Source organism: Amphiprion ocellaris, chromosome 17, assembly GCF_022539595.1.
Source record: "Amphiprion ocellaris isolate individual 3 ecotype Okinawa chromosome 17, ASM2253959v1, whole genome shotgun sequence".
NCBI classification, from domain to species: Eukaryota; Metazoa; Chordata; class Actinopteri; family Pomacentridae; genus Amphiprion; species Amphiprion ocellaris.
Window position 1 is genome coordinate 22,205,674 of NC_072782.1, and position 72,089 is coordinate 22,277,762.

At 37.3% G+C, this 72,089-nt stretch overlaps 2 protein-coding genes across 2 annotated transcripts; both read right to left on the bottom strand.

The window, feature by feature from the left end:
• Nucleotides 1–7,182: 7,182 nt before the first annotated feature.
• ved (ventrally expressed dharma/bozozok antagonist) lies at nt 7,183–10,742 on the bottom strand. Its single transcript, XM_055004020.1, has 3 exons — nt 10,190–10,742; nt 8,963–9,219; nt 7,183–7,840 (listed from the first exon to the last, which is right to left on the bottom strand). Exons 1-3 carry the CDS (start codon nt 10,464–10,466, stop codon nt 7,496–7,498), a joined length of 879 nt encoding a protein of 292 aa, XP_054859995.1. The 5' UTR covers nt 10,467–10,742; the 3' UTR covers nt 7,183–7,495.
• Nucleotides 10,743–32,294: 21,552 nt separating this feature from the next.
• On the bottom strand, nt 32,295–44,912 carry polm (polymerase (DNA directed), mu). Its single transcript, XM_023288446.3, has 11 exons — nt 44,423–44,912; nt 42,410–42,587; nt 40,408–40,506; nt 40,152–40,322; nt 39,986–40,057; nt 38,226–38,346; nt 35,615–35,747; nt 34,920–35,022; nt 33,989–34,339; nt 33,815–33,898; nt 32,295–33,320 (listed from the first exon to the last, which is right to left on the bottom strand). The coding sequence occupies exons 1-11, from the start codon at nt 44,617–44,619 to the stop codon at nt 33,234–33,236; spliced, it is 1,596 nt and encodes a 531-aa protein (XP_023144214.1). The 5' UTR covers nt 44,620–44,912; the 3' UTR covers nt 32,295–33,233.
• Nucleotides 44,913–72,089: the final 27,177 nt, after the last annotated feature.

Here is a 72,089-nt window from a genome sequence, read left to right on the forward strand (position 1 = left end):
ATTTTATGGCTTCAGCTGGAGTATTGTGTCGACACACTTTGTTTTCCTTCTTCCTGTTTGAATGAAAAAACATCTGGAATTTCTTTTAAATGTCGAAAAAAGGCGGAGATTCTGTTGATTCAAACATATTAGTCGTATGTTCCAAAAATAACAAAGGTATTGCTTTCTGAATTTACTTGCAACAATGAACAACGACAATGGTATTAATAAGAATTATTTAGGTCCTTTACTTAGATAAAAGTAACTATACCACAATGAATGTACTTAAGGAGAGTCTGTGAAATATCATTAATATATGCATTATTGTTATTCTCCCACAGCCGGTGGGATTTGTCCAATCTGAATATCCACATTTTTCAAGGACATTTTTTTCAAAAAAGAAGAAGAGGACGATGGTAAGTACCTATTCCATCACTTGCAGCTCCTCTCAGCAGCAGCATTAGCTACTTGTACATCTCCAGATGATGACATTATTATTGTAGTACTGAGGTCAGTCTACAGATGGCAGTGTAGCGCCTCTCTGCTCCTCAATAAGTCAGCAGCAGCCTTGAGTTTAAAGATGAAACCACAACTGGAATGTGTCTCTTGCAGATGCTTAATGCACTTGACATATTACTGGCACCACCAGACATCAGACTGAGGCTACTTAAACGACTCAGCTAGCCCACTGGAGTGCATAAAGTTTCCTTGTCAGGGGTGAATCCTAGACAACACTTTTCATCAAACACATGGACTGTGTCATACAAGGGGCCTCCATCTGATTATGATATCTGTTGATGCAAATAGTATATAGTATAATATCATGTAGCAAAATCCATTGTACATAGTCTGTATAGTATTCTGCCACCCATCCCAGCTCCAACTACTGTGAAGATGGAAAGACAATACAAACTTGACATCAAGACCAACAGAGAATTGGGAATATCCTCTCTGCAAATAAATTAAATGTCAGTTCACTGAGGAATGAGGACCTTTTTGTGTCATTAGTTCTTTTTCGGACAACATTGATGTAATGTTTCACTTGTCTTGTTCCAGCTCTTGCTATGATGCGTTTTTGATAAACACAAGATAAATTATGGTGTGTATTGAATTATTACAGACTGTATAGTATAGCATAGAACAGTATAATATATCGTAGTATAGTAGAGCATGGCATATCTCAGTATAGTATAGTATAGTATAGTATAGTATAGTATAGTATAGTATAGTATAGTATAGTATAGTATAGTATAGTATAGTATAGTATAGTATAGTATAGTATAGTATAGTATAGTATAGTTTTGCTTTTAAACATGCTGTGGTGCATCCATCCATTATTTATACAACGCTTAATCCTCATTAGGGTCTCGAGGGGCTGGAGTCTATCCCAGCTGACTTAGGGTCACCAGTCTATCACAGGACTACACATAGAGACAGACAGTGACACCCACATTCACACCTATGGACAATTCAGAATCATCAATTAACGTGAGCATGTTTTTGGACTGTGGGAGGAAGCCGGAGCACCTGGAGAAAACCCATGCATACACAGGGAGAACATGCAAACCATGCAGATAGATCCCAGGCCTAGACTGGGACGTGAACCGGGGATCTTCTAGCTGTGAGGCGACAGTACTGCTGTGGTGCAGACTTATATATATTAAAAAAAACCTTGATCCTTCACTCCTGTCTTATCATTTCTGTCCAAAGTTTTGGAGAAAGTTATTTTCATTCAACTACAAACCTTTTAAGAAAACCATGACGTCTATGACCAGTTACAGTCTGGTTTTAAACTTGCCGCAGCACTGAAACAGCTCTTTTGGGTGTTTTTAATGATCTTCTTTTAACAATTGGTTCAGGAAACTCAGTTCCAGTGCGTCTCAACCTGACTCCGGGTTTTTTACTCTGTGACTCATAATGTACTGTTATCATGTCTTGTGTGGGCATCAAAGGAACTGTCCTCAGTTGGTTGAGGTCATATCTCATACACAGAAGAGTGTCTCTCTTTTCATTAAGGTCCACTGTAGCTGCTCTTACTTGTGGGGTCCTTCAGGGCTCCATTTTAGGTCCCGTTTCTTTCTGTTGCTTTGCAGACTATATAAAGATCTATTGACCCATGAAGATATAAAGTAATCCAGCCCTTAATGGACTGCCAGAAGACATTAAAACATGGATGGATTGCAGCCTCCTTAACCTTAATGAAAACCAGACAGAGATTATTATGTTTGGTCGACCAGACCTTTTGTGTGATGGTGACAACACTCCTGGCCCTTTGGCCTTAAATACTTGCTCTTTTGTTGAAAACCTTGGACAGCTACTGCAGACTGAACAAGCAGATCAGCTCAGTGCTCATGACTAGCTTTCTTCAGCTGAGACTTTTCGCCAAGGTGAAGCCTTTGAAAAAGTTATTCATGGTTTTATCACCACACAGCTGGACTAATGAAATGTGTGGGCATAGAGCAATCGTTCCTTCAGCGTCTGCAGCTGATTTGATATTTGGCTTCCTATCTCATTTAATTGCAGTACTGACCTCCCTCCATTGACTTGATGTCTGCTTCAAGATTGATTTTGTTGTTTGGTTAGGCTCAAAAACAGATGATGAATCCTTTGAAGTAGCTGCCCCGATTCTCTGGTGTAGGTTACTTTCCACATGAGAACTGTTCAGACTTTTGAAACTTTTAAATTGCTGTTGTAGATCTTCCTGTTTATGGTGTCTCATATTCTCACACCCTGACTTCATCTCTTATTCTGCTGTATTTTTTAAAAATTATTATTCTCATTATTTTATTCATTTTATTTAGTTTTTTCTTTTTGGTGCTTTATTACTTTGACCCTGTAGCACATTGATTCAACTCCTGTGTAAAGAAGCATTTTTAATTCCACAAAGAACATTGTAGCAGATGTTCAAAAAACATTTCTGCAGACAGTTCTTTAAAGAATCTCCAAAGGTTCCCCAAAGACCTATAAAAAAATGGTTCTTTGAGGCACAGTTATTGCTCCAAATAACTTTAGCAAAAATAGGTTCTTTAAAGAACAGTTTTAGCTCTACAAAGAACCTTGCAGCAAGAAGATCTTTAAAGAACATTAAACAACAAAGAACATTTTTCAGTTATATCAAAAAACATTTCTGCAAACAGTTCTTTGAAGAAGCAGTTTGAGAGCCACAAAAAAATCTTTTAGTGAGAGGAGAAAGACAATCCCTAGAAATGGTTTCATTAGGCACCAGAAATGATGCTCTAAGAAAATGAAAAGTACAAGCACATGCATACATTGGTTATCAACCAATCTATCCCAGATGACTTAGGGTGAAGGCAGGGGACACCCTGGACAGGTCACCAGTCTACATATAGAGACAAACAATCACACTCACAGACAATTTAGAATCCTTAATTAACCTGAATATGCTTTTGGACTGTGGGAGGAAGCCGGAGAACCTGGAGAAAACCCACACATGCATAGGGAGAACATGCAAACTCCATGCAGAAAGTTCCTGGGAAGACTGGGAAGCAAACCAGGGATCTTCTAGCTGCAAGGCAAAGGTGCTAACCACCAAGCCACCGTACAGCCCCATTTAATAACTTTTTCTATTTATTCATTCATTTTTAAAAATTTGACTTTACAAAACAAAGGTACACATATTACAGAAGACAAAGACAATGGTAGATACGTTTTCCATCACTGGCTGTGTTTTTCAGCAGTGGTGCATCTGACTCCATTGTTGTTGCATTACCCAGTTCTGTCTGCAGATGGCAGTAAAGCTTCTCTCTGCACTTCTTCAATATGTCAGCAACATGTGAGAGTTGGCTGGAATATATTTCCACAGCTGCTCCTCTCACAAAAAGAAAAAAATGTGAGCAAAATAAAGCCAGCAAGCAAACAAGAAGTTGATAGTTTTGTATTTATTGTCAACGCCTGCCAGGCATTAAGTGTTCAAACCTGTGAAATGAAATTAGCTGTTTGTCTATGCTCCAAACATCCCGGTTAATATAAAATCATATTCTTTTTAATATATTGTCAATGAATATAAAGACATTCCCTTCAAAAAGTTTCAAATAAATCTAAACAATTCTTTCCGAAAAAAAAACCCATACTTTTAAAATGTCCTATAAAGTGGATTTTCCAGCTCTGAAAGCTAATATTAGGAAGATCTGTGGCAGCTGGTTTATGATGTAGCACCAAATGACATTTTGGTATGACAAAACTAAGTTGTTTGTACCCCACGACAAAACTTTGGTTGGAAATGAGTGAATATTAGTGGATATGTGAATTTTTTTCTGAAAATTTAAGATTTTTCGTTGTGATGATAAATTATAGAGTTTAATTATTTTAATTTATGTTTTAAAAAAAGTCTGCATAAGCTATTGGCATGTTTAGAAGTTCCAACTTTTCCTTGAGGATTCTGGGATATTCAATAAAAAAAAAAAAAAAATCTGCCAAATCCTGTAAAAAAAAAAAAAAAAAAAGCAATTGGTGAGGCTTTTAAAGAATTGCTGAAGTTATACAATTTAACACCAAGAGCCTATTTTCAAAAATTCAGAACTCAAAAAGGATTTCGGGTAAAACTGTAGGACTTTTGCAAGGTTCAATGGTTTAGGTTTTGGCCTGATTTATTTTTTTTATTTTTTCAAAACAGTACAGGACATGAACTGGGAAAAGTTCTGAAATATGGATGAATTGTCATGGAATGACCCTTTACATCTTTCCATCTTGTTTCACATGTCATTATCTTGTAGATACACTAGGGGGCAGTACAAACAGCCACGATGTACTTAGAGTACCTAACTTCACTGCAGAACAAGTGATTAAAAAGTCCAACAGACTCATATATAATATTATATGGGACTATTTTAGCAAAACTGGCTGTAGACGAGTTCTTTATGGTCCTTCATGAGAGAAAGAATAGCAGTATCAGTGTGGAAATATTCTGTTACAACTACAAGTCCTGCTTTTAAACTCCTACATAAGTAAGTGCAGCATATAGTTGAGTCAAATATAAAAAATACAAGTATCAGTTTTGTAGAAAATCAAGCCCTTTGAGTGTCGGTATTATTTATTTTATGTATACTAAGAGAGAGTGATTAGGAATGTTCCACAACTACACTTGAGTAAATGTATTTGCTTCCAATCTGCCACTGTACTTCAATGGTGGTCTCTATTTAATGACACAAATGAGAGTCCTACATTGAAAATGTTACTCCCCAGCCAGCAGGGAATGTTAGCACATCATTATCTAACTACAAGTAGTTCTAATATTTTTTTTAAGAAAAATGTTTTTCATCTACTGTTCAAAGAATGGTTTGAAAATACACTATACTGCCAAAAGTATTTGCTCACCCATCCAAATAATCAGAATCAGGTGTTCCAATCACTTCCATGGCCACAGGTGTATAAAATCAAGCACCGAGGCATGCAGACTGCTTTTACAAACATTTGTGAAAGAATGGGTTGCTCTCAGGAGCTCAGTGAATTCCAGCGTGGAACTGTGATAGGATGCCACCTGTGCAACAATCCAGTCATGACATTTCCTCACTCCTAAATATTCCACAGTCAACTGTCAGCTGTATTAAAAAAAGTGGAAGTGTGTGGGAATGACAGCAACTCAGCCACCAAGTGGTAGGCCACGTAAACTGATGGAGTGGGGTCAGCGGATGCTGAGGTGCATAGTGCCAAGAGGTCACCAACTTTCTGCAGAGTCAATCTCTACAGACATTCAAACTTCATGTGGCCTTCAGATTAGCTCAAGAACAGTGCTTCAGCAGAGAGCTTCATGGAATGGGTTTCCATGGCCGAGCAGCTGCATCCAAGCCATACATCACCAAGTGCAATGCAAAGCGTGGGATGCAGTGGTGTAAAGCATGCCGCCACTGGACTCTAGAGCAGTGGAGACGCCTTCTCTGGAGTGACGAATCGCACTTCTCCATCTGGCAATCTGATGGACGAGTCTGGGTTTGGCGGTTGCCAGGAGAACGATACTTGTCGGACTGCATTGTGCCAAGTGTAAAGTTTGGTGGAGGGGGATTATGGTGTGGGGTTGTTTTTCAGGAGCTGGGCTTGGCCCCTTAGTTCCAGTTAAAGGAACTCTGAATGCTTCAGCATACCAAGACATTTTGGACAATTCCATGCTCCCAACTTTGTGGGAACAGTTTGGAGCTGGCCCCTTCCTCTTCCAACATGACTGTGCACCAGTGCACAAAGCAAGGTCCATAAAGACATGGATGACAGAGTCTGGTGTGGATGAACTTGACTGGCCTGCACAGAATCCTGACCTCAACCCTATAGAACACCTTTGGAGTGAATTAGAGCAGAGACTGAGAGCCAGACCTTCTGGTCCAACATCAGTGTGTGACCTCACAAATGTGCTTCTGGAAGAATGGTGAAAAATTCCCATAAACACACTCCTGAACCTTGTTGGACAGCTTTCCCAGAAGAGTTGAAGCTGTTATAGCTGCAAAGGGTGAACTGACGTCATATTGACCCCTATGGATTAGGAATGGGATGTCACTTACATTCATATGCAAGTCAAGGCAGGTGAGCGAATACTTTTGGCAATATAGTGTATCTATCATTTCAAAAATGTTCAAATAAAAGTTAACTGAGACATAGTGTTATAACTGCAACATTAAGAGGACGTTGTCAGACTGTGTTACATGATGACAGAGGAAGAATTTCCTCAAACCAACATAAAAAATGTTTTAAAGATATTACTGACCCCTTAGAAGACAAAACTTTTTTTGATAAAACATTCCTGCAATACGACATATTAACAAAGGTAGAATGTTTTGCCTGCAATATTCTGTGGCTGTTGTTGAGCTGACACATTACAGAACATCTTTTCTATAAAACATTCCTACAATGTTACACAATTTTACATGATAACAAAGAAAGGACATTTTTCTTGAACATTCAGAAAGCATTTTAGAAATGTTAGGGCAAAATGGTCTAACAATATTGTTATCGAAAGAACATCACCGTACCTTTAGGAAGAACATTCGGGGAACTTCTCTCTGAAAACGTCGCTAGAACTTCGCACAACTTTCTCAGAATATTTTCAGAACAAAAACAATCCAGCTGGGTTAAAGCCCTCCTGCAATAACTGTGTGTTTCAGTTCATGGCAGGATTGGAGTAAATGTACTACTGGACTAAACAGAATGAAGTCATATTTGACTTTCAGATAATCGATGAAGACACATGACATAATCTGATTAGGATTAATTTTTTATTTCAATCTCATTTTACAGTGACATAACATCAAAAATCTGATAAACCTTCATAGACTCAAATTAAATATTTCCAAACTATACATCAGGTACAAGCAGAGATACAAACAATCACATTATTGCACACCACCCTGTTTGATTAATGACAGATTCAAGTTTCAAAGCAGTAACTGAGCTGCATTTCATATAAACCTTCTGTTTCCATTGATCCTATCAGGACAAGATGAGTTCAAGACAATGAGATCTCCTTTGGTAACAGCAGAACACAGTATTGAGGCTGGTCTTCATCAGTGGCTGATCAGTAATACTGAGGATACGTCGTGTAGGATCCTCTGAGCTGTGATGTGGCTGAGGGCAGCATGACTCCTGGGAGGCTGCTGTACTGGTAGAAGGCATCCAGAGGCAGAGCTGAGCTGTACTGCAGGCTGTGTGGATGGGAGATTGAGGCAGCAGCGATGGGGCCTTCAGGGGCCCTCGCTGGCCCCGCTGTCGAGTGGTATCTGGTGTAGGGACCTGGCCTGTAGGCCTGGAGCTCATGGTAATGCATGAACTGAGAGGCCACATTGGCCTGACAGGCGTGAGCCAGAGCATCCTGCACCGTCCTCTTCAGCTTCATCCGCCGGTTCTGGAACCAGTTTCTGATCTGAGGAGAAAACACGAAAACATGTTTTTACAATCATTAAATATGCGATAGGAAAATGCATCTGTGGGAGAAAGCATAAAAGCTGATGTCAGGATTTTTAAAAATACAGATGTCAAATTACTCTTATTCATTAATCACAAAGAGTGAATGAACTTAAAATGAAATGACAAAGAGATATATTAAAATTACAATAAAAAATAAATAAATAAAAATAAAAAAAAACAACCAAAATCGAATCTTGTCACTTAAATTATAATAAATCAATCAATAAATGAATAAATTTAGCCAATAATTGAGGGAAAATTAACTAACTAAAGCTAAACTACCACTACATCCATCTGTTGACTGTGAATTGTCCAGAAATGTAAAAATATATGATAAAAATCTTTTCAAATATAAATTAATCGGGCGCCCGTATAGCTCAACGCGTTGAGTGGGTGACCCATGTACAGGGCTGGTCCCCGACGCAGCTGGCCCGGGTTCGATTCCTGCTCGCGGCCCTTTGCTGCATGTCTTCCCCGACTCTTCTCCCATTTCCTGTCTCTCTCTCTCACTGCACCTATCCAATAAAGCTGATAAAAGGCCAAAAAAATAACTTTATAAAAAAAATATATATATATAAATTAATAAAAGCAAATATTACAACTAAAAAATAACTAAAGTATACAATATAAATGAACAAATATACGAATTCAAAGTAAGAAATAAAATTGTCACCCCTTAAATTATAAAGACATTGAACATGATCAAAATTAAACATTAAAATTTAATTCAAATGAAATTTAAGTTTAATATAAAATATTACAATTACACAATTCATATTTAATATATACTCTTGCTTAAGAATTACAGTGCATAACTCTAGCAAGCAGTTAAAAAGAAAAAAGCATAAATAAAATAAAATTTAAAATTCTACATTACCTCAACAAACATGTTTTCATACATGTCTGAAAATCCACTAAAACTAAATATTTTATATGTGTAAGTAACTGTTTGATTTTCTTTCCCAATATGAACATTTAAATCCTGTTTCAAAGCCTTGTCACATTGCCAAAACTACATTTGCTACGTATTTAAAATGACACCTTTCCATTCAAATGCACTGATTATGAGGATTGTTACCTGTTTGTCCGACAGGTTGAGCTTCTTGCACAGCTCGGCCTTGTCCTGTGTTCCCAGGTAGGCGTTCCTCTTGAAGGCCCTCTCCAGGATGCTGATCTGCTCTGCAGTGAACGCTGTCCGAGGCCTCCTCCCCACCGGGGGGAATGGGGGGGACGTGGAGGGGCAGTCGGAGGGGGGAGACAAGGACTGACCTCCCTCACTCTCATACCCAGACGTCTCTTCCTCTGTCCCGCTGCTGAAGTCAGCCTCAGTCAGTGCTACAAGACATGAGAAACGTAAAAGACTTTTAATGCAGATGTCGAGTAAATCACTGATGGAAACATTTGGATACTGAAGTAAAAGTACTCCTACTTTATACTTTTACTGAATTTAATGATTTGCCACCTTTGAACTTCAGTGAAAGTATGTGTCCTGTACTTAAAGATGCTCAAAAATAATGGAACACATTTTTACTAAAGTATTTTTGTCCAGAAACATTTGTCTGGGATCATAAACACATCATTCTGTTATTAATGTATTTGATCAGTGTCTTTCTATGGAAAATATTGTAGTTCAAACTTTTTTTTACTTACTTCATAAATTAATAGTTTATATATTATTAGCTTTAAATGTAGGTAAAATGTTCTTTAACCGTCCCTATTCAGCATCTGGTAGCAGTATATAAATATTCAATACATTTTATATCATTAATGTTTATATATATATATATATATATATATATATATATATATATATATATATATATATATATATATATATATATATATATATATATATACATATAAAAGAGCAGAAACTAAGCAAAAAAATATAAAACTAAATAAAGTAAATAAAGTAAAATATGAACCATAAAATATATTAATTATGAAAATATAAGAAAATTAAACTTCATGAAGAATTACATTTAAAAACTCAATAAATAAAAAATGAGCTAAATAAAATTTTTTAAAAATATAGATTTTTTAAAAAGATAAATAAACTAGCTAAAATATATGATTTTTTGGACATATGCCACAAACTGTTCTCTAAAAATTGCAGAATATTGTATTACATTAAGAAATTAATTAAGAATTACATTAAATTACCCAAATAATTTATTAGACAAAAAATCCCAAAAATAAATAAATAAAAAATACAGTTTAAAAAAATATTAAACATTGAGTTTAAGTACCTCAAACAGATGAAATTATTTCAATCCAGTTTGAGAAAGTGTTTCTAAAGTCCTACCTTGGTTACTGGTGCAGGTCTGCTGCTGCACGCAGTTCTGGCTGTGGGCTTCATGACTCTGCAGCTGCTGCTGCTGCTGCTGCTGCTGCTGCTGCTGCTGCTGCTGCTGCTGCTGCTGCTCAGGAACATTTTCTGTCTTGGGTCTGCAGTAGAAGCCAGGGAGGCTCTCTGAATGAGTCCCCCAGGCTGCAGGTCCGGAGGCAGCGATGGTGGGGGTCTCTGATCCTGCCGACTGGCTGCTCTGGGCCATCCACTCAATAGAGAAATGTCCTCTCATTGTCCCACCAGTAAATCCTTTTCAGAAGTGAAATGTGCAGGAAAGTGCAGGAGAAGTAGCCGGTCAGTGGTGCTGGCAGAGTTTCTACACAAACCTGGTGTATTTATAGGGGCAGCCCAGCACATCTCCACCTCACCCGGCATGAAGATCAAAGCTACATCCTCCCTGCCCTCCCACCATCCCCTCTTTTAGTTTTCACAACTGGAGTAATTAAGGCGTCGCATTCAGTCTCAATGAGGCTGTTACAACAAGGCTCCAGTGAGTCTGGGAAGGACCCCCCTCCTCCTCACCCCTCTCCCCTCCTGCCTCCTTCCTGCCCACAAACAATTTACTCTTGGTTTACAGATTCTCACTTTGCTAAATTACACATACGTTTGGATAAAATCACAGAAAAATACCCTGCACTGTTAAAAAATGTCTGTAAATTTTATGGTGAAAAACTGTCAAACCATGACAGTAAACATCTGTAAACTCCAAAACAGTTTGACCCAGTTTATATAACACTGAATCACTGTAAATAACCAGGAGAAAACTGTACTTGGAGTTTTTTTTTCTGTTGAAAAAATTTATTTTACTACTCTTGCACTGTTATTTAATATGTGCATTACAGTGAATATTGTATTTTTTGCATTTATTTTTCGAAAAGAATACTGTTTTTCACAGTTAAATGTACGTACTGTTGTGCTGATATTGGAAACATGTTGCAATATTTAAAACAAGTAACATTTTTGGATTATTTCACTTAAAAAATACAGTTTATTACTAGTCAAATTAATGCATTTTTCTGTTAGTAACAGACATATGGTTTACCATTTATGACAGCTATGACCGGAATTTTTGTATATATGTCATCGCTAAAAATATTTAAATTAAATGTTAAATACACCAACTTTTGTGCTGATGTTGGAAAAATGTAATATTTACAACAGATTTTATTTTATATGGCATTTTAGTGTAAATTTTCAAACAAAACTAACATTTTTTTTCAAGGTTAAATTTTGTATCTACAGTAAGCACATTTTTAACTGTACAACCAACAGTAACAATACATTCCTTTACCATAATTTTACGGTAGTGTTCTGGCAACCACAGCAGCTGGAATTTTACAGTATAAATAACATTTTTTTTTATACAATGTGAACTTAAGAAGATAAAATAAAGTTATGAAACCAATTTCAGTGAATTATCTCAATTTGTTTTGTTTTTTTTTTTTTTAGCACTAAATCAATTTACACAGAAAATTAGGTTTAAATAACACATAATATGAATTTGCTGCAACATTATTGTGCCAACCCAACATATTAAAATAATGCGATGTTTTAGTCTTGCAACTGTAGGGTGTTTGGAATAAATCATTTGAATTACTTGTTGTGTGATAAAACAACATGAAACATTTAATACAATTATTTTATCAATATTACTCAATCAAAAAAACATTCTCAGGTTTCCATGAAGGAGAACATATGAATGTGAATATTGTGCTTTTTTGGTACACAAGCATTACAGAGAACATGAAAGCAAATATAATCCTCATTTATTATTTCCTCAATTGCTTAAGTTAACACAAATAAAGAAAATATTACTGAAATTAATTATTAAATTATGACTGACTTGTTTTTATTGATGTTCTCCCATTCTCTCTTCAGTTCTGGTGACCTAAAAATATCCATATGTAAACTAGTCTAATCTGTGAATATATTTGTTTCACTCTCACATAATTTATTGATGAATTATGCTGTGAAAGTGAACACTGACGTTTCAGCTTTCCATTGTAACTTGAGTTAACCAGGAGCCTTCAGCATGAGAAGTGTGTGACCCCAGCTCACTGGATGATCCTGAGATTAAAGGTGATCTGTTTAAAGGCTCATCAGAGGTTCAACTGATGAGTTTTCAGGTCTGTGATCACGATTTAACAAAGAATTGATCCTCTGGTGAAACCAACAGTGACACTGATACACAAATGTACTCACTTTATTGTCTGCCTGTACTGTTAGGGTTAGGAAAAGTAAAAAAGGAAAAGTACAATACCTTCCTCTAAGATGTACTAGAGTAAGAGTATAAAGTATTTTGATATAAAATGCTCAAGTTAATGTATTGTAATTAGTTTTCATCAATGCATAAGACATAAATATGTTGATGTTTTAAATAAAGTCACTCCCATGCATCCAATACTACTTGTGAGTGATCTGTATATTGACATGTTATTTAAGCAGGATCAAATCTGTTAAAATAACACCCAACTAAAATACTCTATTACACTACGAAAGTAAATAACTTAAGTTAGTTGTGTTGTCTGTCAGTAAGGATTTAAATAAGTAGTATCAGAAGTATCAGAACTTTTTACCATGTTCTGTACTTTGTACTTTCTTAGTCCGTCAGTTGCAAACAACAGCAGGCTACAGTGAACAATAAGTACTGCAGTCTATATTTGAGTATTTCAGTTTTATGTAACTTTAACAGATTTCCCTCTGATAAAGTAATATGCTGACTCGTTACTCAAACTACTACTGAGTTGATGATACTAAATTTAAATCACAGTTACTGTTAGTAAATCACTGTCCCATAGACGATTACATACACTACCGTTCAAAAGTTTGGGGTCACCCAGACAATTTCATGTTTCCCATGAAAACTCACACTTTTGTTCATGCGCTAACGTGATTGCACAACATAATCATCAATTAGCCTTTCAACACCATTAGCTAACACAATGTAGCATTAGAACACAGGAGTGATGGTTGCTGGAAATGTTCCTCTGTACCCCTATGTAGATATTCCATTAAAAATCAGCTGTTTCCAGCTAGAATAGTCATTTACCACATTAACAATGTCTAGACTGTATTTATGATCAATTTAATGTTATCTTCATTGAAAAAAAAACTGCTTTTTGTTCAAAAATAAGGAAATTTCTAAGTGACCCCAAACTTTTGAACGGTAGTGTGTACATTTTAATAATTTTTATATTTTAAAAATGTTGCCAGCGACAGTGACCTACAGGCAAACAACAAACTGATAACATTTACTGAAGTTGCAGTTGTATAACGTCGCATAAAACGGCGCTATTGAGAGTACTGAGAGCAGTGAGTGATGATTGATTATTGACTATTGGACCATGTTAAGTTCTGGATGTGGTGATAAGCAGCTAGATGATGATGATCCAGCTGTGAACCTTTGCTCTGACGGAGCAGATTGTGTGTGAGGGCAGCAGTGGTCGGCTTGTGGGCGCTGTTTTGTATGCAAATGCTGTGGGGCCCGGACACATTGTGCGGGTATAAAGGATTAATCGGCTCAATCAGCAGCGCAGCCATTGATAAGATAATGAGCTGATGGATCCGGGGCCGTGCGCGCTGCTCTCCGCGCCTCCAGACGCATTGTCTGTGCGCGCAACCGAGGGGAGAGCTGGAGCTAATGGCTCATTACTGAAACCGGGACACTTCAAAGGCTCTCAGAGCTTTGATAGCAGCACAGACGGACAGACAGACAGACAGACAGACAGACAGGACGGATACCTGAAGCCCGCTGAGCTCCTCTGAGCTGCGTAAAGCTGAGGTGCCTGCACCAAGACTGAAAGGGTTAAAGGGCTTACAGTGCACCGCTTCTTCTTGTAATTAGGTATTTTTATATTGTACACCGTAAACAAACAAAAATACAAATCAAAACAACAAAAAATTATTAAAATTTTAAAAAATGTAACAGGAAAGGTGCCAAAGCTCAAAAGTACAAGTCCGTTGAAAAGGATGGGATACTGTAACATTTAACAACAATAAAAATGGTGAAATAACAGCAAATATTTGTAAAATCATGATAATTTAGTTGACTGAAACAGTCGGCATATAAAGTAAAACTATTATCTGTGATTTAATTTTATTTTTTTTATCTGACATTTTACTAGATGTCAGACCTGGAACATCTGTAAAATATAAGTTGACTAACATTTTCCAGAACAAAGTAAAGCCCACAATACATATATGAATAAATATTTCTACAATATTCTTGCAGGTTATGGTTACTTAAAGTGAATTTATAACAATATTACTGTTGGCAAATATAACTAAGCACATTTACTTGGGATAGTTTCTAAAATATGATGAGTTTTTCAGAAGTTGTCATAATTGAAGAAAAAAGATTCAAGCTAACTTTTTTTTGAGCCCAAACATTACTTGTCAGTGTATTTCTTTACTTTAGACATATTCCTATTTCTCACTAATCCTCTAATATGATACTTTTCTTGTGGTTTATGGTGTAAATATCAATATCCGTCAAAGTTTTAGTTACAATTTCAGTGTGTGGCCCTTGACTCCACATTTTGCTATCTGAGAGTAAATGTTTTGAAACTTTTTTTTTTTTTTACTCATTATCCACTCAATGTCAGACATGACCCTTCCAGAGGCCTTTTAGATATTATTATTACACCGTTGAAAAAACAGGGCAGCATTTACAGCAAATAGTAGCCGTTTCAACCAGATAAAACCAACAGCCCTGCAGTTGATTGGTACAGTTAAAAACTCAAAGGGGTCCTGGTCATTTGTTTTCTCTCCATCACCTCCGTCTGTCTGTCTGGATGGAGGGTGGAGGGCTTCACCTCATCGTGTCCATCCTGATCTGTGACATGCGGCGCTGCAGCTCTTTGATGTGAGGCCTGTCGAGGCAGACGAGAGGCCTGGAGACAAGGAGACAGCAGAGACACGACAGCAGTTTTTATCTGTGACTGAGATATTTCAGACACTCATCATCTGCTCATTTAAAAAAAAAAAAGATAAATGCTGCATGGAAAAAGTGCAACATCTACTCTTCAAACACACTTTAGTTGTCCCATGATAATGAAGCCCCTTCACCCTCCATTGCTCTCCTCATGACTTATGTGGAGGTCCCCTCAGGTGTGCTAGTCCGCGGCCACACAAGCCTCTCGTTGCCCCGGTTTCATCCATCCATCACCCTGCACCTCCACCACTTCACACAGGGGTGTAAAACATAAGGCCTAAGGGCCAAAATCGGCCCGCCAGAGGGTCCAATCCGCCCCGCGGGATGACTTTGCAAAGTGTAAAAATTATAGAGGTGAAAATGAATCCTTCCTGTGAAAATATTTAAAAACATTGAACATTGTGCAATATAATGTCCATCAGCAGCTTCAGTATGACAGAGTTTGGTTTGATTGAACCCTATTGCTGATGCACTGTCACAACTTTTATGCATTTTTTATGTATAAAATTTCTACATTTATTAAGCAGGGGGGCAACTTAACCTTCTTCCTTAATAGTTCCTACTTTAGTTTGTGTGGTGTGTCAGGATTCCTACACAGATGTGGAACTGAATGAGGATTTTAAATAATTTCTAGATCTTGACAAGTTGTAAAAGATTATATTGTTCAGTTCCAGATACCTGCTACTAAATGTTTTGTTGTTTTGCAGTAAAACAAAAGAAAAAATTTGGAATTGTTGTTATTTATAGGTTATTATGTTATTATTTAGCTGGTCTGGCCCACTTGAGATCAAATTGGGCTGAATGCGGCTCCTGAACTAAAATGAGTTTGACACCGATGGCTTCAACCATGCAGTCCAGGCAGCCTGCTCTGAGGGCTGAGTGTGGAGGGTCTCCCCAGTTAATACAGTCTACAGCAGCAACTCAGAGCCCTAACCTCAGCCTTTTTAATGTGTATCATTTCTTTATCCTTATTCAGTAGGGGGACATAGCACAGTATATGTGGAAAATGCAGCCTCCTACTGTGTTTGGGCTCCGTTGATGGAAAGAACACACAAATCAAAGCACCTCCAAGTCCAGCAGTGACTACTTTAATTACAACTGTTAATGATTAACTACAATGCTGTGGGTTACATACAAAAGATTTGTTTTTTTACCAATACCTGCTTTCCGTGTAAATGTGTAGTCAGCAGGCTTGTGGTGAATGTCCACATGGATCCTCACAGATTTGGTCAGATGACAAAATGTAGCTCACATGTACCCTTTTGGACGTGGAAACAATGACTTTTCTTCACAGACAGAAATTCATGGTTTTCTCTATCTATAATTAAAGGAATTTAGACTATTTTCCTGATGTATTTTTCCAGCTCTATCATACATATAACCCTACAAGGAGCTCAGACAGACTCACAAGATCAGTTTCAGGTTAGATCCCCAACAATACAAAGTCACTGTAACAACAAGAATCAGTCAGAAGTAGCATTAATTAAAAGTGAGCAAACTAATGATTACATTTACTTCCAGAAGTCGATGCCACTTTCAAGGATAAGATAGTTTTTTTATGATTTCATTGAAGCGACCCTTTAAATTGCTGCTTGTTTACTACACCTTCTTTGCTCTCAGGGTGTCTGTGTGATCTCTTCTCTCAGCTGTCTTTGTTTGTTTACGTTGGTCTTTTGTCCTCCAACACAGGACTCAGCGTCTGTGCATGCTGCATTTAACCGAATGAAACATGCTGAAGCTGCAGACACAGATTGTGAGTGTGATTGTGTGCACTGTGTTTGTGTGTTAATGCTGCTTATCCTTGATGACAGAGTCGCTGGTCCTCCGTCGGCCCCAGTCCTGGCTGCTGCTGTCTGTGGGGTAACAGCCTCCTGCTGGGCTCCTCTTTGATTGGCTCCATTCAGACTCTTTCATCTCTAATGGGCCTGTTTGCTGCTCTGTTATGGACACAAACACACCTCGACTCCCCCCTCCCTCTCCCACATCTGACCTCCTCCAGGGGGGACACATGTCCCAGCAGAGTGAGACCTGGAGCTCAGACCACATCATCATCCACAAACTTCTGCTCTTGAGCAAAATGCTTTAAAGGGATCCAACAACAAATTCAGGGAAAAGTAAAAATCATCTCGCATCTATCTCCAAATCCTGTCATTCCTACAGAATACAGAAACCTTAACTAAAAGCTCAAAAATAAATACTTTTTTAAAAAAAGGATCAGTATTTTTCAGCAAATTTTGCTTAAACAGGAGAAAATGGTGATAGAATGGGAAAAAAATTACAGAATAAACAACTTATTATCACTTAATTAAACAAGAAAAGCAATCAGAGAGCGCCGTACTCTGCCAAGGTTGTTCACTCCCCTATATGGCATTGTCAGAAATGCTGCACTTTTTACATTTTTTTTGTTTTGTTTTTAGAAATGCAGCATTTGTTTATTAGTTATTGATGATCAGAAATCATGACACCATAGAATGTGGCCATTTAATATAGATGTACCCACAAACAGAATGACCTTGCACTGATCACAGGCTGTGCTATGTGTACGTTATGTACAGATACCGGATCGCTTGACCTAAATATGTAGCGGGCAGCGGGAAGTGATGGGACTCGGAAACACCCCCACAATTTAATCAATTGTTCCTTGTATCATTTCCAACAGATAAGTCCCGAAAAGTCCACAGCGGTCGATTTGTAGTAGGATCGCATTCATGTGATCGTCAGCAGGCAGCTGACATAGTGTTCACTTGTTGTCATAGTTACAGTGACGCCATGCCGCTATCTTGCAATGATACGGAAATTTTTAACAAATACGTGCATCCAGACTATAAGCTGCATCACTGCCAAAATTTAACGAGGTGGTCCTTGTGTCATTTCTGACCTTCCCTGAAAATTTCATGCAAATCCACTAGTCCATTTTTGAGTAATGCTGCGCACAGACATAAAAACAGACGGACAGACAAACATACACCGATCGTCACTTAACTACGCTGCATTCCTTAGCGGAGTAAAAATCCCCACTGGTTTAAAGGATGAAGCTGGGTTTATTCTACTGCTTTCTTACTCTCAAAAGCTATGAAAGATTTTTAAAAAATGAATGAAAAATAATTATATAAAGATATATATACACCACCGTTCAAAAGTTTGGGGTCACTTAGAAATGTCCATATTTTTTTAAGAGAAAGCAGTTTTTTTTCAATGAAGATAAAATTAAATTAATTAGTAATACAGTCTAGACATTGTTAATGTGGTAAATGACCATTCTAGCTGGAAACGACTAATTTTTAATGGAACATCTCCATAGGGGTACAGAGGAACATTTCCAGCAACCATCACTCCTGTGTTCTAATGCTACATTGTGTTAGCTAATGGTGTTGAAAGGCTAATTGATGGTTCAAAAACCCTTGTGCAATTATGTTAGCACATGAATAAAAGTGTGAGTTTTCATGGAAAACATGAAATTGCCTGGGTGACCCCAAACTTTTGAACGGTAGTGTATATATGCTCACTGCTCACAAATATAGTCATGACTTTTAAAAAATTGGCCCAATTATTTACTATTGTACTGCACTGTAGTTTTATTCTGCAAATGGTACTAAAACAGGAAGAGGTGGTGCATTTGTTGAGGCGGATTAATCTACACTTGGTATTCTTGTGAAGATTTGGTGCTGCAGCAGTCGGCTGAAAATGAATTAGTTTGCTAAAATGCCCAAATTGTCTGGTTTCAGCTCTAAAGCAGTGGTTTTGCTGAGTTCAGGAAATTTTTGGCTGAGAATTTTTACTTTTTCGTTAAGACTCAGCCACTTATTTTCACTTGTCTAAAAAATAATCAGTGGTTAAAAAGATATTGCTGCTACTATTCAACATTTTCTCACTCTGAAATCCTATTCAAGGCCAAAATAAGCAACACATCAGTTCACCATAACTTTGATTTCTCTCATCTGTCTGTTGCCTTGGCTCTGAGTCCAGTCGTTTGTCCTGATTACACAAAGTTTAACAAATAAAGTTTCATTTCATTTTAAAAGGCTCAGTATATTGTTTTTTATTTTTGTCTGAGGAAAACTGTGATTGAGATTCTTCACTTGTCTTCACATTTTTGAGACTAATCCACCTTTAAACACCTAGCTAAAAATAGTGGTTTAAAGGATGAAGCTGGTATTTTTGTGGAATTTATTAGTGTCAAATTCCACAAAGATCAAAAAAACAAATTCCTACTGTCTGTGCCATCCCGAAGGTGTAAATATATAAAAACAGCTCAAACATATAAAGTTTTTAATATTTTCTGGACAACAATTGAGCTTTAATAATCAGAGGAATAAGATATATCAAGCTTTGGATACATACACAGTACAATACATTCATGATTTTGCCTTTTTTTTATGAGCGCTAACGACAATAAACATAAAACTGTAGGAAAATTTAAGTCTCACTCCTTAACATAGCTACACAGTAGCCTAGAAAACAAGCTAAAATGTGAGTGTCTTTGATGCTGAATGGATTCCTCTATGCAGATCAAGGCGGTGATGACGCCTAATAATCATTGATCTCCATTGCTGGCAGTCTCCAACAGTTGCCCGCCCCGTCTGTAACACAGTCAGTTAAAGCCTCTTCCCCTGTCCCATTGATCCCTATCAACCTCATCAAAGGCTCCTGGGGCTTTGATGGGGCCAGTGGGACTGGTCCTGGTGGAGGAGCAGGCGCTGCGACTCCCCTCATCAAATGGGGGACGGAGGGGAGCGAGGCTAGATTGTGAAATTTAAATTTCTCACAAAAATCTGACAACTGGAGGGCATTCTCCAAAGTTTTTATGGCAGGCAGTAGTAAATATCCTTGCAGCCCTAAAATGTAAAATAAAGTATGTGAATCCTTTGAAATAACCTGGTTTGCTGCATTAAACAGTCATAAAATGTAATCTTCATCTAAGTCACAAATACACGGTCTTAGGCTCCTTCAATCTGACCCTTGGAACCCCAAAACTTGCCCGGCCAACTTTTAAAAAAATCCCTGATATTACAGACGAATTTATCAGCCAGAAACTGCAACAACAGAAAGAACAAGAAAAGGACTTAGAGAGCGCAGTACTCTGCCAAGGCTGTTCATTCCCCCATATGGCATTGTCAGAAATGCAGCATTTTTTGGGGGAAATGCTACTTTTTTAATTAGTTATTGATGATCAGAAATCACAGCAACATAGAATGTGGTCATTTAATATAGATGTGCCCACAAACAAAACAACCTTGCAGTGAACACAGGTGTGTGTTATGCATGTGTACCTTATGTATGGATACCGAATCGCATGACCTAAATATGTAGCAGGGGGCGGGAATTGATGGGACTCAGAAACACACTCACAATTTAATGAATTGTTCCTTGTATGATTTCCAACAGATAAGTCCCAATAAGTCCGCAGCGGTCGATTTGTAGTAGGATCGCAATCATGTGATCATCAGCAGGCAGCTGATGTAGTGTTCACTTGTTGTCATAGTTACAGTGACGCTGTGCTGCTATCTCACAATGATACAGAAATCTTTAACAAATCCATGGATCCAGACTATAAGCCACATCACTGCCAAAATCTAATCACTTGGTCCTTGTGTCATTTCTGACCTTCCCTGAAAATTTAATCCGTTAATCTGTTTTTGAGTAATGTTACAAGCAGACAGACAAACAGATGGACAGACAGACAAACGTATGCCAATCGCCACATAAAAATTCAGTTATTACTCTGCCGGAGCGCTGCCTCCTTGGCGTTTAAGGTTTGGGTTCAATTCCACAATCCTATAATTTCATTCATCACAAGCTTTTATCCAAAGTGGCATACATCTGAGAGTAGATACAACACAAGTAAGGATCTAATCAGGAGAAAACAACCTGAATAAGTGCCATAAAACAAGTTCAAATGTGATAATAAGACCGTGGTGTCTAGAGGCAGTGCAGAGGTAATAGGAATTTTTTTTTGTTGCAGTTTGTCAAGTGTAGAGGTGCTCATTGAAGAACTGGGTTTTTAGTCTATTCTTAAAGACTGAGAGAGACTCTGCAGATCGAACAGAGTTTGGTAACTCGTTCCATCACCGGGGAACCACAGAGGAGAAGAGTCCAGCAATCGACTGGCCCTGTTGTGATGGTTGAATCAGGAGCCTTATGTTGGCTGAGCGTAGTGAGCAGGAGGGAGTGTAGATCTGAATGAGAAAGTTCAGGAAGGAGGGAGCTGTTTTCATTGTAGTTGTGTATGCATGTGTCAGGTTTAGAATTTTATGCGGGCGGCAACTGGAAGCCAGTGAAGCGATCTGAACAGCGGGGTGATATGTGCTGTTTTTGGCTGTTTGAAAACCAGACTTGCTGCTGCATTCTGGATCATCTGCTGAGATTTGACCATGCATGCGGGGAGGCCTGCCAGTAAGGAGTTGCAGTAGTCGATGCGTGATATTATGAGAGCCTGGACCAGGAGTTGTGCTGCATGTTCAGACAGATAGGGTCTGATCTTCCTGATGTTGTATAGGATGAATCGACACGACCCAGCAACAGAGGTCACATGAACCTTGAAGGTCAGTTGGTCATCCATCATGACACCCAAGTTTCTGGCAGATTTTGTGGGTTTGAGTTGGGTTCATTCAAGGATGTTGGGTTCAGACTGAACCACTCCAAAAGGTGGATTGCCTTTTAAGTCACTCTGCAGTTGATTTCCTTTGATTTTTGGGGTCACTGTTACGCTGATAGCTTTGGACACTGATGGAAAGCTGTTCAGGTTCAGAGGCAGAAAAGCAGCAGAAAATCATGAAGCTGCCGCCACCGGACTTCAGCTTTGGCACAGTGGTTTCAAATCATTCGCCATACATAGAGTTGCATATTGCTCCTATATAGTTAAATTTTAGTTGCATCAGTCCACAAAGCATTTTGAGGTTCTCTTTTAGCCCAACAGTGAGGTCTTCAGCAACTTCTTCTGTGATGTTCTGCTACTGAGCAGTCACAATCCAAAGTCTATTTTTCAGGTAAACGTAATGTCGTGCACAAAGGATGATGGCATTTGGTGCATTTTACACTGTGGTAAAACAAAATAAAATTATTTTTTAAGGTTCCTGACTTTTGTATTTGTTTATAATGCATGCTGAGGTGAGATCTCTTCTATATCCTTCAGGGTTTTTTAATCTCACCTACATGACTTGCTTTTGTTGTTACATTTCTGCTAATTTGATTTATTGTACAAATAAATAAACATTTAGTTGATCGCTATGTATATATATATATATATACATATATATATATATATATATATATATATATATATATATATATATATATATACATATATATATATATATATATATATATATATATAAATAAACAGCAAATGGGTCATTCCAGAATCGGGGGACATTTGGGCTTCAAAACTTTTGAAAAATAAATCTTCTCTTTTACAATTTTCTGCTCCATATTCATCAATAATAGGTAATAAATTATCAAAAGCTCTAGTGGGTCAGCTTATACATCAATGGTACCATTTTTATTCCATGTTTTCTTTGTTGTTTGCTAACCCTACTCTAATCACAGTAACAGGGTTGCTAATCCATGCTAATGTTAGCTTCTTCTCAGGAGTAGAAGCTAGATATTTAGCTAGCTGTTACTGCTGACCAAGAGGACAAACTTACTGATGGAAATAAGTATAAATAATTTGTCCTATCCTGATAATATGCAGAACAAGGTTGCATGAGGTAGAATGAGACATTCACTCAAGGCTGACAATGTTATGAAAATATGAGAAATAGAAGAGAGGACATAGCTTTGTTCAAACCATTCTTTTGGAAAACTGTTTGATGATGTTAATTCCGGCGTATCGTGTGATTCACTGTATTCTTCTTCTTCTACCTGCTAAAAAGGTTATGCTAACAGGGTTGTTGTGGGACACACATTCCATGCATAATAATAATGATTTAAAATATTATGTTCATTGACAAAAAATGTTCCCACAATTACAAGAGACATTAATGAAAAAAATAATATGAAAAAATAGATTTAGATATAATTTTAACTGTTTTATTTGAGATTCAGTTTGGTCATCAGGGGGTGGAACAAGAGAAAAATGGCATTTTAGGGGGAACTCCAGACTTATTTAGTATTTTAAAAAAATATTTTCAAATATTCTTTCTCCTAATTTTCTTAGATTTGGTCTCAGGACAAGTACATTTACACATCAACTGCATGTTTTAGTATTTTGTACTTGGATTATTTCAAATTTGATGTCTGGGACGTAAAATGTCCTTCAATTCTGGAATCACTCAAATATCTTGATAACTGAACTAAAAATACCAAAAAGCTGCTGGGTCCAGTCCTACAATGTGAAGATATGATGCTTTTCTGTGCCAGAAATGAAAATAAATGGAATATTTAAAGGTTTCCAAATTGAAACAAGACACTTTAAGACATCAAATTGTGGGTAACTGTAATGAAATTTCACAGACAAAATGATTAACAGATTAACTGAGAAAACAATCTGCAACTTAATAGTATAGTGAAAATAGTCATTAGTGGCAATTCTTCATCCACAGTTAAAACATTTACATTTGCACAGACTCCATCCTCTCTGTTTTCACAGCAGCCCAGACTCTTGGTCTCCTCATTGCAGGTTGACGTCTCCTTTTGGTTCACACATACGGTGTTAAAACACTCTGTGGTGTCAACGGGGATTTTGAAACATAAAATAAAACGCTTTTTATTTTAACCATCCATGCAGGTCTTGCAGCCATAGACACACTCACACAAAGTGTTGTGTTTACATTTCAAACAGCTAGCCTGTTTTAAAGTTAAAAATGAGCTGGATTTTTGCAGAAATATCAGCTGATGAAGAAGTGTGTGCACTCATCGCTGAAGGTGGATGTGAGAGAGGAGACGGGGGTGTGAGCAGCGAATCGTCCTTTGATGTTAAACTGGTATTTAGAGGTTAATGAGGCTGTTAGGAAGAGGTGAAGGAAATGCCTGGAAGTTCACACTCTCAAGCACACACAGACACACAAATGAGCAACCCCTACTGAATACAGATTGTGAACTGTTGGAGTCAGCTATACAGTAGGTAATTGCTTAAATGTTAATTTTTTTGATTCAGCATTTATTTAACCAGGTTAGTCCCACTGAAATCAGAGATCTCCTTTACAAGGGAGACCTGGCCAAGAGGGCAGCAGCGCAGACACATCAAATACAGTAAACAGGAGATGAAATTAACATTAAAACTTGCTCACATATACTGTATCACTTGCACACAGACAAGATAGACTATAATGATTTCACCAGAGCTTTAAACTCATTCGGTGTAACAAGGGCTTGAAGTTGAAGATGAGAGTGTAATGTATTCCAAGCATTAGGTGCAGAAAAGCTAAATGTTTTCTTGCCCAGTTCAGATTGTACTTTGGGGACGACAAATTGCAGAGTATCCATAGGTCGTAGATTGTGATTTCCATGTTTCCTTGTTAAAAGACAAGACAACTAGGAAGGAACAATACCCAGAATGGTTCTGTAAATGTAATGAACACATAGGAAAATAGGAAAAAACACTTAAAGATGTCCAGTTAACTTTCGAATAGAGCACACAATGGTGAGTAAAGGGATCACATTTGAAAACGAATCTTAGTGCCCCATGGTACACACTATCCAGCATGTTAAGACAATTAGCAAGTGTAAAACATTTTGTTTTTGGAAAATTAGCAATTTGAATTAATTTGTTCATGCAGGGACATACACAGTGACTGAGATATTGTTAATTTTTAAATGTATTGATCTGAGTTTGATCTGAGCATTGCTGACAACCAAGATTGCAGGCTCTATGTTTTTGGGTTGTCTGTCTTTCCCATTCCTTTGGATATGACAGCTAGAGGGAAAATCTTCAAATTTAAACTTAGACTTTGGTGGTCATAGGTCCAGGTCACTGGACTGTGAAAGTTTAATAAAGTCAGTGGAACTGAAATGCCTGAAGTTGTATTTATTAAACCTACAAACTTAAAAAGAACAAGCAGGGATAAGTTTTGGTACAGTCAGCAAAATCCTGTAATGTACACTACTGTTCAAGAGTTTGGGGTCACTTAGAAATGTTCTTATTTTTAAAAGAAAAGCATTTTTTTCAATGAAGATAACATTAAATGAATCAGAAATATAGTCAAAACATTGTTAATGTGGTAAATGACTATTCTAGCTGGAAACGGCTGATTTTTAATGGAATATCTCTATAGGGGTACAGAGGAACATTTCCAGCAACCATCACTCCTGTGTTCTAATGCTACATTGTGTTAACTAATGGTGTTGAAAGGCTAATTGATGATTAGAAAACCCTTGTGCAGTTATGTTAGTACATGAATAAAAGTGTGAGTTTTCATGGAAAACATGGAATTGCTTGGGTGATCCCAAATTTTGGTATGGTATGGAATGGTGGTGTAAATACAGCTCATTTGAGTTTAGTAAATCAAATTTGATAATGTCAAGTTAATTGAACATATTGCTAATAAATTTAACATAATAATGTTGAGTTAATTTAACATACCTCTATGATGTAGCATTTAATCTACACAATTTAGCCGGATTTGCTGAAAACATGTTACAATTACTTGCATATTATCTGTTACAATTAAATAACTGAGATTCATGGGACTGGTTGACACAATTAGATAAATACAACATATAATTTCTTAGAGTACTGCATCTCCTGACAGACCTCAGTATGAGAGATTTAAATCTGGAGGGCAACAATGTATCAGGGTTATTATAAGTGCAAAAATACCAGAAGACTTTCTATTTTTCTCTCACAGAAAGAAAAAGTTTTGTTTCTTCTTGAGTTGTTTTTCCCCAGCTGACAAACTCCTGGATTTGTTTCTGGTTTCATCAGCCATGTAACCTACAGCGCCATCTTCTGACAACATAACACAGTCAAGTTAATTCACTCCAAAGCAGTTACAAGACCAGTTCAGTTTTTTTTCCTACTTCAAGAGTTGCTACAGAAGAATCCTATATTGTATACCAGTAGTGGAAGAAGTACTCAGATCATTTACCTGAGTAAAGTATTAAGTAGCATCATAGAAATACACTGTTATTATATTTAATTCGAAACTGTATCCTAAAAGTAAATAAATATTATCTGTACAAAGTAAAAATATTTGAAACTAATTGTCCTCTGTTGTGATTTAGTAACATATACTACTGGTCAAAAGTTTTAGAACACCTCAATGTTTCCAGTTTTTCATTGGAAATTATGCATGTTATTGTGTCATTGTACTCTGAAATGAAAGCATAGAACAAATAAACAAATGAAGTTTAATAAAAAAAAATCTATTTAGAAACCAAAATGTATTCTAAACTTTTGACTTATCAAAGTAGCCACCTTTGGCAGATGTAACAGCTGAACACACTCGTAGCATTCTTTCCACAATGGAAATCAAATATCCTTCAGAAAGTTCTGTGTGGCACTTGTAGGTTGCGTTGCTTTCACTCTTCTGTCCAGTTCATCCCAAACCAGCTCCATGAGGTTTAAGTCTGGAGACTGTGCTGCCACCCCATGTTGTCAAGCTTACCATCTTGTCCTTTTTTCCTAAGGTAGTTCTGGCATAGCTTGGACTTGTGTTTTGGGTCATTATCTTGCTGTAGGATGAACCCCTGACCAACTAGGCGCTTACCAGAGGGTACTGCATGGTACTGCAGAGTGCTGTGGTAGCTGTTTTGGTTGAGGGTACCAAAGATTTGAAATTTTGATTCATCAGTCCATAATACCTTCTTCCAGTCTTCAGTAGTCCACTGGTGGTGTTTCGTGGCCCAGACAAGCCTATTTTCTTATTCTGACATCTTAGCAATGGTTTTCTTGCTGTAACCCCAAGACTTCTTACTATGACCACTATTAAGCTGTGCTTGAAACTGTTGAGCCGCCTATCACCAAGCTGTAGACTCTCAGAAACTTGTCTTCTGATTCTGTTGTGGCTTTGGGTCTTCCAGACCTCTTTCTGTCAGAGTTTCCCCCAGTTTCTGAGTGCCTTTTGACGGTGAAGAAAACTGTACTCACTGACACCTTGACTTTCTTTGCAATTTCTCTGTAGGAAAGATCTACATTTTTAAGTGTTATGATGGTCTGTCTGTCTTCTATTGTCAATTACCTTTTCCTCTGAGTTTTTATAGCAACACACTACGTTCTGTAGCACAACATTGTTCAAATAATGCTCTTGAGGGTATGGTGCCACAGTGTGCTCTAGCACTACTTTTATGCAGACAGAGGGGGTTGTAAGAAATCAAGGAAAGTTGGACTCCTGTAGGATTTGGTAGCACCAACTTTGAAGGCTTGATCAACCTCCATTGCTGCAGAACAGCTTTATGTTGTAAACCCATTTCTTGTTCCCTGAAAAAGATCATTTTGTATAATTCTGAAATGTGCATTATTTTTCAGTTTTGGGTAATCTTACCTTTTTAACATCTGGCAGTTCACCACTTACCTTTGTACCATTTCACGCTATTCAATGGACTTGAACTACTTGAATTTCAAGAAAAAACTGGAAAAATTGGGGTGTTCTAAAACTTTTGACCGGTAGTGTGTATGATATTTTTTCGATTGTTGAGTCTGATTTATTAATAAGTTTGCAAATGGGGAGAGAGAGAACTAAAAATGTCTTCTGTGCAGTATGATATAGTTATAATGCCACTAAAAAAAAGTTGGATTTCAGTTGGATTTTATTTATTTCACAAAAAATTAAAAAATCCAAAATCAACATGTACAACATTTGTAAGTTCCCACAGGTGATACTAATACTGGATGAGAAGGGGCTCATCATTATATAAATATTTTACGATTTTCTGTAAAAGATGTTTCACCATGCTGAATGCATCTTCCACCCACTTGCTCCTCTGTAGACTGTTTTTGAGCCATGCTGCATTTACTTTTTTGATCCATTGTGTTTTATTAGTTGCACGAATATTTCGTTTTTTAAAGTTAATAGTTTACTTTTGGAAAATTTTTAAGTGAAGGACATAGAATATAATGATTTTGATGAAATGTCATGGCTTGTCTGGCTGAAAAGTGGTGTAATTTTGTCATATGTTAAAGCTAACATTTTAGAGTGACGCTTACACATTAGTGCAGCATTAACAACCCAGTAATCCAGTATAACAATATATTCTTAAATTTGATATTCTGCACAAAGACTACTTTAATTTTTGGTACTGTAAGTATATTTTGACACAAATGCAAAGTATTTGTGTATTTAAACTCATTCTGCGCTTGTGTGTGAAAGCCAGCGTGTTAGATTTGTTCACGTCAAACAATTGCAAATATTTCCAGAATCTTATTAGATACGAACATGTGAAGCTAGACTTTTGCAGGTGCTAATGTAGTTTTGGAATTAATAAAAACATCCTCTAAGCTCATTTTACTTTTATTAGTTTTATTGCAACATGCCAACCACAAATGTCAAATCAAGTGAAAAATTAATGAAGAAATGCTTCAAAATTTAATGGTACAAGTACTTTGTAAATAATAAAAGTAACATATAACCCCCCCTGTTTTATAAAAAGCAAGTGCAACATGTGCCATAAAAACCTCAGTACTTTGACATATTAGCAGGGAATTTGTTACAGCTGTCTTACATTCAAATCACGTTTTAGTAGCTTCGTGTAAAGAAAGACTGCTTTGTCTAAGAAAATAGTATAAGTTAATGTCTCACATTTTCACAGAGTTGAAGAAATGAAGTAATTCATTTTCATTAATAAATAGTGTCTTCAATTTCAGTCATTAACTGTTAATGATGTTTAAATGACTGTATGGATCATTTTATTGGATGGATGATGTTTAAAAAAGACACAGCAAAGCAGGGCAGTGGACTAATACAGTCAGTTAAGGGTCACCTCTCCTTGGAGAGTCAGGAAGTAGCGGCTGGCACAAAGTACTGTGATAAATGTCATGGTGGCAGCCAAATAAAAGTTTATCAAATATGTCTACTTCTTTCACCATTAAACCTGCATTTTTATGTTCATGTTCGCTAACTGCCTGAAGAGCAACCAGTAAAGATATTTATCAGACAACTGTGCAGTAAGATGTACTTCTCCTTCTGAAATGTTGTGTAGTAGAAGTATAATGCAGCAGGAAATGGAAATACTCAAGTAAAGTATTTCAAACTTGCATTTAAGAAATGATCTCCTGGATGTGACATTTTATTTTGATCTCTGCTCTGCTCTGCTGTGTGGTTTTCTGTTGGGAGAAGGTGCAGATAAGGGGACGAGGACGTTGCTGAATGCAGGTCACTGTTACACAGGTGTGTTTGTGGGGAAACGCAAAAGATCCAGTAAAACTTAATGTTCCGTGTGAAGAGAAACACATGAGACTAATGAACTGCAACCTCTGATATTTTGCAACAGAAACTGTCAGTAGCTGAAGATGGACAACTGGCAACTGTTATCATTAACTTCCATCCATCCATCCATCCATCATCTATGCACCACTCAATCCTCATTAGGGTCGCGGGGGTTGCTGGAGTCTATCCCAGCTGACTTGGGACGAAGGCGCCAGTCTGTCGCAGGGCTACATATACAGACGAACAATCACACTTGCACTCACACCTACGGGCAATTTAGAATAATCAGTTAACCTCAGCATATTTTTGGACTGTGGGAGGAAGCCGGAGTACCTGGAGAAAACCCACGCATGCACAGGGAGAACATGCAAACTCCATGCAGAAAGATCCCGGGAAAGCCGGGACGCGAACCAAGGATCTTCTACCTGCAAGGTGAAAGTGCTAACCACTACACCACTGTGCAGCCCTATCATTAACTTGGTGGAGAGAGTTTTATTTATTAAGTGTGGTTATGTTGTTGTAGCGACCAATAACGTAATAATGGCCAATAATGTGATACCTAAAAATAATGTAAGAAATTTGGCCATTTCAAATGTAATGAAGCTAACAACATAATAACTTGCCAATAATGTAATAAGTTATTACGTTAATGGCCTAGCATTAATAAAGTCCTTTGAAAATGTAATAACTGCACCTGATAATGTAATAATACATAAATAGGACTGTATAGGACCTATTCTATACAAGGGAAGCATGTGCAGATCCTAGAACTAGACAGAAGATGGCTGCTACATTAGTATTATGAAGCTCTACAAGCTTGCTGGATCAACAGTCAGTAAGTTTACACAAAAACAGTTATTTGGTGAGAACAGCCAATGGGTGAAGCCTGGATTCTTCTCAGTAATGTACAAAGTTAAGGACATTACTAGAAGAATACTCTTCAGTTTTTTGGAGTTAAGTGCCATTATAGTGCCAGTCCAGTTATTTTAAGACAGTTTTAATTGAGGACTAAATCGTTTTTCCTTGAGAAAGGTTTGAAAAAAGTTTTGATGAAATGTTTTCCAAGAAAAAAAAATTGCTAAATTCATTTGACATTGATTTATGAATTTACAAGTTCAAGTTCAGGCCAGCTTCAGTCGTTGCCGAATATGCAGAAGAAGATCAGCTAAGTTGATGGGCTGATGGGCTGATCTTCAAGCCAGGACGTTTAAAGCAACTTGGGTTGTCCTCGTACTTATCAAGTGCTTCTCTCGCCTACAGTACATCTTGATCAGAGGAGAGGCACAACCAATACGTCTGCGATGTCCTGCAGGTGCAGGGGCTGCCGTTAAGTTGAAATGTCATCTTTATGCCTAACATATACATAGGGCCCCACTCCATGTCTGATGGTTGGCCGGTGACTGTAGAGTTCATTCGCCCTTTGGAGACTGAGTCCTGGGTAAACCATCTACCCATTTGCAATGCAGCAGGTTGTACTGGGTTACATTTACCAGTAGCAGGTAACATGACCTGACCTGACCTGACAAACAAATTATGAATTATGAATTTACAAATCTAAGCAAATAAACAATACTCTAAAATAATGATTTCGTACAATAAATAATTCTCAGGCTCTTACAACCATAATTAAGGCGAATGAGAGCAACATGAGACGTATTCTTGATGAATGAACATGACGACTATGCCATCCACTCTACCTATCTTTGATAAGTAAACTGCAGAAAAACTGCAAAAAAAATTTTATTTCCAAGAAACGCAGTCCTATTTGTGTGTTACTACATTATTGGCTGCAGTTACTACATTTTCAATTGATTTTTGAAAAGATTTTTTAATGCTAGGCCATTAACGTAATAACCAACCAATAATGTAATAACTGTTTACAGTATTGGCAAGTTATTACATTATTGGCTATATTACAATAAAAAATGACCATATTTATTACATTATTGGCAGGTATTACGTTATTGGCCATTAAATACTCTGATATGAACAGAGAACTGTAAATATAGCTAATAAAATGTCAGGACAGCTCCACTGACAACAAATATAGAGAGCAATATTTTTCAGTGGCTAAGCAGTAATTCCTGCTGTACAGATGAGTAAGAGCAACCAAAATTCCAAAAATGGACAAAAGTTCTTTCTTGTCAAATACAATTAGGACACTGAATGTACAGCCTACGTTCATCTTGACTTGCTGCTATTTTATTTTGCTTTCCATTTAGTTTTTCAGAATGTAATTACTTTATCTTGTTTCATTATACTTTACTGCACTTTTTTTATTTGCAATACATTTATATATATTTCTACCATTTTACTGTATTTTAATTTTTATTCGATTTGCATATTTAACTCACTAATGAACTTGAAAAATATCTAACAAAGTTTTAAGTTTTAAAAAATTACAGTGTATTTCTGTCAGACACATTACAACCTTTAGATGTTTTTGTTTAAAATATTTTCGAAAAGCATGTATTTTGTCACATATCGTATTTTACATGACTTTCTACTTTCACTGTATTTATGTACTGTTCAGATTTTTTTCTTATGCAGTACTATACTTTATGTATCATTACTAACAACATGTTAAAAATCAGGCACTTGACAAGTTTTTTTTCTCAAAATTACGTAACTCATTTCATTTTGCATTTCAGTGTAAAAAAATCTTTGTAATTTATTCATGTTAAATATATTGGCATTTATGGTCAGATCCAGCTATTTACTGGTCTGTAACAATTCAGGACATGTCATGTTGCTTCTTCTTACTGAAAAGAGTGCAGAATACAGATAACACATTAACATCTCTTCTACAGGAATAAGCAAAAAAATCCACTGATTATTACTTTATTCTAAAATGCTACATAAAAAAGCATAATCTACCACTTAATATTTCAGTTAGCGTGAAATGTCTTCATTCATGCTCAAAGGAAGAATCGTGCTGTTGTTGCAACACTTAATGACATTTAAGAAGCACTTAATGGGCAGTTAATGTCAATGGGACCAGAGTGCAGTGACAATTTTCCTACCCTGTTATGCACCGTGTTGTGCATCATATTGGACTTGGTGGATAATATGGAATATAACTGACAGCATTTCAGGTTGAAATATTTTTGTATGTATATCATGATATACACTACCGTTCAAAAGTTTGGGGTCACCCAGGCAATCTCATGTTTTCCATGAAAACTCACACTTTTATTCATGTGCTAACATAATTGCACAAGGGTTTTCTAATCATCAATTATCCTTTCAACACCATCAGCTAACACAATGTAGCATTAGAACACAGGAGTGATGGTTGCTGGAAATGTTCCTCTGTACCTCTATGTAGATATTCCATTAAAAATCAGCTGTTTCCAGCTAGAATAGTCATTTACCACATTAACAATGTCAAGACTGTATTTCTAATTCATTTAATGTCATCTTTACTGAAAAAAATGCTTTTCTTTCAGAAATAAGGACATTTCTAAGTGACCCCAAACTTTTGAACGGTAGTGTACATTAGGTATTTCTGTTTGTCTGTTTTTGTATGTGAAAACGTGGAATAATGAATTACATTTTCGTTTTCATTTTCAAGGAGTCAGTGTGTGGACTGAAGTTAAAGAAACACAAGTTGACTTAAAGCTAGCACTTTGCAAGTTTGAGGCCTTAATGCAGAAGCATAAATGGACATTTACTGGATGTATCACTTGCACCAGGAGCCACACAGTCCTGTTCCTCTTCCCTGCTGCCTCCAGGTTATAATCTTTAGTGGGTTCATCAGGTCTCTTCAGGCGTTTCTCTCAGACGGAGGGATGTACTCCAGACCAAGATGAGCAAATATCTCCTCCTCCGATGCAGCTCTCAGATATCGACTCTTTAAGAGAAAATAAATACTCATTTCTTCAAATAAATCTACCTCAGTTCACTTTAAGCAGATGATGCACACCAGGTATAGAATGCATTATAAGGACGAGGCAGGAATCAGTTTGATTCTGACCTTTGGTGCCAGAGTAAGATTTAAAATCCGTTCATGATAGATAAATACAAAAGGGGACCCAGTTTGAGTCCTCAGTGTATCCAAATGTTTGCCTTCCTTAAGTATCTAAAACCCGAAACTTGTAGATGGGTTTGAATAGCCCATTTTTGTTTTAAAGAATTGCCAAAAATCCACTATTTACCAAAAACAGAAACTGTAAAAACAGAAAGAATCATCAGATTTACAACTTTCACAGTGAAGCAAAATGTGACAGCAAAACAGCACCCAGAAACTGCTTGTTGTTCGGAAGGCTAAAGATGAACTGCTAAGTAAGTCTGTAGGAATCTTAAACATGACTCTGATGGGAATTGGATATCTTTTTCTGTATTTACCTGTTTGTTGTCATACAGAGCGTGGCTGCTCAGAGACATGGCCTTCTCATGGCCTGCCCAGCGACGCAGCTCTCGTTCAAACAACTGCAGAAGATTAAATCAACGTTATTCACTGTTACATGAGCGAGGAACACGTCTAAGAGTCTGAACAAAGAGGATATTCATTCAGCTCACTTTGGATCCGGTCCAGCCCAGCAGAGCAAAAGCAAACTGGCTGATTGGAGACACCACGAGGTCCACTCTCACAGCCCTCCACTGTCTGTGGGCAGGTGGGTTTGTCAGCTCGTATCGTTCATATGAATGCGATTGTGGATTTTGATCCGTCTCTGACTGCGTGTGGTCTCTAACACTGTCCCTGGTTTTTACAGTGTTTACTGTCACTTTGATTCCTCGTTCTTCTTTCTTGGCTAGCTTAAAGATGGATAAACATCTCTCGAATCGGTCCATGTTGGAGGAAGGTCGACCAGGACCGTCCTTTACCTCCAGGTATGAGTTCCTTGTAGTTTTCTGGTACAACAGAAAACCCTATAGAGACAGTAAGTAGTTGAGGAACGAAATATCCTTTTTTCTAACACTGTGAGGCCTTAATAGAAGATTCTGCCGTCTTAATTTTAACAAAATTATTGTGTAGAATATATGTGTAAAAAATGACTAATACAATATATTTGTCAAACCCTTTAAATTAAAGCCGAAAGCCTACACTTCAGTCACCTCTTGACTGGTTAATATCAGATCCATTGTGATGGTGTGCAGAGGCAAAATTACTAAAACTGTGTCACTGTTCAAAAATGTACAAACCTGACTATGCAACAGACAACAAACTTGGAGTATAGCATTCAAACATCTTCACTTTTTGCACAGCTTATTGCAACAAAGTGTTAATTTATTTTAATGAATCTACACTCAGTTACTGATTTTTAAAAATCTTATCAAATAAAATATATCTGAACTAGCTGATCAATACTCAGCAAAATGTTAGTGCATCCGTCTTCATTTTAGATCCCTGAGTTTGGCATAGATGGGCATTGTTAGAGTCTTCAAGGGATAAAGTGGAGTTGCTTAACCTTATTAAAAATCACTTAATAGGTAGTGACTCAACAGTTACCTGTGATTCCAACCAGAAGACAACTTTAGGCATCAGTCCCACCTCTCTGCCTTCCTCTGGATGTGTTATTAGAAAGTCTACATCATGGCCTGTCTGCTTCCCTCTGCAGAAACAGCATTAGTGACATACTTCTGTTAACCTCCGAAATGTTTTCTTCCAGTATCCCATTTGTTCTTCAAACCACATTTCCAATATGCACATACACACCGATCAGGCATAACATTATGACCACCTGCCTAATATTGTGTTGGTCTCCTTCATGCTCCTAAAACTCCTCTGATCCAGTGGTCCATGAACACAGGACCTCTGGGGTTGTCCTGTGGCATCGGGATGGTGACAGTGAATTCTGTGGGTCCTGTAGGTTGCAGGGTGGGACCTTCCTAGATCAGGCTTATCCTGGTACATCCCACAGATGTTCAATAAGATTTGGATCTGGGGTGTGTCGAGGTGCATTGTCCTGCTGACTCAAGGTTTCCTCGCAGAACATTGCATTAATTACATTATAACAAGATGATCGATGTTATTCAGCTCACCTGTCAGTGGTCATAATGTTGTGGCTGATGGGTATACACACAAGAGTGTCCCACATAACATAAAGCTCAAACAGGTTTCTGACTGTCAGGATTCATTATTTCTTTTAAAGCTGTATTAAACCTGAGGTGGTCATATAAGGATGTGAATGTTTGCTTTTTAACCTCCTGAATCCTCCGGTTAGAACAACCTGAGCGCCTGGTAACACAGAAACGACGGCTTCCTGCACGATCTCAGTGATGGCATCAGCCTCTGCTTTAGTGACCTGCTGGTTGAGGTCGTTGTAGTGCTCCAGACCTGAAAGACAACAAGGCACTTATTTATTCACGATTTAAGTGTATTTCACAAAGGAAGGAGAAAAAAAACTAAAAAATAACAAAGCAAGTGGACCAATTTCTTGATTTTTATCCAAACTGAGACAGTACGGCATTCTGGTCTTCTGCAGTGAAGATTTACGTCACTTTCTGTGGATATTATCGGCCAAAGTCCTCAAGAAAAATATCATTTTTTCTGTTATGTATGTGTCTTTTACTCCATTATTTTAGACTGGAGTTCTTCTTTATACTATGTGGGTCCTTTCATGAATCAGTCAATCAGTGCCTCCCAACTGACCCCCTTTAGAATTAGCAGATTTTTAATGTAATAAGTACATTTGAGGCGGGTTGAAATTTTGTGCTTTTTTAATAAGTGTTATTTTCTCAGCCTGTCTCAATCCTCATAATTTCAAAAGTATTGGAGATAGACACATGCAATTTTCAGGGTACTATATACTTTAAGGGCCTATTACTCTGAAAATATTCATATAATGAATTAAATCTTTGCCTGACTTCATGAAATATGCTAAGGTTGTCAGGGTCAGGTGGCAACTTAGAGAAAACATTAGGCGTGACCAAATCAAGTGTTTGGTACATTCTTAAAAAGAAAGAATGCACTGGTAAGCTCAGCAATGCCAAAAGACCCAGAAGACCACAGAAAACAAGTGTGGTGGATGACAGAAGAATCCTTTCCCTGTGAAGAAAAACCCCTTTACAACAGCTGGCCAGATCAAGAACACTCTCCAGGAGGTATGAGTATCTGTGTCAAAGTGAACAATTAAGAGAAGACTTCACCAGAGTGAATACAGAAGGTTCACTACAAGGTGCAAACTATTGATGCACCTCAAAAACAGGACGGTCAGATTAGAGTTTGCCAAAAAACATCTAAAAGAGCCTGTGCAGTTCTGGAACAGCATCCTATGGACAGATGAGACAAAGATCAACTTATACCAGAATGATGGGAAGAGAGGAATCTGTAGAAGGGAAAGAACTGCTCAACATCTAAAGCATACCACCTCATCAGTGAAGCATGGCAGTGGCAGTATAATGGTGTGGACACGTATGGCTGCCAATGAAATTGGTTCTCTTATATTTTTTGATGATGTGACAGCTGACAAAAGCAGCAGGATGAATTCTGAAGTGTTTCAGGCAATATTATCTGCTCATGTTCAGCCAAATGCTTCAGAACTCATTGGACGGTGCTCCATGCTGCAGATGGACAATGACCAAAGCATACTGCGAAAGCAACCAAGGAGTTTAAAGCAAAGAATTGGAGTGTTCTGCAATGGCCAAGTCAATCACCTGACCTGAATCCAACTGAGCATTCATTTTACTTGCTGAAGACAAAACTGAAGGGAAAATGCCCCAAGAACAAGCAGGAACTGAAGACAGCAGCAATAGAGGCCTGGTAGAGCATCACCAGGGACCAAACCCAGCATCTGGTGATGTCTGTGGGTTCCAGACTTCAGGCTCTCATTGACTGCAAAGGATTTGCAACCAAATATTAACACTTACAGTTTTATTTATGATTATGTTAGTTTGTCCAATTATTTTTGGTCCCTTAAAAAGGTGGAGGGCACATATAAATGTGTTGTATTTCCTCCACCGGTCACTTGATACGGATGTAAATACCCTCAAATTTAAGCTGGAAGTCTGCACTTAAAACACATCTTGATTGTTTCATTTTGAATCCACTGTGGGGTGTACAGAGCAGAAATGCTGAAAATTGTGTTACTGTCCAAATATTTATGGACCTGGCTGTATGTTTACTATGAGGTATGACTAACTTCCCTCCATTTCTCTCCTGGATTTAGTATTTTGAGTATTGTTTGTGTTTGTCTTCCTCAAAACTTCAATCTTTCCTACTGATTTAACGACCTTGTCGAGTGCTATATAAATAAAACTGAACTGAAATGGAATACTGTGACATTACTACATTTAGTTTGGACTGATATTCTACAAACAGAGCATTCTTGACTTGCTGTGCAGTCAAAAAGTATTTTTATTCAGCATTAAAATAAATTAAAAAATTTTGTGCCGTTTTCCATTGCATACAAAATGTCAATTTTTGACACCACCTCAGTCTGAGTGGTCACCCTAAAACAGCTCTGAGCCACGTATCATGAAGTGTAACCAACCTGACAATACTATTTATTACGCTTTCACGTTACTGTGTTATTGTGTACAACGAGATGCTTCTTTGTAGAAATCAAATGGAAGAAAAGTCTGGACTTCAAATGAGGTGTTTCAGGCAGGTAAGGAGCAGATGTATGCGTGGGACAGAACAACTCCCTTTTGTGTAACTTTGAGCATTGTAAGTCTTTTTAAAGACACAAATCGGCAGCAATACAAGACACTGCAGGAACCAAAATGCAGCTCTATAGAAGGAGGGACATTAAATGATTATTATGGGCTTTTTAAATGCAGTATATTCATACATGCCAAGTCCCAAGACACATACCTGCTTGTTGTGCTCGATTGAGTGTTGCTCCTGATTCTTGTAGCTGATGGAGGTTGTGTATCCCATCTCTGATCCATCTGTCTGCTGTTTTTGATCCAACCCCAAAAATGCCTGTCAAAACCTGAAATACACACGTGGACAAAATTGTTGGTACCCCTCAGTTAATGAAAGAAAAACCCACAACGGTCACAGAAATAATTTAAATCTGACAAAAGAAATAATAAATAAAAATTCTATGAAAATTAACCAATTAAAATCAGACATTGCTTTTGAACCGTGGTTTAACGGAATTATTTAAAAAAATAAACTCATGAAACAGGACTGGTGAAAAATGATGGTACCCTTAACGTAATATTTTGTTGCACAACCTTTTGAGGCAATCACTGCAATCAAACAATTTCTGTAACTGTCAATGAGACTTCTGCACCTCTCAGCAGGTATTCTGGTCCACTCCTCATGAGCAGACTGCTCCAGTTGTCTCAGGTTTGAAGGGGGCTGGAGTCTATCCCAGCTGACTCAGGTGAAGGCAGGGGACACCCTAGACAGGTCGCCAGTCTGTCGCAGGGCTACATACAGAGACAAACAAACACTCTCACATTCACACCTACGGGCAATTTAGAGTAATCAATTAACCTCAGCATATTTTTGGACTGTGGGAGGAAGCCGGAGTACCTGGAGAAAACCCACGCATGCACAGGGAGAACATGCAAACTCCATGCAGAAAGATCCCGGGAAAGCCGGGACGCGAACCAGAGATCTTCTCGCTGCAAGGCGAAAGTGCTAACCACTACACCACTGTGCAGCCTCATTGGTTAATTTTCATAGAATTTTTATTTATTATTACTTTTGTCAGATTTAAATTATTTCTGTGACCATTATGGGTTTTTCTTTCATTAACCGAGGGGTACCAACAATTTTGTCCACATGTCCACATCCAATGAAAGGAAACAGAACAGGCCTTAAATCTGTACAAAGACAATACTTCTTTCCTATTCATTTAACTGCTTTGTTGACTTTACATTCATTTATTCATCAGGTCACATAACTCCGCTATGTTCCTTGGCAGCGTTATGTGACGATTGGTGTTGGTTTGTCTGTTTGCCTGTTAGCAACATTACTCAAAAATGAACTAACAGATTTGGATGAAATTTTCAGGGATGGTCAGAAATGGCACAAAGATCAATTGAATAGATTTTGGCAATGATGCGGCTTATAGTCTGGATCCATGGATTTGTTAAAGTTTTCTGTATCATTGCAAGATAGCGTCACGGCGTCACTGTAACTATGACAACAAGGGAAACACTACATCAGCTGCCTGCTGACGATCACATGACTGTGATCCTACTACAAATCCACCGCTGCAAACTTATCTGTACGTATCCATCGGAAATGATACAAGGAACAACTGATAAAATTGTGGGGGTGTTTCCTAGTCCCATCAATTCCCACCGCCCAATACATATTTAGGTTACGCAATTTGGTATCCGTACATAACGTTCACATGCATAACACCCGCCTGCGCACAGTGCAAGGTAATTTTGCTTGTGGGTTCATCTATATTAAATGGCCACATTCTATGTTGCCATGATTTCTGATCATCAATAACTAATAAACAATGAACAGCCTTGGTGGAGTACTGCGCTCTCTGAGTGCTTTTCTTGTTTATTTTTGTTTTACTTATTCAACTGCTGGATACATGACACTCCTACTTCACTAACCAATGTTCAAATTTCCATGGTGATAGGAAAGAGCTGACATACCTTTAGTGCTTTAAACCGGTCAGACTGTTTGGTAGATTCAACCTCATCCGATGCTTCATTCTCCAAAATGTCCTGCAAGCCCAGATAAATAAAAAAAGAGGTTATTAGATGGTGTCCTGGAGCAGCTAAAAGACAATTAGAAAGCTGTAGAAATGGTTCCACTGACTTTGATGACTCTGAGTGAGTGATCTCCCAGACAGGGCAGCCCTGTGAGCTGAGACATGGCCGTCACCGGAGCTGGGAGCGCCTTCAGCACAGCAGCAGCCCGTCGAAACGCAACACCTCTCCCGTCCTCGTCACTGAGCTCAGCGTTTTCAGCCAGGAGTGACAGAGCATCCTGAGACAGAAAGTGTGTTTTGATGACATATGTTTCTAGCTAAAGTCAGAGATGTGGATGTATGTGTTGTGGGGGTGCCACATACAGTGAGGGTGACGTTGTGGTTGTCCAGAGTGGTCCTTCTCTGACAGGCATAGCTGGGCACCGAGAACAGAACAACCTCTGCTTCATTGATCTGCTGCTCCTGGAACACATGCAGGGATTTAAAACACCTTAAACTGCCACAAAAATCCAAATCTATCAAGCAGCTAAACGTGAATCAAGTACAACTGACCAAAGTGTCAGTCTGTGCCATTTCAGACAGTGGTGTTGCTGCATCGTCTAAGAATTTGATCTTTACTTATATGATATAGTTACTCTGCCAAAGAACGCGGCAGAGTTATGTGACGATCTGCGTACATTTGTCTGTCTGCCTGTCTGTTAGCAACATTACTCAAAAACAGACTAACTGATTTGGATGAAATTTTCAGGGAAGGTCAGAAATGACACAAGGACCAACTGAATAGATTTTGGCAGTGATGTGGCTTATAGTCTGGATCCATGGATTTGTTAAAAATTTCCGTATCATTGCGAGATAGCAGCATGGCATCACTTTAACTATGACAACAAGTGAACACTACGTCAGCTGTCTGCTGACATTCACATGATTGTGATCCTACTACAAATTGACCGCTGCAGACTTACTGGGACTTGTCCGTCGGAAATGATACAAGGACCAATTAATTAAATTGTAGGTCTTTCCGAGTCCAATAAATTCCGCCACACATTTAGGTCATGCGATTCGGTATCTGTACATAACGTACACATGCATAACGCATGCCTATGCTTAACACAAGGTAATTTTTTATTAAAGATTTTATCCGTCGGAAATGATGCAATGACTGAGCAGCCTTGGTGGAGTACTGTGCTCTCTGAGTGCTTTTCTTGTTCTGTAAAGTATTCTGGCTGAATTTTGAGGATTTCATATTTTCAGATGAGGGAATTTTGGATTTTCATCCTCACAGAAACATCTTACCTGAGAAGTCTGTGTGTATATATGGATGTATCCATGTTTCTTACTGAAAATACAGTTCTTGCTTCAACATTTCACCAAATTTTGATGCCTGTAAAGTCAGTAAAATTTAAAAAAAAATTGACATGTCAAAATGGTGATGTGGGCTCATTTGTAGGGCCACAAAAACTTGTGTAAACAGGGGTTTACATGCAAACTTTGGCTTACAATACTTATCTCACATCAAATCCTACCAATGTAAAAGGCCACAAAGGTTGGTGACATGTCAGTCAGAGACAATATTTTTAGTATGTACCTACATTCTAAATAATAGCCTGTTTTATCATCTATTTTACTCCAAAAAGAACTTTAATTTATAACCTGAACTAAATGCTGTTTAAGGAACGCCATGAACTCAATAGAAAGATGTTTACTGACGTAAGAGATAAGGTGGGAAATAGCTCATTTCTCACCTATGCAATCTGACTTATTGCTTGTTCTTTCATCATTTTCCTGCACTTCTGTTCACCTAATTTCAACCTTTTTTCTATTTTTTGTGCAGTTTAAAAAAAAAATCTTATCTTATTTTTCTGTTATTTTAGCCCATCAGTTTGAATTATTCTGTAAAGTTTGTGTGTACTTTATCCAACTTGTCTGTTTTTGCCATATTTAATTAAACTGATTTGATTCAATTTTGTATTTCATGTTTTACATGTTAATTTGATTACCTTTTCCTGTAAAGCACTTTGAATAACCTCTGTATAAGATGAGGTGCTATAGACTGTAAATAAACTTGCATGCTTCTTTGTGCAACCACAGGAGTCGCCCCCTGTTGGCTGTTAGAAAGAATGCAGGTGTCAGGTTTCACCTTTCAGACTCAGAGGCTCTGACAATTTTTTACATACAGTCTGTGCTATGATTAAGATTCATCATTTAATCACTGAAGAGTTGCTCTGACAGTTAATTACTTGACAATGTATCTTCACTCACCTTATAATGTTTTTAATTACAAACTGGCTCTTTAGAAGATTACCGATAGTAGTTCTTAGAAGACTAATATACAGGTTGATGCATTACTGAGTACAGTAGCGCTTACCTGTAGTTTATGTCTGTCCAGGATCTCTACTGGACGGCCTGCACGCATGCTCTCTGTGTACCAGCTGATGTCCAGGAGGTGAACTGCAGTTGGGCTTTCACCTCTGGTCTGAGAGTCCAGCCACGTCCTGACCTCATCAGCAGAGTTGTTTTCAGAAATGACATGTGTGACGCTTTCACTGTCAAAGAACAACATTCAGTACAGGAACAGTGAAGCTGAGAGAACAGGATTTGAAGTGTGCAGAATAGTGCTGGGCGATATGGAAGAAATCGTATATCACGATATGGATTATTTTATATCACGATAACGATATATATGACGATATACCACAACAAAGTATGTTTTCAGTTATTCTCCGAAAAGTTTGACAAAAATTTCATTGCTTACTTTTCTCCATGAAACTTTAACCTGTTGCCAGGGCTGGATCCGAATATTCGATCCCCATGGTGGTATGCGGATATTTATTTTGAGATCCGAATATTCGCCCCCTCCTACCTCCACCCCCACCCCCACCCCCAGTCGGGCGTTACGAACCGAGCCGAAAATTCGGCTCTTTCCTCCGTTAGCTCACCGCCTCTGACCTCACGGACCGAACCGAATATTCAAGTCATTCCTTCGTCCGTCCGTCAAATCCCCCCCCCCCCCCCCCCCCCCCCCGGGAAGTTAAGGAGGGGACCGAATATCCGGAGCCCAGAAACTTTTTTTTTTTTTTTTTTTTTTTTATTCGTGCCAAATACAAACAAAATCGGTACAAAAAAAAGTCTTTTTACATTCAAGAAAACAGAAACAAAAAATAAAATAATAATATAGAACAGAGGGCTTGTGCTTTAAACAAAATATTAATCAAAAAGAAAATGGGCTATTATACAAACATATTGTCGATAAAGGAAGCTAGTTTGGAAGCATGTTTTGTGTTAATCAAATGTAAAGATTTTGGCCAAAGTTTCAGATCCGGAGCCCAGAAACTGCTATTGGGGCCAGCCCTACCTGTTGCGTGTCCATCGCTCAGCACTCATGAGTCAAAGAACGTAAAGCAGCGTCATGTCGCAAAAACCACAAGACGGAGTTTCTTTGCGAAAAATCTCTTTTTTATTCTACTTTATTTTCACGTATATAAACTTAGAGTATGCATCGTGACAAGAAAACACTAATACAATCGTCGCAGGCTATTTAATGATAAATTTGCTGTAATAATTGATAAAATTAGGTTAGAAACGATAGAAACGATAGAAGAGAAATGTCACGATAGACACTTTTCTATCGTTCTCACGATATGTATCGTCATATCGCCCACCACTAGTGCAGAGTATATTTTATTAATAATCTTTCATTTTTAGGATGCAATAACACTTAAATTTGATCATTTTCAAACTTTCCGAATGTGAATATTTTCTATTTTCTCTTCTCTATAACAATGAACTGAATATGTCTAAACAGTGGACGAAACAATGTCAAACAAACAATTGTCATCTGGGGCTTTGGGAAGGACCAACCTTTTTTTTAAAAAAAAAATAAATAAATAAATTCTGAACTTTTAGATGCCAAGTAACTGATCAGCTAGTCAGTGAAATGTTCAGCGAGTGATCCACAATGAAAATAATTTTGTTGCAGCTCTACCAACAATAGTCCCAAAAAATCTCTCCAAAGTCCCTGTTTCATCTTGTTTGAGCAAGACTAGCTAAAATCTAAAAAATCCAGGTGTTCAAAGACCTTACACTTTGCAGCATCAGTAAGAGCTGGACATAAAAAAGACTGTATTCAACATTACAAAAGTAACTTTGTGCAAAAAATCTATGCAAAAATGCATCTTAAAAGAGCATTTCCTCTTTCAGTGACAGAACTATTTCACAAATATTGACCAAATTGTCAAAAATGAACACTGTTTAAGGAGGTCATCCCTCACATTGTGATTTCATTGGCACCCCAGATTCTTCCTCGTATGACCCACAGAAAACCTACACAGGAAATAGTCTGATTCTTTGACCCTTCTCACTGTAGTTCCTGTCATCTTACCTGAACAGTTCCTGCAAATGAAAGCCTTTGGTTCGTCCGAGCTGAGAGAGGAAAGCTCTTCTACTGGCTCCCATCTTCCGCTCCAGCAGAAATAAAACCACCTGGGGGAACTTTGTTGGTGCTTGATCCCCACTGCAGTCACTCCCAGTACTCCCAGTATCTGAGGAGACGACTTTTCTTCGCTTTAACGGCACCATGGTGATTAAATAAGACGTGATACTTCCTGATATTAACTAGCTGACCAGAGTTCCTGTCAGCTCTGCTCACTCCTGTCCATGACTTCGTTGCTAGCTCGTTATTATGAAGCTAGTTGTCATTAAATAGTCATTTGTGAACTTCAGATACGACAACGTACTTAAGGTAATGTGTGTCAGATACCAGTCCTCATTTTCTGAGGTCGCTTAGTGGGAGATAAACCCACATCCAGTAGCGAACATTGGCACAGCTGCGTTGCTCCGACAACACCGGCGAAGGCACCTGTGGTGCGTCACGAAAATAATTCCGACTAGAAACACAGACTGCACAGCTGTTGTGCCGTAAAGATTATCTGCTAAAAACTGACTACTGTCTGCAGAGGCATCTCCAAGGAGACAGGAGGGGAACGACCAGTCTGTACAGCTGATCATCACGGACAGCCATTAGCTGACTGAGGCTCACAGTCACACCTCAAAATGATAACAGGAGCTGTGGTTTTGCTCACTGTCTTCAACTTTTTGTAGAACTATTTCCACTGAGTTTGATAAATAGCTGCAGCATCAGACAGGAAACATGAGCGAGAGAGCTCTGGACATTTCTGCATAACAGCAGCACCTTTATTAATTACGTATAATTATTAACAATTTGCTTTTCTTCACCTCAGGCAGGTGAGCTGTCACACAGTCACAGTTGATCAGTTGCAGTAAAATCAGTTCCATTCAGCTGATAACTGAGCTACATCTCAGCTAGACATCATTTTGCTGTTCAACTGTTTTACTGTGGTAAAGTTTAAAAAAAATCTACTGTCTCTACATCAGTATTTGATATCTTAGCTTTTATAATGACAGTTTCCAAATAGCCTCTATTTGCCACACAACAGTTGGTAGCAGTAGAGTCATGGCTTCACAAAGTAGAGTATATTATGTTTTAGGCTCATCTCATTTTCCAGCCATAAAACATGGTTCTCCAAAAACCACCATCAAAGAAGGTCCATAATGTGAAAGGTGTAAACACAGAACTTTTATTTGAGACTTTCTCTTTTTGCTTAGTTTGATCAGAGCAAATAGGTGAAATGAACTTGTCCCATCATCTTTAAATGAAGAGTCCCAGTAGAGTAATGAAGAGTCTGGTATCCGAGCTCCTGTCAGTTGCTTGGACTCAGCTGAAACAAACAAACAACACAAAGGTAAACAGATAAACACAGAAATGGTGCAGTATTAACTCCAGATACCATGATATCAGAGTTTGTCTGAAATGCATCCTGTGCTGTGTGATGGCTGATTAAGGCTTTGTTTCAAGTTCAGACACTTGATTCAAAACATGTTTCATTACTGGAGGCTTCAATGACACACAGTGCTCGAGTAGGACATCTAGTGGTCAGTAAAACTGAAGTGCAATCAGGACGTGTTATTGATTGGTTGATGGATTTTTGGGGATTTTATTCCCGTGGTCCTCATATGAGTGAAGCTGAGAGTGGCGTAGCATCTCCCCCGATGGCATTTAGACACTGGAGGTGGACATACAGATGAGAAGAGGACTAGAAACCTGTTTACAGTTCACGACCTAATCATATTTAACAGGAAAACATGTTTACAGTTCGCTACTTAGTCACATTTAACTCAAAAACCAGGAAAAAAAAAAGCTTCCCCCGAAAGCAATGACTGCCCTCTAAGTGAATGTCTTTCCTTGGAGAACCATATTGGAGGGAAATTCACCCAAGGAAAATTCTGTTTGGTTTGCAAGGTCGGTGTCAATCCATGTTACTTCTTCAATGCTGTAGCTGTAACTGTCCCTGCACAGAGCACATTTCCTGAGGTGCTGTCTGCAATTTTGAATTCTGATGGACATTGAGAATGATTCAGGATTGGCCTGAGGCAGGGAGACTCAGAAAGGTGGAGTCCCTCTTTCACAGCAGTGTCAAACTGAGCCATACCAGAATCCAGCAGCACAGAAATGGCAGGAGAAACAAGTGGCACTTCTCTTGTCATTCCTTTGCTGAGACAGCAGTACTGCGAAGAGCAGTTTTTTGTGACACAAACACTAGATACATTTTTCATTGTCTTTGCAACAACAGCAGAGATGTTGCACTCTACATCAACTTGGAGGGCAACAGACCTCAACTGGACTACTTAAAACATTGCACTAAGCAGCTCTGCCCTCTGTGAGTATGTCTCTTGGGTCAGGCCATCTGTGACAATGGCTTTCATCAGCTGCAAGACTGGTTTGTCACTGTCTTTCCTAATAGCATTTTGAAATGCAGAGCTGTCACAGAAAGCACAACATAAGCACTGACAAAAGACATCAAATGCATAGGTGTTCAGCACAAAGATCGTTGATTTGCCAAGTCTAATCGGCTGATGAAGGTTTCCATTTTTTTTAATAATCCCACCTTCACTCTTTTGGCCCCAAAACATGAATCTGCATGGAGCCATTCAGTGCAAGGAGAGAGGTAGGAAATCCTCTTCCTGTTTTTAGGTGGAACCACTAGGCCCCTCTAGTTTTCAATCACATCTTCATCTGTTGGAGGAATGTTTGTGGCAGCATCAGATTCCACTTGCCTTCTGAACTGTGGGTAGTCATGGATGCTGGATTGGCTTCTGTGATTATCACTGATCCCACTCATCTTTGTTTTTTTTCTTTTGCAAAACAAATCCGCATATTTCCTTCAATGAAGGAAAGATGACGAGCAATAAAGCGCTTAATTCGAACAGGCAAGTTTTCATGTTTGAAAAGGCCATGTTTTGTATTTTTGAACTCAGCTTCAACAGTGGCTGAGCTTGCTGTGATGCTGGACTATTCCTGTCCAGAGTGGTAAGTAACTTACAAGTTGTATTATATGGGGAATATGGGAAAGAAATGAATATTATCCTGATCCCTGTTAGCTGCAGCAAGTGACCTGCTCTCCTCGCATATTTCTGTTACCCACTGTCGTACGTCAGTCTGGATGTCATCACATGGATCCACTTTCTCCATTTTCTCTGTCTCTTCATCTGGAATGATGATGGAATCTTCTGCAATTTGGGCTTTCAGATATTTCTTGCACTTTTCTGATGCGAGAGGGACTCCAGAACTGTGGTCACCCTCTGCCTCACTGAGGACGACCACAGTGATAGCACGTAAGATCTGTTTTGCGTGGTCCAAGGATTGTGACTGAAGAAGCTGTGCAAAGAAATCTTTGACACAATGTGTTTTGATTTTCAGGCAGTCCCACTGGCAGATCATATTGATGCAGTGTGCAACATCAACCCTGACAAAACAAGGGGGAAGTTCTGCAGACTGGTTCCCACGCAAGACATGAAAGCATTCGTTAATGTACGTCTTCAGATCAGGATGAAGAGTGAAAGCCTTGACCAGAGCTCCAAGAATGGCCAGAGAAAAATCACTCAGTTTCCTTTGTAACAGCTGCACCTGCTCGAATCCATTCTGTCAACCAATTTGCAATGGCATTAACATCATGTCTCTCTGACAGCATTTGCACCACTGGGACACTGGAGCAGTTGTGTGCTGTCAGAATGCCTTGATACAAGAAGATATGGCCAGATGTACCATTTGATCTCACCAGTTTACTTTCTCCTGTAATGTGTTAGATTACTGGTACTGCTGTATATGCATTTTTAAATAATTTTGGATGAAGGAGATTACAAGAAGATTACAACAGTGTTATTTTACTACCTAAGTTCTGTCTTAAGTTCTGACATTACACAACCGAATTGTAGCATTTTTTAGGTTTTTCTTAAAAAATGCAGTTGTCTTTTTAAACCCTCTGTGACAACACAAGATACTTTGGCCACATTTTTACTCAAGGAAATAAAAACAGTTTTAACAGGATTCTGTTAAATGTTGATTTACTTTTCTGTTTATCCCCAGTCACATTTTACTAGTTCCAATATCCAATGAAATGCATTCAGTTTTATGTATGTAGCTTACATATTCTGTCAGATAACATGCAAGCCTTTAATGAAATTAACACTCACTGTACGAATGCTAGGAATGCTAATTCTGAACACATGAAAGAGAGTAACCCTGAAACTGTTTTCCTGAGGAAAGAAAGCAGCCGGTAAGGATGTCCTCAATGTTAGGGTTAAGATAGTGTGAAACAGGGTTTAACCAGGAAAAAACATTTTTAACGAGGCCAAAAATGACACCTATGGTTCACACGTAAGTCCGAAAAAGTTGTCATTGAAGAATTTACCCACTATGTTTCATAAAATTATTTATATTTAATTTTATCCAATCGAGCTTCACACGTCTTCTCGAAAACTACACTAAAACTTTGTCTTAGGACAAAACACAAAAAGGATAATGGAAAGGACTTGGCCAGGCGAGTAAGATTATGTCAGTCTGGAAGTTCAAAGTTGCTCCTGCTCAGAGATATTGACCTTTGACTCTGGTGCTTCTTTTAAAGCTTCTAATTCAAAATTGAAAGGGGTTAGACTCATGGGAGCAACTGTTATACAAAGCTCTTGACTTCTACTACCATGCAGGCTGTGGCTTGATGTTGTCACTAGCAGTCGGCATCACAAAATGTGATAAAAATTTGATTTCACCCATATACATCCATTCATTTGTAAATTCAGTACAGATAGATGTGTCCCTCATCAATTTAAACCCCTCAATGCACTTAAAGTTTTATATTTCACTCTTCCATTTAGGAAAAACAGCCATTTTGAAGAAAAAACTACAACTTCCAATAGCGTCACAGTACAATGTGATTGGACATGCCATGAAACGTAGTTCTTCTTGGGGTTTACAAACTAGGACTGTGTTTTTGTATTAATAAACTAAAATTAATGGAATGAAGTACTGACAAATGTGCTACTGTTAAAGTATAATGCATGTTGCATGAAATAAAAGTTAAAGAGTACATGGTATTGTGGCAATTTTTGTGTTTGTATCACACTGGAAGTGTTTTGGGGGAAATTTGCGCTCACTGCTCAGGCAACCCTGTTAGCATCGGTAGCGTAGCGTAGCCTCACCTTGTGAGGACAGAAATGTCATATAAATCCTAGTTCCTACTATTATCCATAAACAGTGGTGGAGGAAGTACTCTTGCTCAGTACTTAAGTAAAACTACAGATATCCAGCAAAATATATACTTTAGTAAAAGTAGAAATACTACATTAACAATCCTACTTAAGTTAAAGTAAATAAGTACTTACTTTTAAATGTACTTTAAGTAGCAAAAGTAAAAGCACTCACACAGTGGGTTGTCTCTTATGTCCAGGACTATATTTCAATTAAAAAAAGAAAGCATAGTATGGGACTGTGTTACCCTGTAAGGTAACAGAACCAAAAGAATGATAAAACAGAGTATGAAATGTATTATAGAAGGTAAGTGTAAGTACACAAACCTTTACAATAAACAAAAGTTGTTGCTGTGGCATCCACATAGGTATAAGAATTACTAGTAGTAACATCTGCATTTTCTAGTATCATTAGGCAAAACCAGTAAAGACAACAGTTATACCTTCAAATCATTTATTTTATTGCAAATCTATTCAAAGCGCAACATTAGACTCTGTTGGCTGCGTTACAGAAAAAAAAATGTATTCAGATTTGACATGGCAAAAAATAGGCTAGTAACTGACTAAGCTATTAATCACTGACATTGTTAGTACGGGCAATTAGTTTGATTAATTAGTTTGTGACATTTTTAAGAACATTACTTCAAAATTATTCCTCCTTATTTGCCAGAGGGTATTGATTTTTTTAAAAAGTTAAGAATTTTGGTGGCAGTTCCTTAAATTATCCTGAAAGCTCCACAAAAACCAGCTCATTTCTTCCTAGTGACAAAAAATGCCCCATTGAAAACCATTGAAAATGCCATTTGTGATCCCCCATTTATCTCAACATAAATTAATGCATTCCTTTCTGTTAAGATTTCATTCTGTACGACAAGCTTTAAATTTTAAATTTTAATATTTGTCCACCTAATGGTGCTACTTTTTCCTATTCAAAGCATGCAGCAAAATTCAAAACTTCTTACCATTTCTTCTTCTTTCTTCTTACCGTGTGTGTGTGTGTGTGTGTGTGTGTGTGTTTGCGTGTGTGTGTGTGTGTGTGTGTGTGTGTGTGTGTGTGTTTGTGTGTGTGTGTGTGTGTGGGGGGGGGGGGGTGTTTTAAATGAGTGCAAACATTACCTCTAAGACCTGGTTTCCACACGTGGACATCTTTTTTTTTTTTTTTTTTAAGAGAGTATTCTTCATAATAATGCTAATATTAAAATAATGTCAATAATAAAAACAACAATAATAATGACAATATAAATGTAATATAAATATAATAAAACATTATACATGTAATAATCAGATATTAGATATTATCCAATTATTACATTTACTGGTTACTTCTTATCCCCTATAACTAGAAGAAATCTAAAATGCAAGCCCAACCAAAGCTTGGGTCTATCTATTCAAAAAAACAAAACAAAACAAAAACAAACAGAACAAACTAATAATACTGAGATGCTATGTTTGGCTCCTACTTGCAGATTATTCAATTTTTTTATTATTGTTTTTTAATTGATGCAGTATACACCACAAGAGTTGTCAATAACTTTGTTATAGGTTATATTGTGTGTGTAGAATGACAAAGCATTCTATTCTATTCTATTCTATTCTATTCTATTCTGTTCTATTCACCATGACATTGTTATTGTTATTATTTAAATGTAATGGGTAAAAGGACTTGCTGTGGACGCCATGTTTTTATTTGGTGACTGAAGACTGAACTCGAGAAAGTCGACGTTGGATAGGATTCAGCAAGTTGATCCAGAAAGAAGCAACACCTGAGCAACCTACAGGACCACCTGATTTCTTTGTACTGCCACGACATGGACAAGGTAAGAATATTAATCACTGACAACATTTAAATGTCTTTCATGTGTTTTGTTCTGTTTAAGATTTTAACTTGTTTGGATGCTATCTGCTAGTTAGCATAAACTGTAACGCTCGTTAGCCAACTTGTTAGCGTTAGCTAGCTAGCTTAAATATAAAATTAGCCTCCCTGAGTCCAAAATGCGAATTTATGGGAATTTGTGTGTAATTATTATAGTTAAATGGTTGAAACTACAAAAAATTACATGAAAACTAAGTAACCAAGCTTTTAGTGTGAGCAAGAGACAAAAATAACAGTACAAAATGAATATGTGAACAAGCAAATAGTGTATTTTTATAGTTAAGGTCCACATTTAGCATTATGGAGAATATTACAATATTTTTCAGTGTTTAGGCCGATGTGTGTTTTTTTTTTTTTTAAATATTTGGAAAGTACACTGTAATTAACATGATGTACTGATAGAAAACAAAGAAATTGTCTTTTGCTATCTAGTTTTTGAATTTTGTTGACTTTAATCTTAAAAACATCGTCCTCAATAATGTTTTGTTTTTTTTTTCAAGTTTTTGTAAAGTTATTTGGGATCAGTAATCAGATTCCAAATAGTCGCTTCTGGCATTTATTTTTTTTTACTCTGTTGAATTTAATCTTTAAAATGCAGTCCTCAGTAATGTTATTGTTTTGAAGTTGTTGTTGAAGTTATTTTGGATCTTAAAGCACATTTGAGATTGTCCCTTTTGCTATGTTTTTTTTATTCTGTTGTCTTTAATAATTAAGATACAGTCCTCAATAATGTTATTTTTTTAAAAAGTTTTTAAGATATGTTGTTACATTGATCACATTTCAAATAGTCTCTTTTGCTGTCTGATTTTTTTTTATTCTGTTGAATTTAATCTTTGTAATACAGTCCTTAAAAATGTTGTTTTTTAAAGTTGTTCAATGTATTTTGTAGCATTAATCACATTTCTTTTGCTATGTTGTTTTATTCTGTTGTCTTTAATAATTAAGATATAGTCCTCAAGAATGTTCTTTTTTTAAATTTTTAAGGTACTTCGTTTCATTAATCACATTCCAAATTGTCATTTTTGCTACTTTTAAAATTATTATTCTGATGTCTTTAATATTTAAAATATAGTTCTCAATAATGTTATTTTTTAAAGTTTTTAAGGTATTTTGTGGCATTAATCCCATTTCAAATTGTCACTTTTGCTATGTTTTTTGTTATTCTGTTGTCTTTAATATTTAGGATATAGTCCTCAATAACGTTATTTTTTAAAGTTTTTGTAAAATTTATTTTGTGGCATTTATCACATTTCAAATAGTCTCTTTTGCTATCTCTGTTTTTATTCTGTTGACTTAAATCTTTAAAGTATAGTCCTCAAAGATGTTATATTTTTCAAGTTTTCAAAGTTATTTTGTGGCAGTAATCACATTTCAAATAGTCTCTTTTGCTATCAGATTGTTTTTTATTCTGTTGTCTTTGATATTTAAGATATAGTCCTCAATAATGTTATTTTTTAGACGTTTTTTTGTTATTTTGTTGCATTAATCACATTTCAAATAGTCTCATTTGCTGTCAGATTTTTCGTTTATTCTGTTGACTTCAATCTTTATAATATAGTCATCAATAATGTTTTTTTTATTTTTAAGTTATTTTGGATCATTAATCACATGTCAAATTGTTTTTTTTATTGTGTTGTCTTTGATATTTAAGATATAGTCCTCAATTATGTTATTTTTAGAGTTTTTTTTCTATTTTGTTGCATTAATCACATTTCAAATAGTCTCTTTTGCTGTCAGATTTTCTTTTATTCTGTTGACTTAAATCTTTATAATATAGTCGTCAATAATGTTTTTTTTTTATTTTTAAGTTATTTTGGATCATTAATCACGTCAAATTGTCCCTTTTTGCTATTTTTTTTTATTGTGTTGTCTTTAATAATTAAGATATAGTCCTCAATAATGTTATTTTTTGAAGTTTTTAAAGGTATTTTGTTTCATTAATCACATTTTCAAGTTGTCTCTTTTGCGATCTTTCATTATCCTGTTGTCTTTAATATTTAAGATATAGTCCTCAATAATGTTATTTTTGCAGTTTTTCTAAAAGTTATTTTGTGGCATTAATCACATGTCGAATTGTCCCTTTTGTTTTTTTTTTCTGTTATTTTTAATATCTGAGACATAGTACTCAATAATGTTATTTTTCAAAAAATTTTAAGTTTTTTTTTCTAGGGTTAATCACATTTCAAATTGTTGCTTTTGCTAGCTGATTTTTTTTTTAGTCTGTTGAATTCAATCTTTATAATATAGTCCTGAATAATGTTATTTTTTAAAGTTTTAAGTTATTTTGTAGCATTCATGACATTTCACTCAGAATGTAGGGCTGCAGTCACTTTTGGACGAGTGAAGAAGTGCATTATATTATTTAAATTGGTGATGTAAAGCTATTTGAACAGGTAAAAAAATGGATTGGTTCAAATTTAGGGCACAGGGCAGGTAAATAATGCAGAGACATCGCCTAAGGACAGCCGCACAAGAGAGGACTTCTTGATAACTGTTTTACTCATATAAAAGCAGTTGTATATGTCTATAAATTCCCTTTTAACTCAACACCTGTAATAGAAAATGATCAATAATCACAATAGTAGCTTTTTCTACATCATGTGTAATAACAGTTTTTTTTTTTTTAAAGTGTGAAATCAAAAACATGCAACATGAACTTGCTGAAACAGAAAATGTTTTAAATGCCACAGAAATCCTTCTGTGAAGCACCACCTACTGTCATGGTTTTAATTGAGCATTTATTCCTCAGATGTGAGTTGCTTAATGATGTATTTGAATGTTGTCATGTTTCACATTTTCTTCACAGTAAGAAATTCCTGCTAAAACTAAACTGTGATGTGAAGGTTGTGTGAATGGTATTGAAGGTTGTTGCTTTGAAAATTAACATATTTTTCTTATAAGCTGTCTCCCTCTGTAGCTCTGAGACAAACTGGTGACCTTTCCAGGGTGAACCTTCGCCCTGAGTCAGCTGGAAAAGGCTCCAGCTCCCTGCAACTGAACAGAGGATTGAGTGGTTTATAGATTATGCATAGATGGATGGAATTCTTAATTATTTCAAGATAAATGCAAAAGTTTTTGCTGACTATTAAATAGGTTTAAATAGTTAAACATGGAATGCATTGCTATTTAAAGTGAATATTTGGATTGGATTTAGTAACAGATTTGTAGAATATCTTTTTCATTTTAATCTAATACATCTAATGTATAATTTTTTTGACAAGCAAACCTTTTTGTGCTTAAACTGAAATGACAAATCTCTTCCAATTTCTCCCTTCCTTCCTCTCTCTACTCTCTAACTAGCGAAAGCGAGACGACAGCCCAGCAGCCCACCAGGAGCGTCCAGCCAAGCGGCCCTGCACCACCTCTGGCTCTCAGCATGGAGGCCAGGAACCATCCCAGCCGGAGGTCAGTCGTCCTAAACACTGTGCTCCAATGTATTTTCACAGACAGCTGCCTCCTGTGAGAGTAGCTTACTGTAATTCTAATAAATACAACAGATGACTAAATGAAAAACACCAGTCAGTCAGCATTTTGAGAGAACAGTGTTTGACCATAAGTTATCCGTCACAGGTACATGCTGCCCAGCCAGAAAGGAGCACCAGCCCCCAGCCGTCCACCTCTGGCTCACAGCACGACCCTCCAGAGCCAGAGCTAAGTACCATCCCCCTGCTGTCCACCTCAGACTCAGATTCAGACTATGATTCAGATTCTGATATAGAGGTAGATTTAGATTTGGATTCAGACTCTGACTCTGATTTCCAGGACGAGAGGAGCTCCAGCCCCCTGATGTCCAACTCTGCTGTGGGGGTCTACCAGCAAGCGAGGGCTTCCCAGCGATTCTCCACCCTGGGGGAGGTCAGTAGCACACTGAAATGACTACTTTGAGAGAAGTGAATTTTGTGAAGTTAGTCTGTAGTCATTTTTAAAAATACAGGAAATGACTATTTGAAGAGTGCAATAAGGCTTTTTGAGAGCAGACTGTGTTACAGTCAGGACTCGATGGTGTCACTGACGTTTGCAAGTAATTATAAATATGTGTGAAATGTAAAATGTATTCAGGAGCACATGTGTAAATAAGAAGTACTACAAAATTCAGACCAAGCTGCCTGAATTACAATGTTGTGTTCACTGAGCTGAACCAGTGTTCCCCCAAAACTGCCCCAAGAATTCAGCTCAAAACCTTTCCACCTTATACACACTTTGCCTCCGTTTGCCAGTTTGCATGGAGGATCCAACTGAGTGTCTTTTGAAACAGCCAACCTTAAGTGGGAGTAGATTATAAAGCCCTTCAGCACTCAGTCTGTATTGATGCAGGTTTTCTGACCACACTCCTCACAAACACAGCGTCTGTTGTTTCCCACAGCAGGGTTCCGCCTCTTAATGATTTCTGTGTGGTTATGTCAGAAGAACTGCAAGACAAGCTGAGATGAAAAGTGTGTTACATGAGTTAAAATTTGATTTACTACTGTCTCAGTAACAAATAACATTAAATAACAAAGTGTCTTGTGTTTGACAGCAGCATCTATGGAGTAATGTTTTGTTAGAATCGGTCAAATGACAGCAGGGTTATTTTGATACTTAAAGAGCCTGTAAGTCTTTCCATGTCTCTAACACAGCAGCCAGAGACAGAGAAAAAAGTGTGTCACCTAAAAATACTCTTCTCAGAATGATGAATTTACAAATAATTTACAAGTTGGCTTACAGTAAAATAATGTTACCCTATTTGTTCTATGTATTGTTTTATCTTAATTTACCACCAGCTTGAAGCAGAAATAATTAAACAACATAGTGTAGCGTTTGTATTTAAATAGATTTTGCTTGCACATTATTTGATACATTTTCAATGCGCTCCTCAAGGTTTTTGCTTATGTGTACATTTTTCAACTTAGTAGCACTTGTGCTCATTGAGAAAAACCTCCCTGACAACAAACTGTCCCTCACAGGTAGCCCAAGGCCAGCCAGGGACGAGCTCCGGACCTGAGCCTCCCCCCCCTGGCATGCAGAATGCCAGACAGCTGATGGTCAGTATTCCACGCTGAACACTCTTCTGAAAATGTTTCTGCACAGTGAACTCATTTCTGTGAAGGTTTTTAAAATGCAGGAAGTAACAGGTTAAAGCACAGCGGTTAACAACAAGCTACGTGGATGTTTTTATTTTCTCCAGAAAACATGACCTGATTTAAAAAGGGTCATAATGTTTCTGCTGGAAAAGCGACACCTCCACCTCCCTCCACACAAATGACACATTTTTCAGAGTGAAGCAGCTGAACCTGTTTCTTTCTTTGACCCTTCTGCTCATCTCTCTATAGGAGCCGATCAGTCTGTTCAGCTACGGAGGTGTTCGGGTCGAGGAAACAGGGAACCTACCCATCGTGCACATCCCGTCTCGATTTCCACCCTCCGCTGCTGTTGAGGTAGTATCATTGGTTTGGGAGCTTTGGGCTACTTCTCCTTACAAACCTGAGATGTAACCTTCCTCTCAGTGTAGCTGGACAGGCATAGTGCACTTAGTGGCATATTCCATCACCACACACCTTTGTTAGGACTCTATCTGTTAAGGATTTCTACATCTTTCTGTACAGCTCTTTATTTTCCTCCTTTCAAAAAAAACACAAAAAGACCAAAAAAACTCTACCTTGTAGAAACAGTAGTGGTAATGTTAGGACTCTATAAGTTAAGGATTTCTAAATCTTTCTGTACAGGTCTTTCTTTTCCTCCTTTAAAAAAAAAACAAAAAAGCAAAAAAAATAAAAAAATAAAAAAATAAAACATTCTATGTAGACACACTTAAGATATGTTTAGGATTCTTGAGCATTCTACATGTAGTTTAAGTATTTCTAAAGCTTTTGTACAGCTACTTGTCTTCTTGCTTTCAAAAAAGAAATGTTTTTGTAAAGTTTGACAACTGATGGAAAGGACGAGGGTCTTCAGAAATGTTCCATTCAAATACATTTAAAGCTGTGTTTAATTTTATTATATTGACTGAAGCACAGAAAGAGAAATTCTTCCATAATCCTCTTTTATAATATCTATTTGATTGTTTCTATCTCCATTTATGATATAATGAGAAATTAAATCTAAAAATAAGAATTCATAGACCAGTTTATGTTGTTGTGATATTTGCATGGAAGATTTCCAAAGGGTCAGGGATCCTCTGCTGCTACACTGAACACGTAACATATGGCAGATTGTTTGCTTTTTTCATGTGTGTGGCTACATGTGTAGCACATTTAGGGATCGCTGTGTTTTTAGTTTCTGGACCCAGCACGGCTCTGGGAAATTTGAAGTTGTTGACTGAAATATCTGTTTGATGCAAACAGTTATTTCTCTGATTTATGAGCCATTTTTGTGTAAAACATATTCGCACACCTTGTGCAAAAAAATCTGCATATGTTTCAGGTTCAGTGCAGCCACAGAGACAAGGTGGGGTGGACCCTCTTCAAGCCCCTCACCTCTGTTGTCATTTGCAACTGTTGGGTGTTCAGCAAAACAATTGAAGTACATATCTGAGGAGATTGTAAAAGCAGGAGATGACTTTAGGAGGGTCTTCAGGAAATGCTCTATCCAAATTATTATTATTATTGTAATTCTTCCAGTGACATTCATAATATCATATTGACTTGTTACATCTCACCACATTAACTGGTGAGATCTTGAAACTGTTCTAAAACTACAATCTAGTGTTTGAACACAATTTACTGCCTAATCAAAAGATCAGACAGTCATATTATTATAGAGCATTTCCAAAGGGTTGAGGTTAGGGAGGGTCAGACCCTCCTAGAGTCTTTTTCCTCTTTTACAAATGTTTCTGTTTGATGTCATTGTTGTTCATAATAAGTCTTTTCTTTCAGCTGATTGTAGTTTTTGTTGGAAATCCTCAACGAAAAAACATCTAAATTCTTCACACACAAACAAAACAAACAAACAAATGTTTCAGATGTGGCTCAGTAATGGTAGTTCTAGAATAATTTTTTCTGTGCCTCTTTCACAACTTAACTAAAGAAGATATTTAGATAACAGGATTGTAAAAGCAGGATATGACTTTAGGAGGGTCTTCAGGAAATGCTTCATCCAAATTACTTTTTCACTGTTATTATTGTGATTCTTCAAATTACATTTTCAATAACTAATCTATTTTTAACATGTAAACAATGAGAGTCATATTTGTATGACTTGTTGCATCTCACTTTATAAACTGGTGAGATTTTGAAACTATTTTCTGAAACAAAACAAATGATTGTCTAAACAATGAGAGTCATATTAGTATGGAGCATTTCCAAAGGGTCGAGGTTAGGGAGGGTCAGACCCTCCTAGAGTCTTTATCCTCTGTTACTCCTGTTGCTGTTACTGAGTGATCTACATAAAAATACAAACAAGTATTCATTTTAAATTGTTTCTGTAAAACATTTGAAGACAATGAGGAATATTTAGAAAGAGACTTTCCCTTCAAAACATCTGACTAACATGAGTAATTGTAGGTACTCCAACACATAGATTTCCTACAAAAAGTCATTTTAAATCATTATTTGAAAATGTCTTTAAATGATGGAAAGAGCTTCAAGAGGGTCTTCAGAAATGTTCCATTCAAATCTGTTTAAATCTTTGTAAAACTTAATATGATGACTCAACAACAGCAGAAGAAATTCTTCTGTAACTTCAATGTACAATGTCTATTTTATTATTTTACTTCTTGGTTTAAGACATTTTCAGTAAAATGACTGGAATTTACTGAGCAGCTTTCAGTCATTATTGTTTGTGATATTTGAATGGAACATTTCCAGAGGGTGGAGGTTAGGGAGGGATCAGACCCTGCTGAAGCTCTTTACCTCTGATACTCATGTTAATATTACATGTCATCACTATTAATGATGACTTTTCCTTCTGTTGTTTTAATGTCTTCAAGGAAAATTCATCCAGATACCACAAAACAGAGCAAAGTTTAAAATGTTCCTCAGTAATTGTAACAATTTGTTTGTGTGAATATTCAGCAAAGGAATTAAAGTACATATTTGAAGAGATTGTAAAAGCAGGAGATGACTTTAGGAGGGTCTTCAGGAAATGCTCCATCCAAATTATTATTATTATTATTATTATTATTATTATTATTATTATTATTATTATTATTATTATTATTATTATGTAATTCTTCCAGTGACATTCATAATATCATATTGACTTGTTACATCTCACCACATTAATTGGTGAGATCTTGAAACTGTTCTAAAACTACAATCTAATGTTTGAACACAATTTACTGCCTAATCAAAAGATCAGACAGTCGTATTATTATGGAGCATTTCCAAAGGGTCGAGGTTAGGGAGGGTCAGACCCTCCTAGAGTCTTTTTCCTCTTTTACAAATGTTTCTGTTTGATGTCATTGTTGTTCATAATAAGTCTTTTCTTTCAGCTGATTGTAGTTTTTGTTGGAAATCCTCAACGAAAAAACATCTAAATTCTTCACACACAAACAAAACAAACAAACAAATGTTTCAGATGTGGCTCAGTAATGGTAGTTCTAGAATAATTTTTTCTGTGCCTCTTTCACAACTTAACTAAAGAAGTTATTTAGATAACAGGAGTGTAAAAGCAGGATATGACTTTAGGAGGGTCTTCAGGAAATGCTGCATCCAAATTATTATTATTATTATTATTATTATTATTATTATTATTATTATTATTATTATTATTATTATTCCAGTGACAGTCATAATATCATATTAACTTGTTACATCTCACCACATAAACTGGTGAGATCTTGAAACTGTTCTAAAACTACAGTCCAGTGTCTGAACACAATTTACTGCCTAATCAAAAGATCAGTCATATTATTATAGAGCATTTCCAAAGGGTCGAGGTTAGGGAGGGTCAGACCCTCCTAGAGTCTTTCTCCTCTTTTACAAATGTTTCTGTTTGATGTTATTATTGTTCATAATAAGTCTTTTCTTGTAGATTGTAATTTTTGTCATAAAATCTTCCCAAAAAACACAGAACATCTAAATTCTTCCGACAAGAACAAACAGTTTCATCCACCAACCCAAAAAAGTCATTCTAAAAGTATTTTTAAAAATAACTTTAAAGTGTCTTTAAATGATGGAAAGAGTTTCAAGAGGGTCTTCAGAAATGTTCCATTCAAATCTGTTTAAATCTTTGTAAAGCTTAATATGATGACTCAAAAACAGCAGAAGAAATTCTTCTGTAACTTCAATGTACAATGTCTATTTTATTATTTTACTTCTTGGTTTAAGACATTTTCAGTAAAATGACTGGAATTTACTGATCAGCTTTCAGTCATTATTGTTTGTGATATTTGAATGGAACATTTCCAGAGGGTGGAGGTTAGGGAGGGTCAGACCCTCCTGAAGCTCTTTACCTCTGATACTCATGTTAATATTACGTCATCACTATTAACGATGACTTTTCCTTCTGTTGTTTTAATGTCTTCAAGGAAAATTCATCCAGATACCACAAAACAGAGCAAAGTTTAAAATGTTCCTCAGTAATTGTAACAATTTGTTTGTGTGAATATTCAGCAAAGGAATTAAAGTACATATTTGAAGAGATTGTAAAAGCAAGATGTGACTTTAGGAGGGTCTTCAGGAAGTGCTCCATCCAAATTATTATTATTATTATTATTATTATTATTATTATTATTATTATTATTATTATTATTATCATCATTATTTTGTAATTCTTCCAGTGACATTCATAATATCATATTGACTTGTTACATCTCACCACATTAACTGGTGAGATCTTGAAACTGTTCTAAAACTACAATCTAATGTTTGAACACAATTTACTGCCTAATCAAAAGATCAGACAGTCATATTATTATGGAGCATTTCCAAAGGGTCGAGGTTAGGGAGGGTCAGACCCTCCTAGAGTTTTTTTCCTCTTTTACAAATGTTTCTGTTTGATGTCATTATTGTTCATAATAAGTCTTTTCTTTCAGCTGATTGTAGTTTTTGTTGGAAATCCTCAACGAAAAAACATCTAAATTCTTCACACGCAAACAAAACAAAGAAATGTTTCAGATGTGGCTCAGTAATGGTAGTTCTAGAATAATTTTTTCTGTGCCTCTTTCACAACTTAACTAAAGAAGATATTTAGGTAACAGGAGTGTAAAAGCAGGAGATGACTTTAGGAGGGTCTTCAGGAAATGCTGCATCCAAATTACTTTTTCGTTGTTATTGTGATTCTTCAAATTACATTTTCAATAACTAATCTATTTTTAACATGTAAACAATGAGAGTCATATTTGTATGACTTGTTGCATCTCACTGTATTAACTGGTGAGATTTTGAAACTATTTTCTGAAACAAAAACAAATGATTGTCTAAACAATGAGAGTCATATTATTATAGAGTATTTCCAAAGGGTTGAGGTTAGGGAGGGTCAGACCCTCCTAGAGTCTTCATGCTCTTTTACAAATGTTACTACTAGATTTCATTGCTATTAATGATGGTTCTTTCTGATGTTTTAATATCTATAAAGAAAAAATACAGAAAAATTGACAAATGGTGCAGATTTCCTGTTATGTCTCATGTTTGGGTTTGGTTCGGTTCGTCTCTCGTCGTCTCTTTTTTTCTTCTGATTTCCTTTCAGTGTGTTTCTGAGGACGTGGCTCGTCTCCCTGCAGCTCATTCCAGATCATCAGCTCCTCCAGAAAACCTGGACTCTTCTCTACTCTGGTGCCAGATTGTTCTGTGCCTTTGATACAACAACTGCACCTCACCTGCTTCTCCAGTCATTCAGCTGAGTATTCTCCTTTTAGTGACTTTGAGATTTCTATTTTCCTGACTGTTTGTCCTCTCCTGTGTAGATACTGTGTTCCTCACTGCTATCTCAGTTCTCCTGAACTCCAGTGTTTCATGTGCTCAGCCTTCAGCTCTACCTTGGTCACTCCAGCCGTCCACCACCAAGTTGTCAACCTCCACTGAACTTTCTGAGACTTTTGTTCAAATAAATCACTCTTTTTACCTTACACCCCTCTATGTTCTCATGTCCGACTTAACTAATGTACATATTTTGATAGCAGGACTGTTGAAGCAAGAGATGGAAGAGAAGTGCTCAATTGAAATGATGTTTTCATTGTTGAGTGTGTCAGTGCAAAAGTATTGAAACACACTGATTAGACTGATTACTGCTCCTTGAGATTATTCTTACAGATTCTTCTGACACGATTTTCAGCAGGAATCTCACCCCACAGTGTTGAGAAAGCTCATACAAATTAAATATCAATGGTGTATGGTTCTTTTCCTTCAGTTAGGGTTTGTGAAATATCTTGGCTTTTCAAAATAAAATGTACTTATTTAAATGATACCTTCTGTATAATTATTAGCAGGACATATCAACCGTGAGAAGATGCATTGACACACTCAAACTTCCTTCAGAAATGTTCCAGTTTAACTTGCTCTTCTGCTCAAAGGTGCTAGCACTACTTTGGAGTAAACAAGTGGAGTAAATTAAAAAAAAGGGACTCTGGCAATCCGGTCCTGCAGTTGTCTGCCTCTTTCTCAAAAAACTTTAATCAAGCTGTGTTTTGCACGTGGATCCACCTCTAGCTTTACAAAGAAATCTTTTTCTATTTGATTATTTTTTTACATTGAAAAGCATGATGCATGACTAATTGCTAATAGGTGTTATTCAGGAGAAATAAAACATTCTAATGGGTTTCCTTACGCAGCTGCTTTACTCTAACACTTTGAATTTCTCTCTGAAGTACATTGTACCACTGACTTCTGCCACACAGCAGTGATCAGTCTCCATGTTGCTAAACCTGGAGTACTCAGCATAGATCAAAAATAAGTCAAAATGTAATGTAGAAAATACAAAGTTTTTACTGGATTATTCTAGAGATAACATGCACACTTTGTTTCCCTTCTCTGCAACAGTTGGTGATGCTGCATGCAACTTTATGCATTTTAAGAAACGACAAATTGTTTTCCCTTTTAAAGGTTTTTATGGATTTGAAAAAAAAATACTATTAAAGAAATGGCTGCACACTTTAGAAACTACTTCAAATTGAAAAGTCTTAGAAAATATAAAAGTTCTCAACTAGTTGAATATTATTCTAAATCTACCTGTCATTCCTAAAATTTGAATAATTAGCATTTTAAACCTGATGTTGTCAAAGTCACAGTCATAGAGACATTTTTTGGAAGGGATGCCTATTTTTTACCACTGAGTGTCTCACAAATTGACTTATTTAAACATAAAAAAATAAAATATATTGAATTCATCTAGAAATACAAAATTAAGATACATGCATTGGTAATGGCATAAATACGGAAGTATCAACATAAGAAAAACATTATAAAAACAAAATGACATAATGAAAGAAACTCATATGCTTACACTGTAACTTGGTATGTCATGTTGAAACAGACTATATATATATATATATATATATATATATATATATATATATATATATATATATATATATATATATATATATATATATATATATATATATGGCATGCCGTTTAGGAAATTATATATATATATAATCTAGAATTCTGAATATATGGAATGAAAGTCAGAATATATGGAATGAAACTCTGAATATATGGAATGAAAATCCGAATATATGGAATGAAAGTCTGAATATATTGAATGAAAATCTGAATATATGGAATGAAACTCTGAATATATGGAATGAAAATCCGAATATATGGAATGAAAGTCTGAACACTTTCATTCAATATATTCCGACTTTCATTATATATATATTCAGTTTCATTCAATATATTCCGACTTTCATTCCATATATTCTGACTTTCATTATATATATATTCAGTTTCATTCAATATATTCCGACTTTCATTCCATATATTCTGACTTTCATTCCATATATTCAGAATTCTAGATTATATATATATATATAATTTCCTAAACGGCATGCCATATATATATATATATATATATACACACACACACACACACACACACACACACACACACACACACACACACACACACACACACAATATATACACTTTTGATCTTACTGTACTTAAAGAGAAGTCAGTCATAGCACTTAAACATAAACTTTGTTCAAAAAATAAATAAAAGCAAAATGGCAAGATGATAAATGTACATATCAGTGGCCTGAAATGATCTAATGCAGTATAGAGTGTGATACAAAATACAAGAGCAGCTTTAGTGATCAAGGTGGAATAGTCATTTAAACAAACACATTAAATTAGTGGTAATAAATGCAACGTAGTGACACAATAATCAGTCAGTGTAGGTGACTAGTGAATGCGTGTACCATTGATTTTTGTCTGCTTGGCATCTTTGTGTGAGACTTTTTCCACACAAAACAACCCACATGTGTTTTCTCCACACAGACATTTTGGCGTTCAGTATATAGATACATAGAGCTCTGAAAAATATCGATAATATGCACGTAAAAACACTGTCACGTGAAATATGATTGGAAAAAGGCACAAATAGGACTCTTGTGTTGATAATTATAGGCTTAGTGTCAAAACTACTTTAAAACTAACTACAACTTAGAAACAAAATATACAGCTACTTTAAGTCTTATTGAAAGTCATAATTCCTTGTACTGATATAACTCCTTATACTGGAAAACAAGTCACCTGACTCCAAGTTTTGAGTTTGTTTCAGAGTCTCTGGTGATACTATTGTAACCCAGCACATAAATCCGTTTAAAAAAGGACTGGTAATAACTCATGTTGAGTGTCTAGTATAGTAGTAAGTCTTGGAATATTAGTGTCATTTTACTATGTAAGAATAGCACCTTGGAGCCTCATTAGAGGCCCACAGAAAGTACATGTGTACATATAGTACGCACACAAAACAGGCACTTTTTTTAATCATATGAATATTGATTACAACACCATCATATGATGCATCCATGCACCTACTTCAGACCTGAGAATGCCACATTAGCGACACATGAAATAAAATTTTGATTAAAAAGAAAACTAAAATACATTTGCTAAACAATAACTACATTTATATGCTTTGTTCCTCCTGGGAGATGGTGTTAAAATCGATGAAAACACTGGAAATAGTCTAAAATTTATTAAACCCATTGGCAAATGAGCTCTTCGGTGTCATGGTAAAACTGTTCAGACTTGCCATTGTCATGTAACTAGTGTGAATGGTCACATGACTAGGCCTCTTTACTTCCTGCCTGCGCTGATGGAAGGAGATGTCTGCCTCAAACTTGTACAAGAATTTATTTAAATATCTTGATTAACAGATATAACTGAGATATTTTGTACATACATTTTTAAAAGGGTCTACTACTGATATATAATGAGAATATTATGCCTGCATGCATCTTTTGATCATCAGAAGAGTAAACATAAGCATGGCAACATTTGTTGCCGCTAGCATAATATATAGTCCAATACGTACATACATAGTCAATTCATAGTCCATCCAATAAGCCAGATTTTGTGACCTATGGAGGAACTGCAGCAGACTACATGAAACAAACTAAAGCAGACCCTGTTGATTTGTTCCTGCTGATGCATTCTCTAACTTTAAGGGTGCTCACAAGATGATGCCATACACAAAACAACTATTTTTTGCATGAAAGCATTATGTACACTCATCCTCTGGCCATGATGTTAGTGGTCAGTAAATAGTCAATCTAAGCTACTGCCACAATGTGATTTTATTTTATTTTAGTGAACTGTGGTGTTTAAAGAAAATGTGTAACTGTAAGAAAACCAGGATACATTGTTAAACACAACAGAATTTGGCGACGAGGATGGGATTGCGCCAGAGGTTGAAAAGAGTTATTTGTAGCTGGAAGCTATAAACTCCATCGAGACGAGAGAAAGAACAGTCGAAATGGCTGCAGCAGCGTTCGGGAGAAGTGAAGACTTAAACTTCGACGAGAACGAAGAAGGATTTGATGCCTATTTGGAAAGGTTAGAGCAGTTCTTCGTTGCAAATGGGCTGACTTATGGAGATGAAAAGTCAAAAGCCGTGTTCCTGACGATAGTGGGCAAGAAAAACCACACAATGCTGATGGACTTATGTGCGCCACAGAGACTGTCAGAAAAAAAACTGTCGGAGTTAACAGACCTGCTACGTGCACATTTTGTGCCGGAAACAAACTTTATTGCAAAAAGATACAAGTTTAATTCCAGAAACCAGAGAGAAGACGAGTCAGTAAGTGAGTACATGGCTAGTTTAAGGAAGCTAGCTTCAACATGCAAGTTTGGGACGTTTCTAGATGACGCTCTCAGAGATAGATTCGTGTGTGGGGTTAAAAATGCAGAACTTCATGATCGAATGCTAAATGCTGCTCACACTAAAGATTTGACACTGGCGGGAGCTTATGACATGGGACTGGCACATGAGGTGACAAAACAGAATGCACAGCAGTTGTCACACAAGACGTTCAAGACTAACACCATTACAAAAATAGTTGCGCTAAAAAATGAGATAAGCGCAAATCTATGTTACAGATGTTCCAAAGTGGACATAAACCAGATGAATGTCATTTTGAGGATGTGGAATGCCTGACGTGTAAAAAGAAAGGACACATCGCCAAGGCATGCTGTTCTGACCGCCAGGAAGGAATGACAAGCAGACCAAGTGGACCAAACACTTGGACGCAACAGCTGCAGCGCCAAGGACCCCTAGTGACCAGGGTCAAGTGCACCAAACACCGGTGGAGGGAAACAGTTCTTATGGTGTTCCACGGGAGAAGGTCCCTGCACTAAAGCCAAAGTCAGAAGTCCTGCTTCTCCAGACCAAGCAACCCAAGGCAGGGACAGCAAAGGGTCACTCAGCACCGAGCTTTATTACAGAGTATCGGGCAGGTAACATTAAAGATGTTGAACTGTATTCAGTAGAGACTGGAAGTGAGGACACTGGTTCTGAAAGTGATGAACTAATTGAAAAGCCTTACTATGTGTATGTAAGGGTGAATGACAAACGTCTAAAAATGGAAGTTGACGCAGGGGCAGCTATGTCTGTGATTTCAGAAAAACTGTACAAACGAAGGTTTAGGAAGATAAAACTAATGCCTACAAATTGTGTGTTAAAAACCTACAGCAAGCACTCACTGGGTGTGAAAGGGAGCATCTCTGTAAATGTGAAAAATAATGGAATCAGTCACACGCTTAACTTGCTGGTAGTACAAGGTAATGGTCCAGCATTACTGGGAAGAGACTGGATCAGGAGGCTAAAACTGGAGTGGTCCTCTGTAAACAGAGTAGTACAGGAGAGTGTTGAGGAGTTATGTGACAAATTTCCAGAAGTGTTTCAACCTAGCCTGGGAAAGGTGAAAGGGTTTAAAGCTCAACTCCATGTAGCATCAGGTGCCATGCCAAGGTTTTGTAAACCTTGTTCTGTGCCTTATGCACTTCAGGAGGCTGTAGAAGCCTGGCTGAACAAGATGGAAGAAGAGGGGGTTATAACACCTGTGAACTATAGTGAATGGGCAGCTCCTACTGTAAACATTCCAAAGATGGACTAGACTGTAAGGATATGTGGGGATTATAAAGTGTCTATTAACTTGGAGCCCCCCCCCCCCCCCCCCCCCCCCCCGTTTTTCTGAAAACAAGTAACCAACTAAAATAATACTGACTCATTATTGGCATAATACCAGATTATCAGCAGTAACGATGTCCTGCCCTACCTCAATCTCTGTTAGACCATTACCAGCAGCAAAGGACTTTTTGCATATTTTGGAAGTAACAGTCATTAGCAAAGTAAACAACTTCTTCCTTCTTAAAAAACAAAACAAAAAACTAATGTCCACCTTGAGCTTGCATGCCCCTGGCCAGGGTTGGGATGTCAGGTGTGATGCTTGTGACAGCCAGCCTAAAGTCCTGGTGGACACTGAGTCTGTTCCGGGCTTTTGTTTTTATTGTTACAAGGGCGCTGAAGGCAGTCTCAGACAGATAAGTGGTGCTGAAGGCGAGAATAACCTTTGTAGTTGCACGTTTTGCCAGTCTGGGTGCAACAGTCTGTCCTCTCACAATCCAAATTTTTTTGTATCCATTCTCTTGGAAATATTTCTTTGACACTGAATCCGCTTGAAGGTCGGCAAGCTCATCTTCACAGCCAAGGTATTCCACTTCCTCGAGACTGGAAATGTAGGGATTCATCACCCACGATTCCTTTGATAAGTACTCCTCAACATCGGCAAAACGGGACTTCATTTCCTCCCGAAGCATGTTCATGTGCCGCACGAACTCCGTGCGTAAAGACGCACTCACCGTGCCGCCGGAGTGTTTCGTGAGCAGCGGGAATTGCTGTAGCTCCCCTTTTGACATTTTTCCAACTCTGTAGTCCAGTTTGCGCATAAAACCATCGAGAGCATCTTTGCACTAGATGATGTTTGATTCAGGCCCCTGCATTCGCTTGTTTGTCTCGTTGTAGAGCGTGAATGTGTCCGCTAGGTATGCAGTTTTCATCCAAAAAGCGTCCGACAGCTGTTCGTACAGTGGTCGATTGTGATCTTGCAAGAACTCCTTTATTTTTTTTTGCAGTTCCATGAAACGTACAAGCACCTGTCCACGCGACAACCAGCACACCTCTGTATGTAATAGCAGCGTTTGGTGCGCTTCATCCTCACACAGCTGGGCAAACAGGCTCTTGTTAGAGGGACAGGCCTTAATAAAGTTTACAACTTTAATAACAGTCACCAAGGTCATATTGAGGTCTTCTGAAAGGTTTTTGCAAGCCAATGCTTGACGATGTAGCATACAGTGGAAAATTGCGCACTCCGGCGCCTTCTCCTTCAGCCGACGATTAAATCCCTTGTTTTTGCCCATCATTGCTGCAGCACCGTCAGTGCAGCATGCCACAAGATTCTCATACGGCAAACTGTTTGATGACAAATAAGAGTCCACAGCCGCAAAAATATCTTGGCCTGTCGTTGTAGATTGGTAGATGTAAGAATGTCTTGTTTCAAATCATCACCGTCAATATACTGCACATAAACTATGAGCACAGATTCGTCTGACACTGTTGTCGTTTCATTCAACTGAATGGCAAAGGGAATATTCCAAAGCTTTTCGTGCAGCTGATTTTCACAATCTCCAGCCATTTTGTCAATTCTGTCCTTAACAGTGTTGTCAGAGAGAGGGATAGTTTTCACTTTATCCGCAACCTGTGGGCCACACAGCCTCTCTACTATTTTTAGGCAGGCGGGTTTGATGAGCTGCTCTCCAATACTGTGCGGTTTTTTAGCCTTAGCAATTAAAAGAGAACATTCAAGTGACGCCTCTGTGGCTCTGAGTAAATCGCTGCCTGCTTTTTCAAATGCTTTTCTAATGTCTCTGGGTCTCTTTGACAGCGCCAATTGCTTCTTCCTCAGAAAAAAGTCCTCACCCTCATCTGTAGTCTCCGGGTGTTTTGCTTCCTGATGTCGCCGTAATTTGCTTGGCTTCATGCTATCATTTGCTAGCATTTCACCGCAAATGACACATTCTGGTCGAAATCTGTCTTGTCCTTCCATAAAACCATATTGAAGGTAACTCTCGAAGTACAGTCAGATTTTTTTTTAAGGTACTGAAGCATCTTCAGCAGTTCTGCGTTTCTCAGACATTTTCTAACTGCACATAAAAATAATGGAGATCAGCTAGCGAGCCAACCCAAAGCAAGCCTGGACTGAGGTTCTGAGGTCAAGGAGGTGTGGCCATCGAAGCAGCAAAGGATTTTTGAGGAAAAACCAAATTAATGTTTTTTCAAAATGTTTTATAGGTACGTTTTTCATGTCACATTAAGTCTGTTGCTATGATTTTATACAGAATGTGAAAATCTATTTTTTATAACATCCCAGCCTCAGAGCAGACAAAGCTTCACGTCCCCCCTCTGATCTCTGGCGCCCCCCCTGGAGGGGCACGGACCCCAGGTTGGGAAACACTGATCTATAGAATGTATACTTTGTCTGGTTGTGTGGATTTTTCTTCAGTGAACTCACACGTTAGTGCGTGCTAATAGTCCATGGGCCAGACCAGATAATGGTACCTTCTCAGGCGACCAAACCTAAGTGGTACTAAAATGTACATTGGGTTAATATAAGTGAATTAGGATGTGAGAGCCTTTCCACACTGGCAGCTTTATCACTTATTTGTGAAACTGTCACATTCACCATAACCGCTGTATTGCAATCCATTTAACTCACTGAAGCCCTGAAGAAAATTGCAACATTTTTTTTAAGGCTGTCTTGCTGTACCTATTTCTGACTGAATGTAGACAAACACTACATTTCCCAGCCCCCCACACTCTGAACTGCAAAACAAATAAATATTTTTGGCAGGAAAATATTAATACTGTACACAGCATGTCTTCCATTGACCCCCAAGCTCACTCTTCTGGAACAATTTCAATAGTTTTCCAAGTAAGTATTTGACCTGTAGTATTTTTTTTCTTCATCCTTAAAGATGTCTAGTGATAGACAACACAAATTATTTTTTAAAAGTATAATACAGTTGAAGACAAGTATAATACAGTTGAAGACAAAATTATTAGCTCCCCTATGAAATTTTAGATTTTTTTCCCCAAAAATTCCCAAGTGCTGTGAAACAGATCAAGGAATTTTTAACACAGCTTTTCCAAACACCCTAGTTGTATTTTAGATGCTTGCATTATTTTACTTTGCTCAAAAAAACTAAATTATTCAACAAAAACCAAAAACTACCAGGGTCAAAATTATTAGCCCTCTTAAGAACTGAGCTCTTTATTGAGCCAAAACACAAACCACTGTTGTGCAATCATGTGCTTTAACTTTGTAATGCTCACAGCTTTTAATCAATCAATCAATTGATCAATCAATCAATTGATCAATCAATCAATCAATCAATCAATCAATCAATCAATCAATCAATCAATCAATCAATCAATCAATCACTCAATCAATCAAAACTGAGGGTTGTCTTGCACTTTACACACAGTATAAAAACTTCCTGACGGATCTGAGCTGTCACTTGAGAAAGCTTCATGACAAAAACAAAAAGAGAAAAAGAATTGTTGATGCTTACAAAGTAGAAGGGTCTACAAAGTTATCACAGCATTTCCAGGTGTCAAGAAGTGGAATGAGAAGTCTCATCAAGAAATTCAAGGAGAAGCACACAGTACAGAACAAGTCTGGTAGAGGGAGGAAGCCAAAGATTTCAAAGACTCTGGAAAGAAAACATGTGAGAGATGTGTGTAAAGATGCTAGAACAACCACCAGAACATTAGTTAATTACTTAACCAAGTCAGGATCAGAGAAGACGCAGAAATGGACTGAACCCTAACCCTCCATTTCTACAGAAGAGACACTTTCAAGCCAGACTGAAGTCTGCTAAGGCAACCTGGAGAAAGATTATAAAGACTGGAAATGTGTCCTTTGGTCAGATGAGACCAAACTAAAGACCCTGCTTATGTTTGGAGAAAGGAGGAGAGGCGTAGAACCCAAAGAGCATCGTCCCCACAGTTAAACATGGTGGTGGCAGTATCATGCTGTGGGGATGCTTCAGTGCGTCTGGAACTGGGAATCTTGTAAAGGCTGAAGGAATCATGAAAAAAGAAAGATATATGAAGATTTTGAAAGAAAACTTCAAGCAGTCAGCTGCAAAACTGG

Coding starts and splice junctions, on each gene's coding strand:
- ved (XM_055004020.1), bottom strand. CDS start 10,466: ATGAGAGGACATTTCTCTATTGAGTGGATGGCCCAGAGCAGCCAGTCG. Junction 9,220..10,189: donor GACCTGCACCAGTAACCAAG/GTAGGACTTTAG, acceptor CATGTCTTGTAG/CACTGACTGAGGCTGACTTC. Junction 7,841..8,962: donor TCAACCTGTCGGACAAACAG/GTAACAATCCTC, acceptor TTTTCTCCTCAG/ATCAGAAACTGGTTCCAGAA.
- polm (XM_023288446.3), bottom strand. CDS start 44,619: ATGGTGCCGTTAAAGCGAAGAAAAGTCGTCTCCTCAGATACTGGGAGT. Junction 40,507..42,409: donor TGGACAGACATAAACTACAG/GTAAGCGCTACT, acceptor CATGTGTTCCAG/GAGCAGCAGATCAATGAAGC. Junction 38,347..39,985: donor ACCGGTTTAAAGCACTAAAG/GTATGTCAGCTC, acceptor TGTGTATTTCAG/GTTTTGACAGGCATTTTTGG.